Raw genomic sequence first — 72,089 nt, 5'->3', positions numbered from 1 at the left:
CTGAGTCCAGGGAGTTTTGGAAGATTATTACCAATGCATCCACAATCCCTACCGCCACTTCCCTCAAGACCCTTGGATGTAAGCCATCAGGTCCAGGCGATTTATCTGCCTTGAGTCCCATTATTTTACCGAGTACCACTTCCTTAGTGATTTTGATCGTGTTTATCTCCTCCCCCCATATAGCCCCCTGCTTGTCCAGTGTTGGGATATTCTTGGTGTCCTCTACTGTAAAGACTGATACAAAATATTCATTCAGTGTTTTTGCCATCTCCATATTTCCCACCATTAATTTCCCGGTCTCATCCTCTAAGGGACCAACATTTACTTTAGCCACCCTTTTTCTTTTTATATAACTATAAAAACTCTTACTATCTATTTTTATATTTTTTGCTAATTTACTTTCATAATCTATCTTAGTGTTAGGGGGGATTAAATACGTGGGGTTACGGGGATAGGGCTTGGGTGGGATGGTTGTCGGTGTAGGGACCGGGTGCTAGGGTTTGGATGATCAGCCATGATCTCGTTGAATGGCGGAGCAGGCTCGAAGGGCCGAATGGCCTACTCCTGCTCCTATCTTCTATGTTTCTATGTTTCTATCTTCCCTTTCCTAATCAATCTTTTTGTTATTTTTTGCTGTCTTTTAAAGTTTTCCCAATCCTCTATCCTCCCACTAGATTTGGCTACCTTATATGCCCTTGTTTTTAGTCGAATACTATCCTTAATTTCTTTACTTAGCCACGGATGGCTGTCTTTTCTTTTACACCCTTTTCTTCTCAGTGGAATATACTTTTTTTGGAAGTTGTAAAATAACTCCTTAAATGTACACCACTGATCATGTATCGTCTTACCCTTTAATCTATTTTCCCAATCCACTTTGCTCAATTCTGCTCTCATACCTTCATAGTCTCCTTTATTCAAGCTTAGCACGCTTGTTTGAGATACAACCTCCTCACCCTCTAATTGAACATGGAATTCAACCATGTTATGGTCACTCATTCCAAGGGGATTCTTTACTATGTGCCAGAGGACTGGAGAACCGCTAATGTAGTACCATTATTCAAGAAGGGAAGTAGGGAAAAACCGGGGAACTACAGGTCAGTGAGCCTAACATCAGGGGTAGGAAAATTATTGGAAAAAATTCTGAGGGACAAAATTTGTCTCCACTTGGAGAGGCAAGGATTAATCAGGGATAGTCAACATGGCTTTGTCAAGGGAAGATCACATCTGACTAATTTGATTGAATTTTTTGAGGGGGTGACTAGGCGTGTGGATGAGGGTAACTCAGTGGATGTGGTATACATGGATTTCAGTAAGGCCCTCGATAAAGTCCCGCACAGGAGACTGGTCAAGAAGGTAAGAGCCCATGGAATCCAGGGTGCCTTGGCACATTGGATACAAAACTGGCTTAGTGGCAGAAGGCAGAGGGTGATGGTCGAAGGTTGTTTTTGTGACTGGAAGCCTATGGCCAGTGGGGTACCACAGGGATCGGTGCTGGGTCCCTTGCTGTTTGTGGTCTACATTAATGACTTGGATATGAATGTAAAAGGTATGATCAGTAAGTTCGCGGATGATACAAACATTGGTAGGGTGGTAAATAGTGAGGAGGGTAGCCTCAGTCTGCAGGACGATATAGATGGGTTGGTCAGATGGGCGGAACAGTGGCAAATGGAATTTAACCCAGAAAAGTGCGAGGTGATGCACTTTGGGGGGACTAACAAGGCAAAGGAATACACAATGAATGGTAAGACCCTAGGCAAGACGGAGGGTCAGAGGGATCTGGGTGTGCAAGTACACAGATCCCTGAAGGCGGCGGAACAGGTGGATAAGGTGGTAAAAAAGGCATATGGGATACTTGCCTTCATTAGCCGAGGCATTGAATATAAGAGCAAGGAGGTTATGATGGAGCTGTATAAAACACTGGTTAGGCCACAGCTGGAATACTGTGTGCAGTTCTGGTCGCCACACTGCAGGAAGGATGTGATCGCGTTGGAGAGGGTGCAGAGGAGGTTCACCAGGATGTTACCAGGGCTGGAGCGCTTCAGCTATGAAGAGAGACTGGGCAGATTGGGTTTGTTTTCCTTGGAGCAGAGGAGGCTGAGGGGGGACATGATTGAGGTGTACAAAATTATGAGGGGCATAGATAGGATGGATGCTGAGGAGCTTTTTCCCTTAGTAGAGGGGTCAATAACTAGGGGGCATAGATTCAAGGTAAAGGGCGGGAGGTTTAGAGGGGATTTGAGAAAGAACTTTTTCACCCAGAGGGTGGTTGGAGTCTGGAACTCACTGCCTGAAAGGGTTGTGGAGGCAGGAACCCTCACAACATTTAAGAAGCATTTGGATGAGCACTTGAAATGCCATAGCATACAAGGCTACGGACCAAATGCTGGAATATGGGATTAGATTAGACAGGGCTTGATGGCCGGCGTGGACACGGTGGGCCGAAGGGCCTCTATCCGTGCTGTATAACTCTATCTATGACTCCCTCTTATGGCAAGTAAATGCTTCCTTAGGTAAGACCAAAATTGTACACAGTACTCCAGGTGTGGTCTCACCAAGGCCCTATATAATTGAAGTAAGACTTTTTTACTCCTGTACTCAAATCCTCTTGTAATGAAGGCCAGCATACCATTTGCCTTCCTAATGGCTTGCTGCACCTGCACATTCACTTTCAGTGACTCATGTACAAGGACACCCAGGTCCCTTTGAGCATCTGCATTCCTCAATCTTTCACCATTTAGGAAATACTCTTACCTGTTTGTTTTTTTCCACCAAAGTGGATAACTTCACATTTATCCAAATTATATTTCATCTGCCATGTTCTCGCCCACTCACTGAGCCTGTCGAGATCCCCTTGAAGCCTCTTCACATCCTATTCACAACTGACACTGCCACCTAGCTTTGTATCATCAGCAAATTTTGAAATGTTACATTTAGTCCCCTCATCCAAATCATTGATATGGATTGTGACTAGCTGGGGCCCAAGCACCAATCTTTGCGGTAACCCACTAGTCACCGCCTGCCATCCTGAAAAAGACCGGTTTATCCCTACTCTTTGTTTTCTATCTGTTAACCAATTCTCAATCCATGCTAGTATATTACCCCCAATTCCATGTGCCTTAATTTTTGTTCACCAACCTCTTGTGTGGGACTTTATTAAAGGCCTTCTGAAAATCCAAATACACCACATCCACCGGTTCCCCTTTGTCTACTCCACTAGTTACATCCTCGAAGGACTCCAATAAGCTTGTCAAACAGGATTTCCTTTCCATAAATCCATGTTGACTCTGCCCAATCTTACTATTAGTTTCTAAGTGCCCAGTTATTGCATCCTTTATAATAGATTCCAGCATTTTCCCAACTACTGATGTGAAGCTAACAGGTCTGTAGTTCCCCATTTTCTCTCTCGCTCCTTTTTTAAATAGCGGGGTTACATTTGCTATCCTCCAATCTGCAGGAACTGTTCCAGAATCTATAGATGACAACCAATGCATCCACTATCCCAATGGCTACCTCTTTCAAAACCCTAGGATGTAGGTCATCCGGTCCTTGAGATTTATCAACTTTTAGTCCCATTAATTTTGCCAGTACTGTTTTTTTAATAATAATAATTTCTTTAAGTTCCTCATTCTCGCCACACCCTTGGTTTTTTCATATTTCTGGGAGGTTTTTTGTGTCTTCCTCCGTGAAGATAGAAACAAAGTATTTGTTTAATTTCTCTGCCATTTCCTCATTCCCCATTATAAATTCTCCCATCTCTGACTGTAACTGACCTACATTTACCTTCATATTGATACATGTGCCAGTCTTTTCCTTTTCACATACCTATAGAAGCTTTTACAATCTGTTTTTATATTTTTCGCTAGTTTGTCCTCATATTCTATTTTCCCTTTCTTTATCAATTTCTTGGTCCCCCTTTGCTGATTTCTAAAAAGATCCCAATACTCAGGCTGACCGCTTTTTCTGGCAACTTTATAAGCTTCCTCCTTTGACTTAATACTAGCTTTAATTTCTTTTTTTAGCCGTGGTTGGATCACTTTTCCTTTTGGGTTTTCATGCCCTAGAGGAATATATGTTTGTTGCAAATTATGCATTATTTCCTTGAATGTTATGTTAGCCATTGTATGTCCACCTTCATACCTTTTAGTGTAGTCTCCCAATCTACCATGGCCAACTTGTCCCTCATACTCTTGTAGTTTCCTCTGTTTAGATTGAAGACTTTAGTTTCAGATTGGACTACATCACTCTCAAACTTAATGTAAAATTCAATCATATTATGGTCATTTGTCCCTAAAGGCCCCTTTACCACAAGATTATTGATTAGCCCTTTCTCATTACACAGTACCAGATCCAGAATAGCCTGTTCCCTGGTTGGTTCCTCCACATACTGATCCAGGAAACCATCTCGCATGCATTCCAAGAATTCGTCCTCCACACCATTAGTGGTAATTTGATTGGCCCAGTCAATATGTAGATTAAAGTCCCCCATGATTACCGCATTGCCCTTGTTACATGCACTTCTAATTTCTTGATTGATACTGTGCCCTGCTATGCATTTGCTGGTATCTTTGAGGCTAAGGATTTGTACTTCTAGGAGAGTGTGTGTGGTGTGTCACTGGATCTTGGAGTGTTTGATTTGGAGGCATCAGATCTAACTCATACTCTAAGAAAATCTACACCGATGTATAATTCCAATCTTTGCAGTAAGAAAGTGAACAATTACAACCACCAGAACTATCTTGCAGAAAACCTGCAAGATTGAACTGCACTCACCGCCACATCAATAGATACCACATAGATTTTGAAAGGGACCTGGGAACAAGATCTAGACTGCCAGATAGTCTGGTGCATCACTAATCTCCACATATCTGATCGCCATGCCATCTAATGGGAGTGAGCATAAAGCTCCTGACAGGTACATTCAATTCTCTGCAGGAATGCAGAAATCCTATTTTCTGAAACATTTCATCCCTTTAGACTGGTCAGAAACCAAGGCAATAAACAACTTCATCTTGAAAACCATATTGAAAAATTTATAAGAAAAGTGAAACACGCATCACGAATCTGTAAAGTTGATCCGATTTAACAAGCTAAGGTTCATGGGTTTTCTAGAGGGTACAGAAGAGGCAGATACAATTGTTCAGCATCTATGAGTCTCGAAAAGTGCCGCTGGCTTTCAAATTGGATTAAGAGCACCATAGCTTTCTATCCAAGTCTAGACCATTACTGATGTTTCCTGCAATCCCAGGGACTAGTGTTGTGTACAATACATAACCAAAAGGAATAAGAGAGTACGCTTTGAACCCCACAGAATTTGGTATTCTTAGACCATTCTGCCTAAACAAAAAAGCAACAACTTGCCTCCAACCTGCTTGAGGAGAATATTAAATTCAGAGTGATGTTTGCCAAGAAGTAGTGAATTTCTGAAGGTTAAGACACAGATATTTCACAGTGTGCTTTCCCTCATTCTCTTGTTCTAGCTAATTACTTGGCTGCTGAAACTGGAATAGATGCAAATCAACCAACAGAGCAGTGAGTCTTAACGTAACAGATTATGAATTCAGGTCATGCATGTGTGTACGTGTGTGTTTTCTAAGTGGTGAGAATATCAGACAGTACAGTGACAAACACAAGCCGCAGTGAGTGTGTAATTTACACGTAATTCCACTGTTAGTTAAAGTTGAGACTTTGTCATAAAAAGTCTGTGCACACAACGATTAGTCAATGACCTTGGTAAATAAATGCCAGCCGCAGCAAGTAAGACAAGTTGTATCCACCAATCAAATGTACAATTAGATCTCTGTGGAATCAACGTTAAAGCTGTGATTGGCCGCTACCCAGAACGTTGATTTTTTAGAGTTCTAGCTGTGCCCACACGCCTTTGCGTGAAGTCTTTACCCACTGCTGCTTCCACTCTCATTCTAAATTTAAACTCATTCTGAAACACCATTTAATCTGTAGTTAAAAGATTTAGACAATGTTAAAAAATATTATTTTAAAACCATAGTTGATTTTTACTTATGGATTAGCCAACAGTTATGGGATTTAAATGGCAATAATGAGCTTAGTGTTTGAACACACCAATGATTATTTTCACACTCGGCTTCACTTTGTGCCAAAACAATCAATGGCATGTTAAAGGGGCACTGTCTTCATAAAAATCTGCTTGCAAATATAAACCATCTTTCGTTGTGATTTTTGGTTTGGGGAAGGAAAAGACTCCTGAATCATTATCATCATGATAATGATGTGTGCAAGAGACTCAATTCCATATTTCAGTGCGGTTTGTTTTGATTCAAAAAAAGTGAAAAATAAATTAAACTGACCAACTCAACAGAATGTACTATTTAAAAAAAAAAAATTCATTGATGTGATGTCAGAGCAGTAACCTCGTCTCATGATTCAGATGGAAGGTAAAAACTGGTCAAGTGACTCTCTCGCAGCTTATAACATTATCTGAACTTTTGTGGAGACTGTTGTCTTATAATCATGCTCAGATTACTATATATATATAATATATAATTATAAAAAATAAAATATGAGGAACTTGGATAAGATTATAACCTAGAAGAGTAAATCCCAAACAGGTTATGATTGTCATCTGAATTCTGAAGATGTGTTGCAGCTTTAAACACATTCCCAGGCATCAACTATTATGATAAAATAGTACTGGATCTCCCAAGGTATTGTTCATAGAAAATTTGAGACGTCAGGCTCAATTTTGCAGTCCTCATAAAATCTGTACCAAAAGTATCTAGTCTCAATGTAAGAAACACAGACTACTACTCTGCTGGCAATAGGGAAGAGAATAGATAGGAACGTGCAGTTGCTGACAGAGCTCCCTTATTGCCTCCTTGGTGAAGCGCACTTTTATGCACAACTCCTCAGTAAGACCCTCTTATGGCCTGTGCTGCCTATATATTCTATGGAGGGAAATATCTGGCGGGCTACATCCTCCTTAAATGTTGCCTGACTCACTTTTGCTCCATCCTGCTCTCTTTCTCCTCCTTATCCATGATAATGGTATACAAGGGTCTGTCCCTGAGCAGCCCTCTCTGTGGGTAGGAGGTAAGGGGGGGGAGGGGGGGGTGTCAAAAATATGCTAGTGGTCTGACCCAGTGAGAAGTCCAGAAACAGTGAGAAGTAGGTCCAGGTCTGTGTAGGCAGAATGGCAAATAAATCGCTGCAAAAACTATTCCCCAGCTCCAGAAATCACTAGTCAAACTCTCCAGAAATTTTAGGCTCAGAAACTACTCACTTCCACCTGCTTCAATTGATTCTGGCAACTCCTGTGCCTTATGAATCTCAGTCTATTCCTCCAAGTGCTTTGCAAGTGTAAAAGCAGAGAACTCAAAGCTATAGCGCTGCTGGCCTTCATGACTGTAGATTTAAATTAGGGCATTCAGGACTTGGCGGACGGATCGTGGGAAGGAACAAGCGCAAGGAAGCTATTTAATGAAGAAAAATCAGTGGAAACAACTTCTGCCTGATTTTCCTGACACAAAGATTGACAGCTGCGTTTATTTGCAACACAAGTGGGTTGGACCAGGTTTATGATTGGTCCCCTTGGAGGACAAGACACACCCAACAGTTTGTCTGGATTGCACAATTTGATCCTGCCTGCTGTAGACAACCCTGCAATGTGTAATTTGATCCAGACTTGTCAGGCAGCCTACAGAAAGTGGAAATATAGTTAGATTTGTGAAGATCCTCTGTTATCTAGTGTTCTGCAATTGTAATTATATTTGTCCTTCATTGGTAAAGTAAAAGACTTTATTCTCTAATTAGTGGGTTAGTTACTTCTTTGGAGATTTTTTTTTTTCCTTCTGATAAAAATTACTTAATACAGAATGAAGGGACCAAGGTCAAGATTAAAACTTTAAGAAACGCTCATTAAAATAAGAAATGGAAACAAGAAGTACAAATACTCAATGGCCTCCGGATCTCAGGTGGTGCTACTATAGCAGGAAGCTAGTAAGAATTTGCCAATCAATAGACCAATGGGTGTGGGCACGTGGGTGCGTGTGTGTATCCAACCTTCTGACACACCAGTGAGTTCATACTGGGGAGAGGTCGTTCACCTGCTCAGTATGTGAGAAGCAATTCACTAATTCATCGGTTGGAAGAACGTGATCCACGTTTAACAGAGGGGGGAGAACGTGATCCATCTTCCCATCTGGATCACGTTCTCAATCTCATCCTCCCCCCTCCAACCCAGAGATGCCGGGCAACATAGGGTCTGATGAAAGGGTGGAACTGAAAGAAATCAGTATTTGTAGGGAAATGGTGTTAGGAAAATTGATGGGACTGAAGGCCGATAAATCCCCAGGGCCTGATAATCTACATCCCAGGGTACTTAAGGAAGTGGCCCTAGAAATAGTAGATGCATTGCTGGTCATCTTCCAGAACTCGACAGACTCTGGAACGGTACCCATGGATTGGCGGGTAGCTAATGTTACCCCACTATTCAAAAAAGGTGGTAGACAAAAGGCAGGGAATTATAGACCGGTAAGCTTGACATTGGTAGTGGGGAAAATGCTAGAGTCCATTATAAAAGATGTAATAGCAGAGCACTTGGAAAGCAGTGACTGGATCGGACAAAGTCAACATGGATTTACAAAAGGTAAATCATGCTTGACTAATCTACTGGAATTTTTTGAGGATGTAACTGGTAAAATAGATAAGGGAGAACCAGTGGATGTGGTGTATTTGGACTTTCAGAAGGCTTTCGATAAGGTCCCGCATAAGAGATTAGCATGCAAAATTAAGGCACATGGGATTGGGGGCAAGGTATTGACTTGGATAGAGAACTGGTTGGCGGACAGAAAGCAAAGAGTTGGAATAAACGGGTCATTTTCCGAGTGGCAGGCAGTGACTAGTGGGGTACCGCAAGGATCGGTCCTAGGACCCCAGCTGTTCACAATATATATTAATGATCTGGACGAGGGAATTGGATGTAATATCTCCAAATTTGCAGACAACACAAAGCTGGGTGGGAGGGTATGCTGTGAGGAGGATGTCGTGAAACTCCAGCACGATTTGGACAGGTTGGGTGATTGGGCAGAAACATGGCAAATGCACTATAATGTGGATAAATGTGAGGTTATCCACTTTGGTGGCAAAAACAGGAAGGCAGATTATTATTTGAATGGTAATAGATTGGGAGAAGGGGAAGTGCAAAGAGACCTGGGTGTTCTTGTACACCAGTCGCTGAAGGTAAGCATGCAGGTGCAGCAGGCGGTTAAGAAGGCAAATGGTATGTTGGCCTTCGTAGCAAGAGGGTTCGAGTACAAGAACAAGGATGTCTTGCTGCAGTTGTACAGGGCCTTGGTGAGACCACACCTTGAGTATTGTGTGCAGTTTTGGTCGCCTTACCTGAGGAAGGACGTTCTTGCCATGGAAGGAGTGCAGCGAAGATTCACCAGGCTGATACCTGGGATGGCAGGAATGACGTATGAGGAGAGATTGTGTTGATTGGGCTTATACTCACTGGAGTTTAGAAGATTGAGAGGGGATCTCATCGAAACCTATAAAATTCTGTCAGGCCTGGACAGACTAGATGCAGGAAGGATGTTTCTGATGGCCGGGGAGTCCAGAACCAGGGGTCATAGTCTAAGGATAAGGGGTAAGCCATTTAGGACTGAAATGAGGAGGAATTTCTTCACCCAGAGAGTGGTGAACCTGTGGAATTCTCTGCCACAGAGGGCGGTGGAGGCCAGTTCATTAAGTATATTCAAGAAAGAGTTGGATATATTTCTTAAGGCTAAAGGGATCAAGGGATATGGGGAGAAGGCAGGGACCGGGTACTGAATTTGGATGATCAGCCATGATCTCATTGAATGGCGGAGCAGGCTCGAAGGGCCGTATGGCCTACTCCTGCTCCTATCTTCTATGTTTCTATCCCCTCTTATCTCCTCTCCCCCCTCCGAGCTCCTTTCCTCTCCTCTTCCCCCTTCTCTACCCCCCTCCGATTCCCTGATCTTCTCCACAGGGAGGAAAGCATGGTTAAGGCCACAGGCTGCAACCCTGCGGCGAGGGGCATGCGCATTTGGATCCTCCGGTACAGTTCCGGTGAGGGGAATCGGTGTTAGGTCCTGCCCTCATACAGTGTGCATACGCAGAAGACCTTGCAAATAATCACTCCGATGATTGACTTGCCCCGATTACACACTGGAAATATGCAACAAAAAAAACAAGGAAATTCACCCCTGTAGTATTTAAGACAATCAGAAAAGTAATATAAATCTTTCATGCTACATAAACATTAAGTGTAGTATTCTGGGTGTGATATATATTTGTTGCTATGCACATATGTGGCGTGATGCATGACATACACAGGACTTTTAAATACAGATACATTTTATACTCTCTCTCAAGTTCATATCTTCCATTTAATGCTACTTATTCATCACTTCACCATCAACACCTTTGCTGTTCCCCTTTGCGTCACAATAATCAAAAGAAAGGAGTTACAAGATAAGGCCCATAGAGATTTTATTGAAACCTCATCTTCTTTTACTGTTATAAATCACTTTGGGGGAGAAATTGGGTACCTTTGCACCTCCCGTTATCGCCTTTGGGGAGGGGCAATAATGGGGCGCTAACCACTTACCACCCAGGCGCGGCGAGAATATCGCCTTCCACTGAATTCGGCGGGAGGTTTGCGGCAGCGGTATGGCGTTGCGCCCCGATGTCCTTTGCCCGGAGATCGTGACGATTACGTCCGTGAATAATTGAGACACGGACTGCAGGAGTGGAACAAAATAAGTCTTTACTGGTGGAAGTCAATAGTGAAACTAAAAACACAGAGGCTCACTAGCGCCTTTTATACAGGGGTGGTCACTGCCGGTACTGCAGTCTGAGACCAGTTATTCTCTTAAAGGTACATACACAATTCCTCCTCTTTTAGATAAACAGTACATAACATTCATTTAACAACTAAATGATAACTAATTACAATCACAATTACTGTTGCTAGATACATTGGTTAAGTTTAAGCAATTATAAGTTCAGTCTTTGAGGAGGCTTCCTGATTCTGTCTGGATAACGCCTCTTTGGGGTATCAGGTTCTTCTGGCAATGTTGAGTCGGGATCAATGTCGTTGTTTGGTTCATCTGCTTCCAATATTACTGGTTCTGCGGTAGCTGCAATTGGAACGTCGATTTCATTACCAGGTGTATCAGATCGTGGTGTGGAGTTGACGTTTTCCAGTGACTCTAGAATCTGGTCAACATGGCGTCTTACAATGCTCTCCCCAACGTCCACGGTATACATGAGAGGTCCTTGTCGTGTACAAATCGTTCCTGGCTGCCATTTCTCAGTGCGGTAGTCCCGGGCCAAAACTGGTTGACCTATCTTAAAACTCCTGGTCGGCCTTTCATTCATATTCTGAAACTGCCTGTTCTCCACATCTCTTCGGATGTTTGGCTTAACCAAATCCAAGCGGCATCGTAGTCTTCGATTGAAGAACATCATGGCTGGAGTTTGGTTGGTAACCGCATGTGTCGCATTCCGGTAGGCAAACAAGAAGTTGTCCACCTTGTGTTGTAGGGGTATATCTTCATTACACATTGCCTTGATAGCCTTCTTGAATGTTTGGACAAACCTCTCGGCCAATCCATTAGTGGCTGGATGATATGGGGCAGATGTGTAATGCTTAACACCATTGCTCTTTAAGAACCTCCGGAACTCTTCAGACACAAACTGTGGTCCATTGTCAGAGCAAATCTGTTCAGGCAGCCCATTCCTGGCGAATATGGTTCATAAAACTGTGATAGTTTTTTCTGTGGTGGTTGAGGACATTTTTATTACCTCTGGCCACTTTGAATGTGCATCCACCGCAATTAAAAACATCGAGTCCATGAAGGGACCAGCAAAATCAATGTGCACCCTTTGCCATGGAGATGAGGGCCACTCCCATGGATGCAGAGGAGCTTGTGGTGGGGCGTTTTGGACCTTCTGGCATCCTGCACAGCTCTTGGTCATCTCTTCGATTTCTCTATCGATTCCCGGCCACCACACAAACGCTCTGGCTAAGTTCTTCATTTTTACCCCAGCCAGATGACCCCCATGAAGCTCATTGAGCACTCTATCCGTCAACTTAGGTGGAATTACTACTCTGGATCCACACATCAAGGTTCCTCTGCACACTGACAACTGTTCTCTTCTCGGCGAGAATGCTGGCAGCAGTGGTTCGCCATGTGCTGGCCATCCCTTCACCGTTAAATCATAGACCCGTGATAGTGTCGGGTCATTCCGTGTTTCCTTTTCTATGTTTGCATTCGTCACAGGGAGACATTCGACTATGGTCGAGTGGAATAACTCCATTGGATCCACTGCAAGGTCTTCTTCTTCCACCGTCGGCAACGGTAAACGTGACAATCCATCAGCATTTCCATGCTGTTTAGTTCCTTTGTACTCGATGTCATATTGGTGTGCCCCTAGGAAAAGGGACCATCTCTGCAGCCGTTGTGCTGTCATTATCGGTACGCCCTTCTGAGGGTTGAAAATGGAGACAAGAGGTTGATGATCGGTTAGTAGAGTAAATTTTTGACCGTGCAGGTAGTGATTGAACTTCTTCACCCCCCACACTAGGCTGAGGGCCTCTCTGTCAATCTGGGCATAGTTACGCTCGGCAGAAGTTAACGAGCGTGACGCAAAAGCTATCGGCCTCTCTAAACCATCAAGGAATTTACGTGACAGTACCGCCCCAATGCCGTAGGGAGACGCATCACACGCCAGTCTGATCGGCAGTGCTGGGTTGTAGTGAGCCAATACTTCCCTTGAAGTGATTAAGTCCTTACTCTTCTGAAAAGCACGCTTACAATCATCGCTCCATTTCCATGCTACCCCCGTTCGTAGCAGGGCGTTCAGTGGGTGCAGAATTGTCGACAAATTCGGCAAAAACTTATGATAGTAATTCACCAATCCGAGGAATGACCTCAGTTGCGACACATTTTCAGGCGCTGGGGCCTTAACAACCGCTTCAATTTTGTCAGAGGACTTATGTAACCCCTCTTCATCAATCACGTGGCCACAATACGATATCTGTTTCTTAAAAAATTCGCACTTGGGGCGGTTGGCTCGCAGCCCATGTTCCTGTAGTCTAGTGAGCACCTGTTCTAGGTTGTTAAGGTGTTCATTGTCATCTTCACCTGTCACAAGGATGTCGTCCAAGTAACACTGAGTCCCCGGAATCCCTTGCAGTACTTGTTCCATCGCTCTTTGCCATATCACCGGAGCCGATGCTACTCCGAATACCAATCGATGATACTGGTAAAGACCTTTGTGAGTGTTTATCGTGAGATACTTCCTAGAGGACTCTTCAACCTCCATCTGCAAATATGCTTGTGCTAGGTCAATTTTTGTAAAACGCTTATGGTACCGGTCTTGCTTTGAAAAACTTGGGAACTGCATTCTCTTCTATTTTTATCGAGGCGTTTACGCCTTTAAGCGTGCCCAGTTCTTGTTGAAATACCTCTTTGGCGTTAGCTAAGATTGTTGACAATCGTCCAGGAGTGACGTCTTCATCTTTTTTACCGTCCACCGTCATTGCATGAATGGAATGCCAATCTAAGTTTATCTTCCTGATCCATTCCCGTCCCAATAACGGTGGTCCACCATTTGGCAGTATGTAGAGATACAATTTCTGTATTTTCTTGCCGTTGTATTCGACAGGCACCCTTATTTTTCCTCTGGGGTATACTTTTTGCCCCGTATACGTCGTCAAGACGATGGATGTCTCTCTCAAGGGTATGTGTGAAAATAGCCGCTCGTAGTCTCGTCGATTCATGACGGTTAGCACTGATCCTGTATCCAATTCCATTTTAACTTGGGACCCTGCTATCGTGAGGGTGACCCAAATGGTTCGGTGATCCTCTTTTGCGATTACATTGTGAAGTTTGAGACAGCTTAGTCTCCTGTTCCCGGATTCACTATCGCTCATCTGGTCTTCGGAACTACTGTCCGTCATCTTTTGTACTTTCTTGTACGGTTCCTTAGTAGCCTTTTTGTCGTCGCTGGTCTTCTTCCCAGACCTGCAAACTCGTGCAATGTGTCCCATCTTCCCGCATTGCCTGCATATTTTGTCTTTGGACCAGCAGTCCTTCTGGTCATGGTTAGTTCTGCCGCAGCGATAACATTTTGCAAATCCCCGTGTCATTTCGTGGGTGCCGTATTCCTGTGGTTTTTGTTGAATTTCTGCAGCTCCCCTGGCTGCTGCTTCATACGATACTGCCATGCTGAAAGCCTTATCTAGCGTCGGCTCTTTCTCTGCGAGTAACTTCTTCTGTGTTCCTTCACTCAGGAGTCCACAGACAAATTTGTCCCGTAGGGTATCTGCCAGTCCTGCTCCGAACTGGCAGTGCTTTGATAGCTTGCGTAGTTCCGTAAGATACTCAGCATTGCTCTCATCTTTGAGCTGAGTTCTCCTATGGAATTTAAATCTTTCTGCTATCAGCAGGGTTTAGGTGTTCCTGTAGGACAGCAACAATTTCGTTAAAACTCTTCGCCTTCGGTTTGGCTGGAGTAATCAGGTCCCGCAATAGGCCGTACGTTCGAGCGCCCATTAAGTTTAGCAATATCGATGCCTTTTTCTCCTCCGCTATTTCGTTTGCCTCGAAATATACCTCGACTCTTTCCACATACGTGGTCCAGTCCTCTATTGTATTATCAAAAGCAGTGATACAGCCAGTCTTCGGCATCTTGCAAATCTAAAATGGCACCTCCCGCGCTTTGCCTTCTTCCCCGATTTAACAAAATGGCGCCTCCCGCGCTTTGCCTTCTTCCCCGCTGTTGTTAGCGCTGCTTTCCACGGTTTCTTGCGCGTTTAATATTTTTAAAATTATTTTCCCGTCGTGGAGCGGACCCTCTGGGACACTTCCCTCCCTCTTCTTAGGTCCGAACGCTGCCCGGCTTCGAAGCACCGGCCGCGCCCTGTGTGCTCCACCCTCTCTCTCTCTCTTTGCTTCCCGACTTGCTGCCCGGCCCTGTTACAGAGCCACCCGATCGAGCTCTAGCCCGCCGCAGCCCAGGAAGGATCAGTGCACTACCTGCCACCAGCCCGATTAGCTGGGAAACCACAGACTGGGGAACCAAGCCTGGCTCTTGACAGTCTCTCCTGCAAGTTTTCAATCCGACGATTTGGAGGGCGGTTGCCCACGGTCGACGCCTGTTTCTCGAGTTTCTGTGGATTCTATTTTTTTTCTTTCTTCTGGCTTCGACCTTCAAAAACGTCGTCTGAGGTGCTGCCGAGTTGCAAGTAAGTTCGTTTCTTACTCGTCGCCAGTATTACGTCCGTGAATAATTGAGACACGGACTGCAGGAGTGGAACAAAATAAGTCTTTACTGGTGGAAGTCAATAGTGAAACTAAAAACACAGAGGCTCACTAGCGCCTTTTATACAGGGGTGGTCACTGCCGGTACTGCAGTCTGAGACCAGTTATTCTCTTAAAGGTACATACACAACAGTGACGTCATCGCTGTGTGTATCATCCTGGCTGAGCCCCGGACCCGAACTTCAGTTGCGCCCCCTGCAGCATCACCGGACAACAACACCGGCAGCTGAGAGAGCCGTTCATCGGGAGGCCTGGCGCTTCGGGGGTGATACTTAAAGTCGAGGTAGCCAAAGTAGGGGAAAAAAAATCAGATGCTCGTTTTGTTTTTTTCCCCTTCTTTCCCCAGCGCTCGATCAGCCCAGCACTCTGCTGCAGTGCATCGGGCAGATCGGGCCGGATCGCGGCTGCCGTCGGGGACGAGGTAAGTTTTCCCCTTGTAGAGCCTGCAGTGATGGCCCTTGCCTTCCCAGCAGCACTGCACGGCCCATTGTGCAGCACTGCTCACCTACCGCCCCGCCTGCTGCCTGTTGCGCTCCAGGAAAGAAGTGGAGTGCTTGATTTAGCGCTCCACTTCCTTCTTGGGAGCGCAAAACCGAATTTTTTTAAAGTTGAGAAACATTAGTGCCGGGCGCTAATTTTTACAACTTTTAAAAGTTAGCAGCCCAAACAGGGCTATAATGAATTTCTCTCTCCCCGCCCCCCCCCCCATACAAGGGGAGATTTAGTATTCTGTATATAGATCATAATTTTTATATAAATAGTAAACATTAAGAAACGTTCCTCTCTTGAAATTTGTTTATTTTTAGGAACGGCAACCTTTCTAATGACAGTTTAATTTGAAACTTGCTAAGTAATCACAGATTAAATGGTTGGCAGCGTTGGGGATCTGCGGCAATGCAGTTTTGCATTGCCATTTACACAGTTCCTCCGGCTACAACAATCACCGCCCACGTCAATCTTGCTCGTGTAACACTAGCTGGCTGCTCCACGCCCTAACTGAACGCCTGCACTACACACACCGACTGATGCAAGCCAACAGCAACAAGACTTAGGAGACTTAACTGGGACAGCAAAGCACGGAGCGCGTTTAACAGTAAAACGCGCATCATGTACAAAAATGCGAATATGTGCACGGCACATAGGTGCTGCTAAATGTAGAATTACACAGCACTTTCCCCGCCTCCTCCACAACTAGTTACCCTGGATCCGGGCAAGGTTCCAGGGACGCGCGCTCCCTCACGTGTCCGTTCCACGTGCCGGATAGGATTCGGCACAAATAAACACAACGTGACCGCTGCTGCAGGCTGAACAAGGCGGCGCAACAAGAAGCGCCAAGGCACCGCTGGAAACCGCTCGGAGGCAAGAGCATATCGGAGCATGAACTGCGCCTCCTTAACGAAATGCAATGGCGCCAGAGTTTGTGGGGAGCTCGAGTCTGAGGGTTTTTGTAAAGCGTTGTGTCTCCGGGCTGATGCTAAATAAATAGCGAGAGCTTTTAATTTAAAAAAAACCCCTCATTTTCACTGATTTAAGATCTAGGAGCCTTTAGGACAGTTAGAGGTCCGGCACCGGGACCCGCCGACCTCAGTAATCACTACACTTTCTAGCCAGGGAAGTAGAGCTGTACACGTGTGCCTCCAGGCGTGCACACAGTCCGTTTATCGGCAGCCAAACATTGGTTACACGATCTGACGTGATTGTCAACTTTGATCACAATAAAAGTTTTTAAATAACTGGCGATCGAACTGTCCACCTGGGAGTCTTCAAAATTGGTTTTTCACCAATTACACACTGCAACCCAGTGCAAAGCCAAAGTAGTGTGATACCCTTTTGGTATTAGCGAATTATTTCCATTATAATTAGGAAACACTCCAAAGGCGTGAACATAAATTTAATGTCATTGTATAAGTGCTCTTTGGAGGCAAATCAGCATTGTAAAGTTGCAGATGTGGAAATTCTGCAAGAGTTTTGATCTCCCACTTAACTTAGTTGGAAAATCAATGGAACTCTCAGAGAAACAACATCGATTTTCTGCCATTTCATTTCTTCGCAGGTTACATCAGGAGAACCCCCACGGAATTTCAGGGCCAGTAAGAGGAAGTGTTCCAAGGCCCCATGCCACTGATGGGGGTCTTGCATGCAGTGGGTGGCTCATCAGGAAGTCACAGAAACTTTGACCACAATTTTTCTGCCCATTAATGCCAATGCTAAGTCTTTCTGCATGCAAGGGCTTGCACGGTAGCACGGGGCCTCGGAAAGTTGAGCCTTATGTATAGTATGTGTAGCCCCTAATGTCTGTATGTAGCACACGTAGTATTTCCAACACTTCTGTATTCTATACAGCTACTATGTGTAGTTGCCATGTGTTATTACAATATACTCTGCACTTCTCAACACTTGTGTGTCATTGAGGTATTCTATTTGTGGAGTTGCAGTATCCTTATTACTATCTACAGCGTATATAGCTGCAGTGAATGCGTATTATCATTGCACACTATGTGTAGTTTGCAGTGCACTTTTGTTAATGTAACCATCATCTCTAGTCATGCTGCCTGTGGTTTATTGCAGTATATTTTGTTCACAGTGCCCTTGTGTTGTGATACTGTATGTTCAGTTGGCAGATCCCTCACGTTATTACCACGCCTTTTATGTGTAGTTTGTAGCATACAAACCTTTTTTGTTAAAAAGCACTCATCTGTATTATTACCACTAACTATGTGCAGTTTTAGTACCTGTCCGTGAGCTATTATTCTGCACTGTCGCCTTGTAACTATGTCTCCATCACTTCCTGTTCAATACTCCTTTACCTGGTTTCCACCCTGTCCACCGCACTGTACTAATCAAAGTGAGAAACACCACCCTGTGGCCGTGGCGTGCCTCGATTTTAACCTAATCCTCCCGGTGGGATTTGAGTCAGATGTCTGTTTTGCAACCTGTCTGATTTTACACTCCATTCATGTCAATGCAGAGTAATGATGGGTGGGTTGTACAAAAAGTGTCTGACCCAAACCCGCCCCACTCCCACCGGCAATTTAGGTTAAATTGGTGCTAATCTCGCTTCAATGACCACTTCAACATCTCTCCGTCTTTCGGATGAGACATTAAACTGAGGTCCCGTCTGCTCTCTCAGGTGGACGTAAATGATCTTATGGCAAGAGAGTTATCCCTGGTGTCCTGGCCAATATTTATCCCTCAATCGATATAACTAAAACAGATTATCTGGTCATTATCACATTGCTGTTTGTGGGAGCTTGCTGTGCGCAAATTGGCTGCCGTGTTTCCTACATTACAACAGTGACTACACTTCAAAAGTACTTCATTGGCTGCAAAGTGTTTTGGGATGTCCAGTGGTTGTGAAAGGCGCTATATAAATGCAAGTCTTTCTTTTCCTCTCCAGTCCACCTCCATGGTATTCTGTCTCCTGGTTAGAAAACATTACATCTTCTCAAATGGTTTCTCCTCCAATGCCCACATCTTCGGTGCACCCCAGAGCACCATTCCTTGTCCGCTCATTATGTGCTATTCCTTGGCGATAGCAAAAACACCTAGTTCATCTGCCTTTCAGTCTCCTCCAATGCTATTGTATTTTCCAACTGCCTGTTTGATAGTAATGCCTGTTTGAGCTGAAATTTCCTCCAACTTAATATTGCAAAACTGAATCCAATTAGCTCTTGCAGCACCTACATGCTTCTGGCCTAGATTCCATCAACCTCCCTGGTGCCAACTCAGGAAAAATTGATTCAAGTGCATAATTTAGACTGACAGGTGCAGTTCTGAGGGAGTATTGCAATTGCAAAACCTTGCTGTGCACAAATTGCCTGCTACATTTGCATACATAATAATGACTATACTTCAAAAATCATTAATTGGCTGTAAAACACATGTTGAGGAAGTGAAAAGCACTTTACAAATGCAAGTTCTTTCTGGCTCACTGCTCATCATCCCACCCTAACCTTTCCTTTATGCCTCCCTCCCCCCGTTTGGTGGACACCATTGTTGCTTCACCCTGTAAAGTACATCTTTCCATAGATTAGGCTATGGAAATGTAAGTTGTGCAGCATTTCACCTTGCGGTATGATCGTGTACAGTTTGCAGTGCCCCTGTATTATAATTTGTTACCGTGTGCAACATTAATTGAAGCGCCTGTTGGATGTGATGGTGATGTTATCACGTGGGAAACCTGAAAATCCCAAGATGATTTGGACTGGAAGCGGCAGCGGACCGGAGTGCGGAGAACAGCAGCTCCCGAATACCGACCACTGTCACTTAAAACGGCGAGTGTACGCATTTTGTAATTTTTGTTGTCGTCATTTACCGAAGGGCAGAACTGTGCAGCAAAGTAGTGCCATGGTTTAATGGAAACCTGCATGAGTGCTGGACTAACTTTAAACGCTGTTAACAGGGATTTACTTAGTGTCTCTGTGGTTTATAGACGATATAAATATTAAATATATTTTAAAAACGTTTGCCGCTTTCAGGCAAGTGTGAAGTATTGCACTCGGCGATGGTTCGGTGCAATTGCTGAGTTCTCAATGGCGTATCCAATAATGAGCAAGTCAAGAGGACAAAACCAAGGCACGCAGAGGCAAGGTTTTAAGTGTGCAATCTATTTTCCAAACGATGCGAAGTGGGAGCGTTGTTCGGGACTGTGATAGTGTTTGTGTTTAGCTGTGCGTGTCTGTCAATCACGGCGCGTCTGACCCATCCCTGCCCCTCCTGAATTGGGCACATGGAGGATTATTTATAAAGTCAGCCCAGAGAGAAACGGTTCGTGCGTCACTGGTTTGGGGTTTGTGTTTGTAACGGGAAATGCTGCCTGCGGTGTGTGGAATGCGATTATTGCACAACCTACAGTTAATGGGACTTAGCGCCACTGAACCGCTGGCGGGGAAATGCGGCTCGGAGGAGGCAATGCTCAAGCGTCTGATGAAAAAGGCATTAAGCTCGGTCACTGGTTGCACATTGCGGCGAGAGGAGTGGAAGTTAGTGGTTTCATCACGGGAGGAGATTGCAACTCGCAGACCTGACGGGGTTTGAGGCTTAAGCAGTTGTGTGATAAACGAGAAGACCACAGATACTTGTAGGTGCGATTGCTGCAGGTTTATCAGACATACACAACTCGGCAGATTAATTCACAGAAATCCCCCTCTCTCACACACACACACACACACACACACACATTAATTCTGCCGTTTCACAGGAATGTACAATTGCGCCATGTAAACCAGTACTGTAACAGATTGAAGTTGGGAGTCTGCTGCAAATTATTTCAGCGGCTCAGTTTTTTGTGAATTTCTTGGTGTGCTCTGACTAATGTAATTTCACTGCAGTAACTGACACATGAACTTTTGCATGGGAAAGATCCCCGTGGAATAATAGATACGTAATTTTGAGGTTATATATAATTTTTGCGAAGCTGGCGTTTTGAGCTAAAGATTGTCTCCTCTCTGGTTCTCTGTTCAGGGACACTATGATGGGTCTACATTCTGAAGAACGGAAACTGGAAATAGATCTTAAGGGCAAAGCGAACCATGTCCGGAGAAACTTATTCGGCCCCGTTGATCACGAGCAGCTACAGCAAGATTTTCAGCATTTACTCCGGGCAAATATTGAAGCTGCCGGACAAAAATGGAATTATGACTTCGGTAGGGAAATTCCATCGGAAGGGACCCTTGAATGGGAAGAACTGAAATGTCAAGATGTCCCAGCTTTTTACAGGAGCCGTGTTATCAACAGAGCGAAACACTTGTGTGGACTGCAGGAGGCTACAGTGAAGAGTAAATCTGATCATCCAGTGCTTCAGAGCAAGGAAGTAACAGCCCAGGTCACGCCTAAGCCAAAGAGAAGGAGACAGACCTGCATAACAGGTACATGTGGATTTAGTTTTCATTACAAGTTATATTCGCTTTATGCAAATTCACTATATATACTTTTTAAGTTCTAATTTTCATACTTGCATCTACATGCTGCAGTTTGACGATCAGACATTGGTCACTTTTCACATGTATACCGATTGACACCCACCTCTCTCAACTGACTCCGCTGTCTTTGGGCAGTCTGACTGTCTTGGGCAAGACTTAACTTTGTCCAGCTAAACATTGGAACGACCAAAGATCATTTTTGGCCTCCGCCACAAACTCCGTTCCCTCACTACTGACTCCATTCCCCTTTCCTGCCACTGTCTCAGGCTGAACCAGACTGTTTGTAACTGTGGCATGTTGTTTGACCCCAATCTGAGTCTCCAACTGTATTCCCTCTACATCACTAAGATCGCCTACTTTCACCCCCGTAACATCACCTGCATCTGCCCCTACCTAATCCATTGCTGAAATCCTCCTCATGCCTTTGTCACCTAGATTCGATTACTACTATGCTCTCCTTGCAGGCTTCCAATCCCTCACACTGCATAATCTCCAGCTCAGTGAAAACTCTGCAGCTTGCCTGTCACCCCCGTTCTCGCAAACCTACATTGGCTCCTACTTCCCAGTGCCTCAAGATTCAAATTCTTATCCTTGATGTCAAGTCCACCATGGCTTCACTTCTCCCTATCTCTATAACCTCCTGCAACCTACAATCCCCTTTCCTGCCTGAACTCGCCATTCCTCTGACTACAGCCACTTCTGCATACTTCCCGCCCTCTGTCGCATCATTGGCGGCCATGCCTTCAGCCACTTCATGCCTAAAGAAGAAGAGGAGATGCCACTCTCTGGAATTCTTTTCCCAAGTCCCTCTGCCTCTCTTCCTTTAAAACCTCTTAAAACCCATCACTTTGACCAAGCTTTTGGTCACCCCTCTGAATCATTCCTCCTTTGACTTGGAGTCCATTTTCCTCACTCCTCTGTGACGTGCCTTAGGACATTTTTCTACATTAAAGGTGCTATATAAATGTAAGTTGTTATTTTATATATTAGTAATAGATAATTAATTGAGATGTCATTATTGGGATTGATGGTGGATTGTGGATATATATTTTGTCATTCTGTGATCCACTCAAAATTCAGAAAACCTAACTTGGATCATAATCTTCCTGTAACACAGCCTGCCAGTCAAGTAAATTTTAATTTGTAAATATTTTGTTCAGTAGTTAAAAATTATGGGGAGCTATTCCAATAGGTGATTTGGCCTTTGACATGGTTAATGTTTGTATTTTTTTTCCTGTTCAGATCAACAGGAGTGCTAGTTTGTGTGTAGCAGTCCTCCTGCTTGTATTTTTGTTGTCTTATTTTTGCTGTTCTTTTGCTAGGAAAATTTGATCAATTTGTACATAATACGTTTTTGCAAAATTTGATTTACATATTTTCTCATTTGATTATTTCTATGAAAGTCAAATTATGGGGTAGATTTCCTGCATTGCAGACTTTGGGCAGCCAGCCATCAAAGCGTGCCCATCAGCCACCCGATAGTCCTGACGGGAGGCTCGGTCCAATTTGAGGGCCAGGCCTCATTAGCATTCAGCAGGCGGGTTACGAGCAGAGAACGTAAGGCATGGGGCAGCCTACTTACTGCAATATCGGGCAGTCTGGCCAGTCACCAGGCTGAAAAAATATAGATCTCTGGGTGGGCATTCAATCTCAGGAGGCGCATGCTCTGTCCAGCACTGTCCTAAAATAGCAAACGGGGTAATATGTATGTCATATGACCCCAATTTGCATATTAAAAGGGTCCACTGCCTGACTCGGACGCGCATTCCGCCTGTCCACAGTAGGCCTGGGCGGAAGATTGCGATGGCCACAGTGACAACGGGAACTGGGCGGTAGGTATTTCTCCACCATTTTTAGGGCACTACTGCCCCATTTCCTTGGCCAGAAGGCCTCAAAATCTCCCCTAAAAATTAGTCAAATAAGAGCTGTATTTTCAATTTAAAACTTAAATCAATCTTTATTCTCAGTCTTAAATTTGTCTTTGACAAAATTGAAGTAGCAGCCCCAGTTAAAAGGTAGTTTTTAAGTGTAGAGTTTCAAAGCCTTCACCTCTGTCTCAACATTGCAAATGGCGATCTGCTAACTGTTATTCTACCCAGTAGAATCCAGCCAGTGTAAATTCCCTCTAAGCGCTTAAAGCAGTTCCAATCCACCCTTCAAGTATAATGTATCATTTAAAAAAAAATATGTTTGCTCTAGTAGCACCATTTTTTGAAAGAGGAATCCAAATAAAGTAGAAGTGTATAAAAAATATTTCTTGGAAAAATATGAATGAACTTAACAGAAATGTACTGTGGTTTTCATAGCAACTATGTATTACCATAATTCTTTCACTTGTGTGAAAGCTTACAACATGTTATAGGAAGTTTAAAAAAAAAAAATTGGAATTTTGGGCTGGGGATTAAAATGATTTGGAACACGGCACACAGTAATGATACTAAGTGGTGTTTCACAGGTGTATAATAAGCATTATGAATGGCAGTGATAGTTGAATATTTCACATATGTGTGATATTTGTACTTCTGTTGGCGTTAAAACAAATCACTGAGAGCTGAGGTCATCAAATGAATGAAACTTGTTTAAACAAGAGGTTGGCCCACTGGGCCTCTCTTAACCATTTCAAGAACGGACAGACAGTCTGGTTTAAACCAAATCTGGCTGCCTAGTGCCAGGTTCCATTAGTGCCAACATTTTTTTAAACTCTCGAGTACTGGAGTTCATTTTACTATCTCTACAAACAGCTTGTAATTTTCCTCTTTATGATTTTGTAATACAGCAGTTTTTTTAAATATAAAAGTTAAAATAACAAAGTCATTAATCAGCAAAAAATAACATTGGCACAAAAAATACATAAAGGTTTGCCTACATGTGGGGGTACTTAAAGGGTTCAAGAACTAGCTCGGGGCCCAACTGTAGATTTAACGATAGGTATGATAAGAGGAGTTGATGGTATTTTGGTAATAAGTATGTGTCAGGAGAAGCATTTCTCCTCCGTTCCCATCTACTTGATCCAGTGGATAGGAGAATACATATTTTGATTGTAGACACAATCAACAAAGTTCAGAACAGGAAAAGATCATTCAACTCATCAAAGCGTACACCTCTTGTTACGTATTGGGATTGTTTATTTTACCACTTTTCAACAGAAAGGATTTGAGAAAAATCATTACATTTAAATGTTGAGTTTTAACAGCAAAGTGTATTTGCACAAGTTTAAAGAAAAAGGCACAGATACAGAGGGTGGTTCAAATGCTAATTCTTCCAGCACTGCCACCTCTGTGCTTGCTGCTGCTTGAAGTTTGAAAACTTGGAGGCTTTCGTGCCTGGACAGTTGGTAAAGGTTAATTAACTTGGTTTTAATCCACCAGTCAGGGAGCAGATTTTTCTAATCCTCCAGGTCCATAAAATTTTAAGAGTTGAGGCTGAAAGTCGTCATTGTGCACAAAGAAGAAAAAGAAGCGTGGCTCAAGTTAAAGGCGTTTACAGACCATGTATTAGACAGCCTGCCAGAAGCTTTTTTTAATGGTAGATGGATGTTTGACATTCTCAAAACTTCTAATATTTACACCCATTTATGGTCCAGTGTTATGTATTGTGTTTTGCTATACTTGAAAGCATATTTTTTTAACCACTTTACTTGAAAACATAAATTTTATTTAACTGTTAAAGAGCATCTAGAAGTAAAATTGAACTTGGTTCAAAATTACACATGTCATATTAGTGTTTCAAAGATGCTTGATAACCCTAAAAAGGAGTCCCATGAGGTCTGGACTGAGATGGTTATCTGAGGAAAACAAAAGGTGATCATTTGCCATGATCAGGGCCACTGGAAAATTGTAGACGATTGTGGTCACCCCTCTGTGACTCAGCATTTGTTACTGATGCGCTATCGATTCTAATAAAAGGCTGAGTGGAGTTCAGAACAACAGGCTTTTATTAACTACTGAATGCAACTACAAACAGATCCGGACTATGCCTCTAGTGGACGACCGAATGGCAGAGAGCTGCCGTGCAGCCGTCCTTATACCAGGTAGCCAAGGGCGGAGTCAGCTGAGGCATAGTCAGGTATAACAGTGAAACAAGAGTGAACGACAACAACAACAATAGTGAACACAGTGAACGACAGTGGTTTACCACATTCACCCCTCGTTTAAAATTAAGTCCGGCGGGGTGAAGTGTATCAAAAGTTCGAGTAGGTGAGTCTGTCGGGCGGCCTCATTTGCCGTCGAGATCTTCGTGGCGACGGTTGAGATGGTACAGCTTCCAACGACGCGTCTTGAACGGGATCGAGCACCGGCGTATCGTCCCCTTTGGTGTTGGGTGGGCGAGTGGACTCCGGCGGGTCCTGGGGTCGCGGCATGCCGTCTACTGGGGTGGAATGGACAGGGGTGAGAATTGGGTCTACTGAATTTTGGGCCGTGTCGAAGGGGGTCGTGGTGGAGGGCAATGGTGACGGGTCAGTGGACCCCGAGGGTGCCAGATCTCTAATGGAGACTCTATCCTCCCGCCTGTCCGAGTATGCCACGTAGGCGTACTGGGGGTTGGCATGGAGGAGGTGAACCTTCTCTACCAGGGGAGCCGTTTTGTGGGACCTTACATGCTTCCTCAGCAGGACGGGCCCTGGGGACGTCAGCCAGTGTGGTAGTGAGGTACCGGATGTGGACCTCCGGGGAAAAACGAACATTCGCTCGTGGGGGGTGGCGTTGGTGGCAGTACACAGCAGTGACCGGATGGAGTGGAGCGCATCAGGTAGGACATCCTGCCAACGGGAGGTCGGAAGGCCCCTAGATTTTAAGGCTAGGAGGGCCGCCTTCAGACCGTCGCGTTCTCTCTTTCAACCTGTCTGTTCCCCCGGGGGTTGTAGCTGGTGGTCCGGCTTGAGGCAATACCTCTCATGAGCAGGTACTGACGGAGTTCGTCGCTCATGAAGGACGAGCCCCGGTCGCTATGAATATAGCTGGGAAAACCGAACAAAGCAAAGAGGTTGTGCAAGCATTTAATGACCGTAGCGGTGGTCATGTCCGGGCAGGGGATGGCGAAAGGGGAACGGGAGCACTCATCAACTATGTTGAGGAAGTACACATTACAGTCAGAGGAGGGGAGGGGCCCTTTAAAGTCGACACTCAGGCGCTCAAAGGGGCGGGTGGCCTTGATCAGGTTTGCTCTGTCAGGCATACAGAAGCGCGGCTTGCACTCTGCACAGACTGGGCAGCTCCTGGTCATGGTCCTGACCTCCTCGATGGAGTAAGGCAGGTTGCGGGCCTTGATGAAGTGGAAGAACCTGGTGACCCCCGGGTGGCAGAGGTCGTTGTGGAGGCCCCGTAGTCTATCGATCTGCGCGTTGGCGCATGTGTCTCGCGATCGAGCATCTGAGGGTTCGTTGAGTTTCCCGGGCCGGTACAAGATGTTGTAATTGTAGGTGGAAAGTTCAATTCTCCACCTCAAAATCTTGTCATTTTTGATTTTGCCCCTCTGCTTATTATTGAACATGAAAGCGACTGAACGCTGGTCAGTAAGCAGGGTAAATCGTTTTCCAGCCAGGTAGTGCCGCCAGTGGCGCACCGCCTCCACAATGGCCTGGGCCTCCTTTTCCACAGAGGAGTGTCTGAGTTCGGAGCCCTGGAGGGTTCGTGAAAAGAAGGCCACGGGTCTTCCCGCCTGGTTAAGGGTAGCGGCCAGGGCAAAGTCGGATGCATCGCTCTCCACCTGGAAGGGGATGGACTCGTCCACCGAGTGCATGGTGGCCTTGGCAATGTCATCTTTTATACGGTGAAAGGCTGAGCAGGCCTCCGCCGTCAGGGGAAAGGAAGTGGACTTGATAAGTGGACGGGCTTTGTCCGCATAATGAGGGACCCACTGGGCGTAATAGGAAAAGAAGCCCAGGCACCTTTTGAGGGCCTTGAGACAGTGGGGCAGGGGAAGTTCCATCAGGGGGCGCATCCGGTCAGGGTCAGGACCGATGACTCCGTGTTCCACCACGCAGCCAAGGATAGCGAGGCGGGTTGTGCGGAATATGCACTTTTCCTTGTTGTACGTGAGGTTTAGGAGTTGGGCCGTGCGAAGGAACTTATCAAGGTTGGCGTCATGGTCCTGCAGGTCATGGCCACAGATGGTCACGTTGTCCAGGTAGGGAAACGTGGCCTGTAACGCATTCTCGTCGACCATCCGGTCCATCTCCCTCTGGAAGACGGAGACACCGTTGGTGACGCCGAAAGGAACCCTGAGGAAGTGAAAAAGACGGCCGTTTGCCTCGAAAGCTGTGTACTGGCGGTCCTCAGGGCGGATAGGGATTTGGTGGTATGCTGCCTTGAGGTCAATGGTCGAGAAAACGCGATATTGCGCTATCTTATTAACCATGTCGGCTATGCAGGGGAGAGGGTATGCGTCCAACTGGGTGTACTTGTTGATTGTCTGGCTGTAGTCGACGACCAGGCGCTGCTTGTTGCCGGTCTTAACGACTACCACCTGAGCTCGCCAGGGGCTGGTACTACCCTCAATAATCCCCTCCTTCAGGAGCCGCGTCACCTCAGATCTTATAAAGGATCTGTCCCCGGTGCTGTATCGCCTGCTCTTTGTGGCGATAGGCTTGCAGTCGCGGGTGAGGTTAGCGAACGGGGGGGTGATTTTGAGGGTAGAGAGACTACAGGTGGGGCGCGGTGGGCAATTTAAAAACTGCTGGTTGCAGACAGTGAGTGGGGGAAAAGGTCCACCGTATGTCAAGGTGACACTCTTAAAGTGACAATGAAAGTCCAACCCCAGCAGAACGGCAGCGCAGAGATGTGGCAGGACGAAGAGCTTTACATTTTTATAAACGGAGCCCCTCACCGAAAGGGTCACTACGCAGTAGCCGCTGACGTCTGCTGAGTGAGATTTTGAGGCCATGGAGATCCGATGGCGCGCTGGCAGGACCGAGAGGGAATAATGCCGTACCGTATCAGGGTGTATGAAGCTCTCCGTGCTCCCGGAATCAAAAAGGCAAGTTGTGGCGCGGCCATTTACCTGGATGTCCATCGTGGACCTGGCTAGCTGATGGGGTCTGGATTGATCCAGCGTAATGGAGGCCGCTGTAAAACCCCGGTGAGGCGGTGGGTGAGTCGGGGGCCCGTTGGCAAAATGGCGGACAAAATGGCGGCGTCGGAGAAGAAGGACAAAATGGCGGCGCCCATGACGATCCCGATCCCCACGAGGCTGGAGGAAGGCAAGATGGCCGCTCCCACGAATCGCAAGCGGCGCTGCTGAAGGTAGGGGTCTTCTGACTTCTGCAGACGCCAGCGTAGTGTCCCTTCTTACCGCAGACAGCGTTTTTCGCCGGGCAGCACGCCCTGGGGTGTTTGGTTTGGCCACAGAAATAACATTTCTGGCTCGGGCGGGACATCGCTGCAGCAGTTGGGGGCCGGGGCCCGGGGCGGCACCACGTCCCAAGATGGCGGCGGCCGCGACATCCACGAGGCGGCCGCGCGGTCCGGGGAGTAGGCCTCCATGTTCCGATGGGCTACGTCCAACGAAAGGGTGAGTGAAATCGCCGCCTTCAGGTCGAGCTCGCTACTTTCCAGCAGTTGCTGCCGTGTGTGAGTGGACCTGAGGCCCGCAACGAGGGCGTCCCGGATGAGCTCCTCCGTATGTTCCGTGGCTGATACTTGCTTGCATTCGCAGGCTCGGCCGAGTTCCTTCAGCGCCCGTATGTATGCTTCTGTGGGTTCCCCGGGCTGTTGTTTGCGGGACCCCAGGAGATGTCTTGCGTAAACATAGTTGACCGGGCGTGCATATTGTTCCTTTAAAATGTTGATAGCCCCCTGGTAGCTCATAGCGTCCCGGATAAGGGCAAAAGCTCGGTGGTTTACTTTCGAATTCAGCACCCTGAGCTTGTCGGCGTCGGTGGCGACGGTCTCGCCGGATGCAGCCAGAAAAGACTCAAAACAGTTCAACCAGTGCGAGAACTTAGCAGGCGAGTCCGGTTCTTGCGGGTCGAGTTCCAGGCACTTGATCTTAAGTATCTGCAGCATCGTTATTTTTTTTTTTGTCAGTAGTTAATAAAATTGATGTGCTATCGATTCTAATAAAAGGCTGAGTAGAGTTCAGAACAACAGGCTTTTATTAACTACTGAATGCAACTACAAACAGATCAGGACTATGCCTCTAGTGGACGACCGAATGGCAGAGAGCTGCCGTGCAGCCGTCCTTATACCAGGTAGCCAAGGGCGGAGTCAGCTGAGGCATAGTCAGGTATAACAGTGAAACAAGAGTGAACGACAACAACAACAATAGTGAACGACAGTGGTTTACCACAGTTACATTATCTATTCCCATTAATTTTTTTCTCCCTCTCCAATACCCCATAAAGCATCATGGTTAGTTTCTTCGTTCAAGGCACTATAAAAGTTGTTGATGTCGTTAATTGTTGTTTATAATTCCCTCTTTTCTGTCCAATAATGTCCCTTAATCTGAATCTTGGAACACCCTCTACTCACCATTTGATTTCTGTTTGCTACATAACCATTCTTAAAATTGAAGCCAGTCAATATGTATTGGTTTCTATGTAGTGTATGCTCCAGATTTGCATCCATCAGTAACTGGATTGTGGTTTTGAACTCTTAAAAGCTGGAAGCACTTACATAGTCTATGTAGGATGAACTTGAACTAGATACCAAAACTAAAAGTACAGTGTTCTAACTCGCCCAACCTCAGGACAATGCAGTTTTGATCTGTTGTAAATTAAAGTTAATGTTTCAAAGCTGCATTGTTCCATAATACTAAATGTGGTTTATTCAGCACATTCAAATGTATAAAGATTGACGTTGGGATACTCACTACAAGCTCACCAAAGTTGCTTGTAAATGTTAGATCTGCTCTCAATCAAACTGGCATCTACTGAACACATGCAGACAGTTTTAATGTTTAGAAATAATGCAAACTGACTCAAGACAGTTGGCTTAAGTCTCTGGTCAACCAGTTGTCTGCATTCGCAACACTAGTGTACAGGAATATAACAGACCCTGAGTAAGGTGCAGGAATCATTGAAGTTGCTCCAGTGTATGTGACGTGTCATTCAATTGGAAGGATCTTGGATGTGATTTCTCCATCTACAGGTTGAGCCCAAGAAGCTTAAGTATATTCTAAACATACAGATAGATAGGTTCAACCAGCTGATGTATTAAAATTTGGAAAAATTGTACATTCAAATATTTAGTTTTTCCGAACTGTATGTTCTTCTGTTTTTTATAAACTTGTTGCAATTAAAACTTAAATAATTTAAAGAATAATTCTACAACAAGAGGACAAACTGAGGTGTTTCTTACGTTGGCTTCTGTAACAACGGGGATGATTTTGCCAATGGGGGCGCGTTGGTGGCGGGACTCCCACTTGTCGGGTTTTAGTCCCGCCTCCATCAACTTGTGGCCAACCCATGCTATTTTCCCTTGATTGCCCTTGTTAAGCCCACCCAGCGGGCTTAGCAGGCCAATTAAGGGAAAGCCAGTTAAAGGTGCCATCAGCGAGTGACGTTTCATCTGTCAAGAGCTTTTGACAGGTGAAATGTCAGCGTTTGACGGCTCTGTGAAGCTGTCAAACACTGACAATCTGTCATCTAAGTTGAGCCCTTCCACTCGGGCTCAGTTAGAGAGCTCTACTGAGCAGAAAGCAGAAGGCTGCAGCTTTGGACAGTTCAGCAGCCATTCTGCTTCTGTGCCGGTGAGATCAGGGACTCCCGAGACCTGCAGGAAGAAGTAAAGGTAAGTAAAACTTATTAAAACACTTTACATTCACCTCACACACTCACCTCTCCACACTTGCACCAATCACTCATCTGCACACCGGACATCTCGACCCCTCCGACCCCTGCAGACCGACGGCCCACCTCGATGACCCTGGCGTGGTTCAGAGCTGTCGGAAAGCCCACACTTCAGGGCTGAAAATAGGGATTCTCCAAAAAGCTGCCTGTCAACTACCTGTTAATTGGCACTAATCCCCTTCCCGCCTTTGGGGGGGGGGGGCGGCTCCCAACGCGGGTCGGGTACCCGCCTCCTGGGAAGATGGCACGGAGGCGGGTTGGGGGTGGGATGGGTACCCGCCCCCCTCCCAGATTCTTGCCATTTTCCCGGCAGTCTAGCCTCCTTACCCGCCTCCCCAGGGCTGGCAAAATCACCCCCAATATTTTTCTTAACGGGTGCTTAATGTGGATTGTCTGCTGCCTGATTAATCCGATTGTTTTTGATTGAACTAGTATCATACCTGACATAGGCTGATGTCACTTTGAGGCAACATAGAGTATCAGTAAATTTTTGCACTTCTGAACATTATCGCACTGAAGTACTGCCTATAGATCCTAAATAGCTATAGGCTTTGCCTGTCATTTATTGTTAAGTGTAATTCAGATTTACCACCACTAAGAAGGTATAATTTTTCTAAACATTCAGAGCCTTACTGCTAATTAATGAGATTTGACAGTGCTTCTTGTCCCCTCCTCTGTCCAGATCCTGATATGAGAGTTTGCAAGTGAGAATGTATTTCTGCGTGCACTTTTTACCAGTCTGATGGTGTTGAGACTAATTTCAGTATCTACTAGTCATTAATGCCAAGTAGGAACTAGGAAGTGACAGTATACCTTCCATGAGCAGATCTACCAAACTTCAAAATGTTCACACAAATATTAATATCTCTGATGTCCTTCACATCAAAAAAAGTTCTCAATTACTAGGCATTGGTTCTTGGTTCTTTTAAAAATGGCTCAAGGACTCTTCCTATAGTTTTTACCACATAGAGGGAAGTTCTGAGTTATTCTTTGTTTTTAAAGTTGCATTGTTTTTAACCTATTTCTCATCAGTGGATTGGCCAGCATACCCCAATCAGTCCAACTCTGTTCAAAACAGTGTGGAAAAAAATATTCCAAACAGCTTCTGTAGTTAACCAAAAGCAAAATACTGCAGATGCTGAAAATTTGAAATAGAAACTGAACATGCTGGAAACACTCAGCAGGTCCAGCAGCATCTGAAGAAAGAAACAAAGTTAACGTTTCAGGTCGATGACCTTTTGTCAGAACTGGGAAGGTCATCGACCTGAAACATTAATTCTGTTACTCTCTCTACAGATGCTGCTTGACCTGTTGAGTGTTTCCAGCATTTTCAGCTTCTGTAGTTAGTAGCCTGGTGGGCTCTATTGTGTTCCCATGTCACTGTGGGGTTTCTTTTTACACAGCAACTTTCATCTCACCTGTTCTCCTCTGAACACTGAGACAAAATACAGTCAACTCTCCCTGGAAAAGCTGCAAACCCAAGTCCCAATACTCTGTACTGTTGTGCATCAGTACATCAATTTGCTGCACCATGAATGGTCTTAAATAGTGACAGTTTTAAAGTGTTAACTAGAGAGAAGATTTTTTCTGTTAGTGTTATGTAATGAAATCATAAATATATATAAAGAATGTGTATGCAATTTCACTACAAATAGCAAATGAAGGAAATGTTTACTCTTGGTTTGCTTTTTAAACAGTGAAAATAGTTAATATGATCTATCTTTTACAGTAAGGTAATTGCCATGACATCAAAAATGGAGTGAAAGTTCATAGTTTGTCATTAAAAATATGGGCCGAGATTTTTTGCCCATCCTCTACCCATTTTTCAGCATAACTGAGGCAGGAAATAGGTTGGGAGCGCACGTCACAGTTCCTACCCTCCATTTTTGCATCCTGTGTGATTTTGCACCAAAATTGATGTCGGATGGTGAAAGGACCCATGCACTTGCTGGAGTAGGAATTTAAATTAATGCATATTGGCGATGTCACATCATGTGTCACGTCTTCTGTCATTGCGCCTTAATTTACCACTGATGCAGGGGGCTTGTAGAAAATGGGCATTCCCCATTGTTAGGTTGTATCAGTCGAGGTGGAGGTGCCTTCAAGTTGCTACATTACTAATAACAGCTTTATAACTGAACCATTCAACTTTGGTTGCTTTTACTATTTTGAGGCATTTAAGTTGTTACCCGATTTGCATGGCTGCCTGTCCTGCAAATTTGCAGAGACTTACCCATTCCAATCTTGCCATATTGGCATTCCCATTGGAATACTCCTCTGTTGACCATGTTGGAAGATAAGGGGAGCAGTAAAGAGAAAACAAGTAGATACGGCTGCATAGGGAGGTATCTCCACACCAGACCTCTTTTGCAATATAAATGCTATAAGGTAAGAGATTGAAAACTGAGGGCTGGATTTTCTGGGGGCTCAGCGGTCGCAATCGGTGGTGGGTCAGGTGGGAAAGTTTTTTTTTCCCCAGCAGGTTGGGACCCCGCTGTGAACATGCCACCACGCGCCTTTCCCCAATGTCGGGTCTGTCAGTGCTGAGCAGACCCGACATGTAGCGGTGGGGGACCCAATTCAGATAATTAGTGGCTTGTTTAGAGACACTTAAGAATGAATTTCAGCTCACCTTCTGCATTTGACAGCTTGCCCATGGGGTCCACGCTGGTCATGGACCATGTCTGTCAATCTGAGGCGGGAGTTCAGTGGCCATTGAATCAGCTGTTGAGTTGACAGCTTCACATGTACAGTAAAAGCTGCCACCTTACAGAGATATCGTCCCACAGCCACAAACTCTTCCTCACTGCACTTCAACAACAGATTCACCATGCTGCAAGTCTTTAAACAAGTCTCTATCCAGTCTGACCTCATTACCTCTCTTACCATTGACGGATGGCTTCTGTCATCTCTACTTCATCAGCATGGGTGCCCTTTATACTCTCTCACCTTGTTCCTCAGAATCACACCACGATCAGCCCCAACACCAGCAGCACCAGGCACAACAACACCAACCTTCTCAGCAATCACCTGATGCTGCACAGGGCATCAGCACCCGAGCACATTACTGCCCAGGAGGCATGGGATGGCCTCACCATGGCCACATTTACTTCACTTGACGCTGTACACCCTGGCTGCCACATGGTGTGCCAGGTTGGCACCACCCCACAGCAACACCATAAAGCATCCCTACAATGCCCAAGCCATTCCTTTCACACTCATCACCATTGCGGGGGGGGGGGGGGGGGTGGGATCGTTATGTCTTACCATTCACTGCAACTCAATAAGCTATTTATAATCTGTCCAAAAACGTAGAGTGTTGAAAATAAAGGTTTCAATGTTTGACACCACATTAACAGAAACTTTACATGAACATTGCATAAAACACCCAAGTGCCTACCCTTGTGTGTTGTTAGTTGGTATGATTGCACTAGGATGATGGTGAGGTGTGGCTAGTGAGATGGGGAAGTGATAATGTAGATAGAGATGGGAGAAAGTCCAAGGTAAGTTGGTGTGAGTAATGATGTGCAGGAGTAGGGAAGGCAGAGGGATGGGGATGTGATGAGAAACACAGCAGGATGAGGTTGAGTGTGGCTTTGTACTAACATTTCATGATCTACTGAGATCACTGAAACATTTGCAGCACTGCAGCCAGGTCCTCCTGACCACATCCCTGCTTGTGTCCTCCTCTGTAATGTGCAGCCAGGCTGTGTTGATCTCCTGGGGAGGTCTCTTCTGCCCATTGGAAGGGAAGAGAACCTCCCTGCGTGCTGTGACTCCCTCTATACGTATATGGAGGGAGTCATGGGAGAGCCTGGGTGCAGCTGTGCACCTCTGTGCAGCTTGACAGTGTTTGCAGCACCTCAATGATGTAGAACAACTGACAGCAGAACTGTCAAAATAAAGTTGGCCATGGTCCCTTTAAGGAAACGCGTCATCAAATTACGTCACCAGACCTGCTTCCTTTAATTGGCCGGCAAACGCACTGGTTGGGCTTAACAAGCCCAATCTAGGGAAATTCATTTCAGAGGCCGGGATGGAGACAGCAGCGGGGTCGGGACCCACCACCGACATTGCCCGGCACGGACTCGCTGAGGTAAGCAAAATCACGGCCTGAGTGTATAGTTAAAATAACATATCTGTATATAATGTATTAAAAATCTTCCATCTGTGTACACTTTTTCCATTGTTTCATATACATTATTATTTTACCCCTTACATTTTTGTCAGTCATCCTATTTCCGTCACATTTTCTATTGATTTTGCTTACCTCTTAACTCCTGTATTACTTGGTTTCTAAGATAGGTGTCGCTGTTGTCTACTACTTCCCCAGCCTAGATGGCTTTGTGGGCCCAGCTTCATACTTTAGAAGGTAAGTTAAATTAACTTTAAACTTCAATTTTTTTGGCTGCCCCTGCTGAGGCCTCCACTGCCAATGGCCTACACCAGGCCTGCTTCTGCTACTGTTGACCTCTTCCCATCTATTCTCAGCCGGTTCCCTGTCTGCTGCATACTACATTACAGCTTCAGCCACTTTAGTTCTCATCCCCGCTGCTTTTGGGCCTTGGGCCTGGCCATCCGCAATGCTCCTTGCTCCCTTAGAGCTAGGTTCTTGGTTACTTTACTGCCTGCCTCCGTGCCTTTGAGATTTTAGGCCTGGCTGGTTCCCACAACCCCCTGCTTCCCCAAACCCCCTGTAAACCCTGATATTGACTCTCCTCTTTGCCAGTTTCCTGACACAAGCTGGAAACAATTAATTTGCTTTTAAATCACATTTAAAAAAAAAAAAAATAGACTATTTATAGCCCTGTAAGCACTTTTAGGTCCGGCTGCAGGTGGGGAGGAGAGGAAAGTGGTGGGTGAGATGGATGGTAGGAATGAAGAGGAAGGGAGGAATAAATGGGGCAGTGGTGACAAGTAGGGAAGGCAGTGGGAATGACAGGGTGGAGGAAGCAGGAGGGGAAGGGCATACAAGTGAGCAGTTGGTGAGAAGGAGACGGTGTATGGGAAAGGGGAAAGGTGACAGAAAGAAGCTGCAGGGCAAGGGAGTTAGCTCTCCACCCGCTTAATTTGCTTTCCAGAGTCACCCGTGTCCTGAAACTTGTAAACCTTGCCAGATCCCTCCCCATACCTGTCATCTACATTTGGGACTGGAAAGTCACATTGCAGCCAGCCAGCCCAAGGTGTCCTAACCCCAACATTCCACAGTGCTGAAAAATCATAGGAACCCTTCCCCATTGCTACTAAATGGAATGTACCTGGTTCCAAGTTGGTACTTGTTGCTTGCCAACTTGCTATGTACAGGAAACTTTCGATTTACCGGCACCTAAATAACCGGAAATCTCGGTTAACCGGCAAAATCCAGGAGTAGGGTTTACTTAATATTTATTTGCCGCCTTCCATCTGTGCTGTGCAAGGGTGTGGCTGCAGCTGTTGCTAAGCTACAGAGACGCTTGAAACTTGAGGCCATTGTTCTACAGTTGTTGCTAAGCAACAGGGTTTGTTGCTTTATACGGAGCTGTCAGCTCTCCCTATCTTTTACTATAGCGTTCGGTTATGTGGAATTTTTGATGAACTGGCATCACGTCAGTCCCATCCGTGCCGGATGAAAAAAGTTTCCTGTATCTGGGGTTATAAAAAAAAGTTGAGTGAGAATATTGGACATATATGTAAAGAAATATATAATAATAATGAAAGTCACTCATTTTCACACACACATGCAGAGTCACAGAATTCAATTTCAAAAGCATTGGTAACAATTACAGAATACCATGTAATAAAAATCTCTCTCTTGGCCCAAATTTCATGTCCCTGTAACTATAAATCAGAACTCGGGCTAAGAACAAAATCTAGCATTAAAAAAGGAAACTGGGGCAATTTCAAATAATTTATGTATATGGTAAATAAGTGTCCCAGCACAGATCCCTGCGGGACACCATTTCCCACTTTCTGACAATCTGAGAAACTTCCCGTAACTCCTACCTTCTGATTACTGGTTTGTAGCCATCTTTAAATTAATTCTGCTACTTGGCCTCTGACTCCACACACTCTGACCTTTGTCATGAGTCTCTTACGTGGCATCTTATTGAAGGCCTTCTGAAAGTCTGTTTACCACATCCACTACATTGCCCTTGTATACTCTTCTAGTTATTTCTTCAAATAATTCAATAATGTTGGAATAAACATGATTTTTTAGAAATCGTGCTATTATTATATTCTTCGTTTCTAGATGTATTGTACGGACAGGACTGTTATGTAATGGAGAATGTATTATTTTGCTAATGTTGTGCCTCCTTAAGGCCTCCAATCTAATCATTGTTATATGAACACACAGGATCAAAAGCCATTTAGAGCTTAATTATTGTTTGATCAGCAAACTTTGAGATTGAAATGTGCTTGTTGGTTTCAGCTAGGCGCTCAAAGACCTGGGAGAAAAATACAGTTGGTTAGTGCCTCCCGTTAGTGCCTCTGGGGGGGCGCTAATGAGGCACTAGGAACTTGGCGCCCAAGCACGGCGATTTTAGTGTCGCTCACGAAATTGACCAGTCATTTTGCGGCGGCGCTAAACACTACCACCACGATCTCCTGCGCCCGCAGATTGTGACGCCAGTCGAGCGTGTAGCGCCTCAGACCGGATATTGAGTCGCACCTGCCGCTAGGAACAACAGGTAGAGGGGAACGTTTTCAAGTCGAGAAGGGGCTGGGGGAGCGCATTTTAAAGGTGGGCGCTTCCTGCCTTTTCTTGTCGGCAAAATTTTTCGTACACGCAGGTTGAGAGGGAGAGACACGTCTGGAAAGATTTAACACTGCCCTAAGGAGTTTTGCTCCTCAGCAGCACTTTTGAGGTTCCTAAGCGCCGAGCTCTTTCCCTGGACCTATCCATTAGTGCTTCCAACACAATTGCTTTAGAGGTCTCTGCAGGCCGAGATTCAAGGCTGCAATGAGCAGGGAGTGGCTGGCCAGCAAGATGGTCCCTCCCCTTTAAGAACTGGACAGCGCCAGTCTATCTGGCTTCCATGGTAACTGACATCGCCTGAACTTCGATAGCGTTCTGGGGTGGTGCCTCGCTCCCTGACGTTTGCGCCTTGAGAGTTGTGGAGCACTTGATTTTGGCACTCAAATCACCTCCAGGGGCGACGGAGGCAAATTTTGCAGTCGGAGGCGAGAATTAGCACCGGGCACTAAATTTTGCGCTCGGCCGATATTAGCGCCCCAAAATGGGTGATACCCAATTTTTCCCCCTTGGAGTTTTCAGATTGTTTGCTCTTCAGGCTGTCGGTCAGAACCTAGGAAGAAATGTCTGGGTTTCTTTTCCTTTTTAAAGTGTGATTTGAACAGTACAAAGGGATCTGGGGGTCCTGGTGCATGAAACACAAAAGGTTAGTGTGCAGGTGCAGCAGGTGATCAGGAAGGCCAGTGGAATCTTGGCTTTTATTGCGAGGGGGATGGAGTATAAAAACAGGGAAGTCCTGCTGCAGTTATACAGGGTATTGGTGAGGCCACACCTGGAATACTGCGTGCAGTTTTGGTTTCCATATTTAAGAAAAGATATACTTGCTCTCGAGGCGGTTCAGAGAAGGTTCACTCAGTTGATTCCAGAGATGAGGGGGTTGACGTATGAGGAAAGGTTGAGTAGGTTGGGACTCTACTCATTGGAGTTCAGAAGAATGAGAGGCGATCTTATCGAAACATATAAGATTGTGAGGGGGCTTGATCGGGTGGATGCGGTGAGGATGTTTCCACTGATGGGTGAGATTAGAACTAGGGGGCATAATCTTAGAATAAGGGGCTGCCCTTTCAAAACTGAGATGAGGAGAAACTTCTTCACTCAGAGGGTAGTAAATCTATGGAATTTGCTACCCCAGAGAGCCGTGGAAGCTGCAACATTAAATAAATTTAAAATGGAGATAGACATTTTCCTAGCAGATAAGGGAATTAGGGGTTACGGGGAGAGGGCAGGGAAGTGGACGTGAGTCTAGATTCAGATCAGCCATGATCCTATTGAATGGCGGAGCAGGCCCGAGGGGCCGTATGGCCTACTCCTGCTCCTATTTCTTATGTTCTTATGCTAAAATTATCTTTGAAGTTATACAGTACAGACATGGTGATTCACTTTTTTATTGCTTAAATGTTAATCAGCGGCAAGACATTTACTTAGAATAAATTTGCCTATACTTGTATCAGTGGATCTCTGGTGACATTGGTCACAGTGAGTCAGAGTACATGCTTTTTATAACAGTAGGGGTGTTAAGCTGTGTAACACAATACATTATCAGGACTACTGATATACAGTGACTAAAAAAATAAAGTTCTGTTTTTATTACATGGCATTCTGGGATGTTTACTAGCGTTTTGGGAATCAATTTCCACAATTCTGTTCATTTTTCCATGAAAGCTGTAAATCAGTGGGCTTAACCATTCATTAATGTTGCTTTAGTCAGGATTTAATTTTATATCGCCTTTTATAAAGCCCAGGAAAAATGGTAGGTGACACATAGTGGGTTGGAAGTAGATATGTGGGGTTTAGTAGTAGTGGGAGATGGGGTTGTGGACCTTGGCAACAGTTATAGGCATTGCTGGGCTTTGGTTGGATTGGAGCAGTTCTGGGGTCTAGTACTACTGTGGAGGGTTTGGTTTACTGTGTGATTCTGGGGTTTGGCAGATCAGTTGTGGTCGTTCTGGAGTCTGAAAGGACTTGCATAACATAAGAAATAGGAGCAGGAGCAGGCCATTTGGGCCCTCGAGCCTGCTCCTCCATTCATGGCTGATCCGATTTTAGCCTCAACTCCACTTTCCTGCCCGCTCCCCATAACCCTTGACTCCCCTGCTGCTCAAAAATCTGTCTATCTCGGCCTTGAATATATTCAATGACTCAGCTTCCACAGCTCCCTGGGGTAAAGAATTCCAAAGATTCACAACCCTCTGAGAGAAGAAATTCCTCCTCATTTCTGTCGTAAATGGGCGACCCCTTATTCGGAGACTATGCCTGTAATGTATATACTTTTAAGGGGGGAACTATACAGCTCATGTATACTGCAGTACCGGCAGTGACAACACCTGTATATAGTACTGAGTAGTAATCTGTACAGATCAGTTCCAGTGTGAGCCACGTTGAGTAAACACCTGTTGTACCGTTCTCCTGCAGCCTGTGTCTTATTATACACGGACACAACATTGGCGACAAGGCAAGTTCGAACCTACCTGCAACTCTGCATCACCTCCCGGGGATTCGTTCCTGGAGATCAGTGGATTGGAGGTCAAGGCCAGAGACTCGGGCGTCGACCACGGGCAACCGCCCAGTCATCCAGCAGAGACTCGAGAATTGCGGGGGAGGCTGTCGAGAGCCAGGCTTGGCTTTCCAGTCGAGGTGGTCCAGCGAAACGGGCTGGCAACAGGTAGTGCGCAGACCTTTCCCGGACAGCGGCAGGCTAGAGCCCGACCGAGCGGCACAGCAAAGGGCCGAGCAGCGTCGACGGGGGAGAGAGGGAGGGCAGGGCGCAGCCGGTGTTCAGGGGCCAAGCAGCGTCGAAGAGAGGGAGAGAGAGACGCGCAGAAACCCGTGAAGCGCCGCCATTGCCACGAGGACCGCCGAGAGCGGCGTTGGCAGCAACGCAGGAGAAGCGCGCGAAACCTACAGGGCGCCGCCATTGCCACGAGAACCGCCGGGAGCGGCGTTGGCAGCAGCGGGGGAGGAAGGAAAGCACGGGAGACGCCATTTTAAACCACACCCAAAATGCCGAAGAGTGGCAGTATCACCGCATTTGACAATGAAGTCGAAGATTGGACTACATATGTCGAACGAATAGAGGTATACTGCAAGGCAAATGAGGTGTCAGATGACAAGAAAGCGTCGGTATTGTTAAATTTAATGGGTGCAAAGACGTATGGGTTATTACGACATCTAGTAACCCCCAATGAAGCCAATGGAAAAGAGTTTTGAAGACATAGTAACTGTTAGATCCGTGGTTCAGTGGATAAATAATTACACGGATGCTGTACATAAACAAATAACAGGTCTTTACTGGAGGAGGGTAATCTCTAGACTGGGGTACAGAGGCATGCGCACAGCTTATATACTGGTGTGGTCACTGCCGGTACTACAGTATACAGGAGCTGTAAAAAGTAGTTCTGACTTAAAGCACATACACTACAATTCCTCCCTTTTTAGATTAATAATACCCCCCTTAATATTCAAATAACAATTACATTTTTACATGTACATTCAATAACAAAAGTCCATTTATAGATTCAGTCTTTGGGGTGGCTTCCTGACTCTTTCGGGATAGCGCCTTTCCGGAGGTTCTTGTTCTTGGTGCAGAGGCGATTCTGACCCCCTTTCATAGGGTAGTTCATCGGGTTCCACTGCTACTGGGTCTGAAGTAGATGCTACCGGTATGTGGTTCATCCCCAGGTACTCGAGACATGGGGTTGACGCATTCCTGTGATGCTAAGATCTGATTGACGTGGCGTCTCACAATGTTCTCCCCGACATCCACTGTGTACATTAATGGCCCCTGCCTTGTACATATCGTTCCGGGTTGCCACTTCTCTGTTCGATAGTCCCGGGCCAAGACTGGTTGCCCTACATTGAAGCTCCTTGTCAGCTTCTCGTTGATGTGCTGGAATTGTTTGTCCTCAACATTTCTTCGCACATTTGGTCTGAGCAAGTCCAGACGAGCTCTCAACCTTCGGTTAAAGAACATCATGGCCGGGGTCTGGTTGGTAACTGCATGTGTCGCATTTCGGTAGGCTAATAAGAAATTGTCCATCTTATGCTGTAGTGGAATTTCCTCGTGGCACATGGCCTTTATCGCCTTCTTAAAGGTTTGTACGAACCTCTCAGCCAATCCATTGGTGGCTGGATGATACGGGGCGGATGTGTAATGCCTTACCCCATTCCTTTTCATGAATTTTTGGAACTCGTCGGACACAAACTGTGGTCCATTATCAGAGTAGATCTGCTCTGGCAAACCGTTTCTGGCAAATATGGTCCGTAGGACTGCAATTGTTTTCTTTGTAGTGGTTGAAGACATCTTTATCACCTCAGGCCACTTTGAATGACCATCCACTGCTATTAAGAACATTGAGTCCATGAATGGACCAGCGAAATCAATGTGCACCCGTTGCCATGGAGAGGAGGGCCACTCCCATGGGTGTAGAGGGGCATGTGGTGGTGCATTTTGGACCTCCTGGCATCCTAAGCAGCTCTTAGTTAGGTCTTCGATTTGTTGATCGATTCCCGGCCACCACACATAAGCCCTAGCTAGGCTTTTCATTTTCACTCCCCCCAGATGACCTTCATGTAGCTCATTTAGCACTTTCTCCCTTAACTTGGGTGGAATCACCACTGGATCCACACATCACTGTCCCCTGGCATACTGACAGCTGTTCTCTTCTGGATGAGAATGCTGGCAACAGTGAGTCGCCATGTGTTGGCCATCCCCTCACCGTCAAATCATATACCCGTGACAGTGTCGGATCATTGCGGGTCTCCTCTATATCCGCGTTTGTTACTGGCAATCGTTCAATTATCGACGAATAAAATATCTCGATAGGGTCCACTGCTGGTGCTTCCTCCACAGTAGACAGTGGCAGGCGCGATAGCCCATCAGCGTTCCCATGCTGTCTCGTGCCTTTATATTCTATTTCATATTGATTCGCCCCTAGAAACAGGGACCATCTTTGTAACCGCTGTGCAGTCATTACTGGCACGCCCTTCTTAGGATTAAAGATGGAGACAAGTGGTTGGTGGTCAGTCAGCAAGGTGAACTTCTGTCCATGCAGATAGTGGTTGAATTTTTTTACTCCCCATACTAGGCTGAGGGCCTCCCTGTCAATCTGGGCGTAGTTGCGCTCGGCTGAGGTTAGTGACCGAGACGCAAAGGCTACTGGCCTCTCCAACCCGTCTGGGAATTTGTGCGACAGCACCGCTCCAATGCTGTAGGGTGATGCATCACATGCCAAACGAATTGGTAGTGCTGGATTGAAATGGGCCAACACCTCTTTTGATGTGATCAATTCTTTACACTTCTGGAAAGCTCGTCTACGTTCGTCATCCCACTTCCATGGTAACCCTGTTTGCAGTAGGGTGTTCAGCGGGTGTAATACCGTAGACAAATTTGGTAAGAACTTGTGGTAATAGTTTACCAGCCCGAGGAACGACCTCAGTTGTGACACATTTTCCGGTGCTGGAGCCTTGACTACTGCCTCAATCTTGTCAGGGGACTTATGTAACCCCTCTTCATCGATGACGTGGCCGCAATACGAGATCTGTTTCTGGAAAAACTCGCACTTGTGGCGATTAGCTCGTAGCCCATATTCCTTTAATCTGGCGAGCACCTTCTCCAAGTTAGCGAGGTGATCACCGTCATTTTCGCCCGTGACCAAGATGTCGTCCAAATAACACTGGGTCCCTGGAATCCCTTGCAGGACCTGATCCATCGCCCTTTGCCAGATAGCCGGAGCCGAGGCTACTCCAAACACCAGCTGGTTGTATTGATGGAGACCTTTATGGGTGTTGATCGTAAGGTAATGTTTCGAAGCTTCTTCTACCTCCATTTGCAAGTACGCCTGGGCAAGATCAATTTTGGTGAAGCGTTTACCACCAGATAGCGAGGCGAAAATATCCTCAATTCGTGGAAGCGGATATTGCACCGTGTGAAGGACTGGGTTCACTGTCACCTTAAAATCCCCACAGATGCGGACCTTCTTTAGTTCCCCAGGCGTATTACTCAACGACCTCTTCATTACAGGAACGATGGGTGTAGCCCACTCGCTCCAGTCCACTTTGGACAGTACTCTTGAACGTTCCAACCCTTCCAGCTCCGCTTCAACCGCTGGCCTGATCGCATAAGGCACTGGTCTGGCCTTCAGAAACTTTGGGCTTGCATTATCCTCTATCCTCTATTTTAATTGTTGCTGTTCCTCCTTTTAGTGTTCCTAGTCCCTCCTGGAACACTTCTTTTGCATCAGTTAGCATTTTTGACAGTCGTCCAGGTGTGACGTCGTCATCCTTTTTGGCCTCCACCTTCAGTGCCTGTATGGAATGCCAATCTAAATGTATCTTCCGGATCCATTCACGTCCTAGCAGTGGTGGTCCTCCATTTGGCAATACATATATATCCATTTTAGGTATTTCCTGGTCTTTTATATGTCACTTTCACCCTTATTTTTCCTTTGGGGTAGACTTTTTGCCCCGTATACGTCTTCAAGACAATCTCTGTAGCTTTCAAGGGTATGTGTGAAAATAGCCGCTTGTAGTCTCGTTGATTTATGACTGTTAGAGCTGACCCTGTGTCCAATTCCATTTCCACTTGGACTCCATCTATCTTGAGTGTAACCCAGATAGTCTGGTGATCCTCCATTTCGGTTACATTATGTAGTTTCAGACAACCCAGCTCCTTGCTTCCGGAGTCTGTCACTTTTCTGTTCGTCTGAACCACTGTCCATCACCTGGTGTACCTTTTTGTACTTCTCCTGTGGAGATTTCTTACTGTTGGTTTTCTTCCCAGACCTGCAGACTCTTGCTATGTGTCCTGCTTTCCCACACTGTCTGCACATTTGGTCCTTGAACCAACAATCTTTCTGGTCATGTGTTGTTCTGCCGCAGCGCTAGCACTTCCCTGTTCCATAGGTCATTTCGTTGGTGCCATATTCTTGCAGTCTCCGTTGTATCTCTGCAGCGCCCCTTACGGCTGCTTCGTGTGATACTGCCATACTGAAAGCGTTGTCCAGCGTAAGGTCCTTTTCTGATAGAAGCCGTTTCTGGGTTCCTTCACTTTGTAGCCCACACACAAACTTGTCCCTTAACGTGTCTGCTAGTCCCGCTCCAAACTGGCAGTATTTCGACAGCTTGCGCAGTTCCGTTAGGTACTCAGCATTGCTTTCGTCTTTGTGTTGGTTCCTTTTATGGAACTTAAATCATTCTGCTATCAGCAGCGGTGTGGGGTTTGTGGTCCTGTAGGATTTCTACTATGCTTTCAAAATTCTTGTTTACCGGCTTCTCTGGGGTTATTAGATTCCGCAGTAACCCATAAGTTTTTGCACCCATGGAATTTAACAGAACCAGTGCTTTATTAGCATCTGGCACTTCATTCGCCCTGCAGTACACCTCAATACGTTCCACATATGTCGCCCAATCTTCGACTTCATTGTCGAACGTAGAGATACTGCCACTCTTCGGCATCCTTGGTTGTGCGTTAACTATCACCAATGGCGCCTCCCGCGCTTCCCCTTCTTCTCCGCTGGCACAAAATGGCGTCTCCCGCGCTTTCCTTCCTTCCCGCGCTCGCCCGTCTTCTCCGCTGCGGCTTCGCAAAATGGCGTCTCCCGCGCTCTTCTTCGGCTCAATGGCGCCTCCCGCGCTCTCCCTGCTTCTCCGCGGCTCAATGGCTTCTCCCTGCTTCTCAGTGGCGTCTCCCCTTGCTTCGCCCCGCGGACCCTGATCAGCCCGTGATCCCTGGCTGTGCTCTGCGCGTTCTTCTCTTGATATTTGTCGACGCCGCTCAGTCTAGAACCCGGCTGTTTCGTACCCTCTCTCCGGTTTGCAGTATTTTTCCTCGACGCCACTCGGTGATCAACCCCCGGCTGCGCCCTGCTCTCTTCACCCTCTTTCTTACCCCGTCAACGCTGCCCGGCTCTCTCTCTCTCTCTGCCGTCGGTCGGCTCCAGCCACCGCTGCTCGGAAAGGGTCTGCTCTGGACCTGTCGTTGTGGCTGGGGAACCAAGCCCGGCTCTCCACAGCCTCGCCAGCGAAGTTGCATCTCTGCCTGACTGCTGGGCGGTTGCTCGTGGTCGACGCCCGTGTTCCTGGACTCGACTTTTTTTATGTTGCAGGTAGATTTGCATCAACACTCGTCGCCACTGTTAGATCCGTGGTTCAGTGGATAAATAATTACACGGATGCTGTACATAAACAAATAACAGGTCTTTACTGGAGGAGGGTAATCTCTAGACTGGGGTACAGAGGCATGCGCACAGTTTATATACCGGTGTGGTCACTGCCGGTACTACAGTATACAGGAGCTGTAAAAAGTAGTTCTGACTTAAAGCACATACACTACAGTAACGATACTACAGGAACATTTAAACCCCACACCGCTGCTGATAGCAGAAAGATTCAAGTTTCACAAACTGAACCAGCATAAGGATGAAAGCAATGCTGATTATTTAACAGAACTGCGCAAACTATTGAAACACTGCCAGTTTGGAGCGGGACTGGCAGATACCTTAAGGGACAAGTTTGTGTGTGAGCTTCAAAGTGAAGGAACCCAGAAACGGCTTTTATCTGAAAAGGACCTTATGCTGGAAAAGGCTTTCAGCATTGCGGTATCATATGAAGCAGCAGCACGGGGCGCTGCAGAGATACAACAGAGACCGCAAGAATATGGCACAAACGAAATGTCATATGGAACAGAGAAGTGCTATCGCTGCGGCAGAACAACACACGACCAGAATGATTGCTGGTTCAAAGACAAAGTGTGCAGACAGTGTGGAAAAGTAGGACACATAGCACGAGTCTGCAGGTCGGGAAAGAAAACCAGCAATAAGAAACCTACCAAAGAAAAGTACAAGAAGGTACTTAAGATGACGGAGAATAGTTCAGACGAACAAAAGAGTGATAACGACTCCGAAAGCAGGGAACTGAGTTGTCTGAAACTACATAATGTGATCACAATGGAGGATCACCGAACCATTTGGGTCACTCAAGATAGCAGGAGTCCAGGTAAAGATGGAATTGGACACAGGATCAGCCCTAACAGTCATAAACCGACGGGACTATGAGCGGCTATTCTCACACATACCCTTAAGAGACACACATTATTTTGAAGACGTACACGGGACAAAAAGTCTACCCCAAAGGAAAAATAAGGGTGACCGTTATATATAACGGTAAGGAAACACCAAAACTAGACTTGTATGTATTGCAAGATGGAGGACCACCATTACTGGGACGTGAATGGATCCGGAAAATACAACTGGATTGGCATTCCATACAGGCACTGACTGTGGCTGACAAAAAGGATGACGACGTCACACCTGGGCGACTGTCAAAGATCCTAATTGAAGTGAAAGAAGTGTTCCAGCAAGGACTCGGAACACTAAAAGGTATGACAGCGACGATTAAAATTGAAGAAAACGCAAGCCCAAAATTTTTTAAGGCCAGATGCGATCCGCCCAGCCGTCGAAGCAGAGCTGGCAAGTCTGGAACGTTCAGGTGTACTGTCCAAGGTAGAATGGAGCAAGTGGGCTACATCCATCGTCCCTGTGATGAAAAAGTCGTTGAGCAGCACGCCTGGGGAACCGAGGAAGGTTCGCATCTGTGGGGACTTTAAGGTAACAGTGAACCCGGTCCTTCACACCGTACAACATCCACTTCTGCGGATTGAAGATATTTTCGCCTCGCTATCTGGAGGGAAACGCTTCACTAAGATTGATCTGGCCCAGGTGTATCTGCAAATGGAGGTAGAAGAAGCATCAAAAAAATACCTCCCAATCAACACCCATAAAGGTCTCTACCAATACAACCGGCTGGTATTCGGGGTAGCATCAGCTCCTGCTATTTGGCAGAGGGCAATGGAACAAGTCCTGCAAGGGATCCCAGGGACCCAGTGTTATTTGGACGACATCCTGGTCACGGGCGAAAATGACAGTGATCACCTTGCCAATCTGGAGCAGGTGCTCACTAGATTGCAGGAATATGGGCTCCGAGCTAACCGCCCCAAATGCGAGTTTTTTAGAAAACCGATCTCGTATTGTGGCCACGTTATCGATAAAGAGGGGTTACATAAGTCCCCAGAGAAGATTGAGGCAGTAGTCAAGGCTCCAGCACCGGAAAATGTGTCACAACTGAGGTCGTTCCTCGGGCTGGTAAACTACTACCATAAGTTCGTGCCAAATTTGTCTACAATACTACACCCACTCAACACCCTACTGCAAACTGGGGTGCCATGGAAGTGGAGTGACGAATGTAGACGAGCTTTCCAGAAGAGCAAAACACTAATCACATCAAAGGAGGTGTTGGCCCATTACAACCTGGCATTACCAATTCGGTTGGCATGTGATGCGTCACCCTGCGGCATTGGAGCTGTGCTGTCGCACAAATTCTCGGATGGCTCAGAGAGGCCAATAGCCTTTGCGTCACGATCACTAACCTCAGCCGAGCGTAACTATGCCCAGATTGACGGGGAGGCCCTCGGCCTAGTGTGGGGAGTGAAAAAGTTCAATCACTATCTGCACGGGCAGAAATTCACCTTGCTGACTGATCACCAGCCTCTTGTCTCCATTTTTAATCCAAAGAAGGGCGTTCCGGTGATGACTGCGCAACGACTACAAAGATGGTCACTTTTTCTAGGGGCACACCACTGAGATTGAATATAAGGGCACGAAACAGCATGGAAATGCTGATGGGCTATCACGCCTGCCACTGCCTACTGCGGAGGAAGCACCAGCAGTGGATCCTGTCGAAATATTCCATTCGACTATAGTTGAATACCTACCAGTAACTAACGCTTGTATCGAAAAGGAAACCCGAAATGACCCGACACTGTCTCGGGTATATGATTTGACGGTGAAGGGATGGCCAGCACATGGCGACTCACTGTTGCCAGCATTCTCGACAAGAAGAGAACAGCTGTCAGGACCTTGATGTGTGGATCCCGAGTGGTAATTCCACCCAAGTTAAGGGATAGAGTGCTCAATGAGCTTCATGAGGGTCATCTGGGAGGGGTAAAAATGAAAAGCCTAGCCAGGGCTTGTGTGGTGGCCGGGAATCGATAAACAAATCGAGGACCTGACCAAGAGCTGCTCAGGATGCCAGAAAGTCCTAAATGCACCACCACAGGCCCCTCTACACCCATGGGAGTGGCCCTCATCTCCATGGCAACGGGTGCCTATTGATTTTGCTGGTCCATTCATGGACTCAATGTTTTTAATAGCCGTGAATGCGCACTCGAAATGGCCTGAGGTCATCAAAATGTCCTCCGCCACCACGGAGAAAACTATTGCAGTCCTACGGACCATTTTTGCCAGGAATGGCTTGCCAGAACAGATTTGCTCCGACAACGGACCACAGTTTGTGTCCGAAGAGTTCCGGAGGTTCTTGAAAAAGAATGGGGTAAGGCATTACACATCCGCCCCGTATCATCCAGCCACAAATGGATTGGCTGAGAGGTTCGTACAAACCTTTAAGAAGGCAATAAAGGCTATGTACAATGACAACATTCCGCTGCAGCACAAGGTGGACAATTTCCTGTTCGCCTACCGGAATGCGACATATGCAGTCACCAACCAGGCCCCAGCCATGATGTTCTTTAACCGAAGGTTAAGATCTCGCCTGGATTTGCTCAGACCAAACGTACGAAGAGATGTTGAGAGTAAGCAATTCCAGCACATCCATGAGAAGCCAACCAGGAGCTTCAATGTCGGGCAACCAGTCTTGGCCTGCGACTACCGAACAGAAAAATGGCAGCCAGGAACGATATGCACATGGCAGGGCCCAATAATGTACACAGTGGACGTTGGGGAGAGCATCGTGAGACGCCATGCTGACCAGATCCTAGAGTCACAGAAACAAGTCAACCCCATGCCTCGCCCATACGTACCTGGTGAGGAACCCGACGTACAGGTCGCATCTACCCCAGAAACAGTAGCATCGGAAGCTGATGAACCAACCGACGACAGGGGGCCAGAATCGCCTCCGCACCAAGAGCAAGACACTCGGGAAAGGCGCTATCCAGAAAGGATCAGGAAGCCTCCCCAAAGACTGAATATATAAATGGACTATTTTCAGCTAACGTTGCATGTTAAAAGTGTTAATTGTAATTAGTTTGATATTTAATTGTTAAATGAGTGTTATGGTACTGTTAATCTAAAAGGGGAGGAATTGTAATGTATATACCTTTAAGGGGGGAACTATCTTTTACAGCTCATGTATACTGTATACTGCAGTACCGGCAGTGACCACACCTGTATATAGCCCTGAGTAGTAAACTGTACGGATCAGTTGCAGTGTGAGCCACGTTGAGTAAACACCTGTTGTACCGTTCTCCTGCAGTCTGTGTCTTATACACAGACACAACAATGCCCCCTCATTCTATATTCCCCCACAAGGGCAAACATCCTATCAGCATCTACCCAGTCCAACCTCCTCAGAATCTTATATGTTTCAATCTCATTCTTCTAAACTCCAATGAGTATAGGCCCAACCTGCGCAACCTTTCCTCATAAGACAACCCTTCCATCGCAGGAATCAACCTAGTGAACCTTCTCTGAACTGTCTCCAATGAAAGTATATCCCTCCTTATAAGGGGACCAAAACTGTACACAGTTTGGAGCGAATCCCAGGGGTGTGATCATTGGAGGGCTATCGCGGGTGTGGGAGGGTGTCCTGGAGTCTGCATGATTGAGAAGCTGATGGTCCTAAGCATTGAAGGTCATTTGGTCTGGAAATATTAAGGAGCTGGTTTCTGGAAGCATGGAGCATGATTAGGTGTGAGCATTGAGGTGAGAGTGGGGCAATGGGCACAGTATAATGTGGCCTGACCTGCAATGCAGCCTGTTTTTAGGTCCTAATGATCTCCTCCCACTCCCCCTTCCTTAATCGTGTTACATTTGCTACCCCCTTCCCCCGCCCTCCCTCCTGACCAGTCTACTAGCCAGTTTTACCCATCACCAGGTTTCCCATCAATACCATCTTCTCAATTTATTTAAAGCACAAAAAGTTACTGTACAGGGAGTTGTTTGTACAGCTGTAATGAATTTAGGACCCTAATAATATAAACAATCACAGGTGTATGCAATTCATCTCGGTTTGTTTACTCAAAGTTTTCAAAACTCAGTCATTTGTCTTGTTCTTAAAAAAATAAAAAATAAACTTTTGTCTCTGATTTAGACTGTCTCTGAAGTTTAAAAAAGGCATTTGGTACTAGTTTAAATGTGAACGATTACTTGAATTTAGTGTTTAAAAATCCTCCCTGGTGGTTTGTATTATACCTGGCTCCCATTGTGTTTTATAACATCTAAAATTCCTCCCAGCTGAGTCCTTATTGGAAGTTTCTAGAATTTGAACCCATTTCACTATTGTGTGTGTAATGTAATGTAGAGTTTAAAATATATATATATAAAAAATTACACTGATTTCACCCAGGTTCTAACTTGGCTGTTGAAATGTAATTGGAAAAGGTGAACTTAAACAGTTACATTTTATTGTATGAACAACCACCACTTGGTACTAATAAACCGTGATTCTAATTGCTCTTGTACATTGGAAGTAGTTACATAATTGTGCTGATTCCTCTTAGTGCCAAATTGCCTGTTTGTATTGCAAGGCAGATTTGGCAACAGTATGATAATGCAAACGTTTCACATTCAGCATTCATGACTTAACAACAATGTGGTCGAGATCTTGCCCAGTGCTGGGCTGAGGTCCATACAGGCAAAAGATGGCCGAGAGGACTCCCCAGCTCCAGCCAGACCCAAAATGCTGCTCCCAATCCTAAGAGCCATCAGTGGGAACCATTTAGCTTTCCTATATTTCAAGGGCATCTGGTGAAACGGCACTTGTAGAGCTTCAGTGCTCCCAACGGTAAGGAATGCAGTTCAATAACAATGCTGCAAATACAGCCGGCCAGTGCATTGCTAGTGTCAAATACAATGAGTTACTTCAGTTCCAGATTGTTGTCGACAGAGGACTTCTGATGTATATAAATGTAAAATTATTTTTAAATTGATGGTAGTCTGGGCACTTGCAGGGATGGGGAAGAGCAGGATTAGAACAGATCTGGGCAATGCTGCTTGGAGGACTAACACTCAGAGTTGATCACATGATTTACTCAGCCAATCAGGTATGTAATTGGGAGGGCCATGGTTGGGAGTGAATCAGAAGATCTAATCAGCCAATCAGAGCTAAGTAAAGTGAACTTTAATAAATTGAATGAAATCCCATATAAGCAGTACAATAAAATTATACATAAGATTTAAATGAATTCACACAAGTACTGGAGGAACCAGAATTGCAAATCTGTCACTGAAAGGCATTCAGCTTTTTAAACTTTGAGAGGTTTTTTTTTAGCATTTTTAGCTGCACCTGTGCTGGGAGCTTGGGGCATGCTACATGGCATTTTGCAATTGATCCCCCCCTCCTAATTTGAATAGGCTATTTATACAAGAACAGTTTGGCTAGCGAGCTTGGCCTGCAGCCACTTGGATGGGAGCAAGGCAGCAGCTATTAAATGACTACAGCTCACCATTAAAGGAGAAGTTGCAGCTTTGGCAGAAAAATGGACTTCTTGTTCACAATGGCCCAACAGAAACCTGTGGGTAACACTCCTGATGCTGTAAAGGTGGAGATGCATCTCCAGGATGTACACCAAAGGAGAGTGGCCCTGTTCAGGGCTGACAGCCACCATCTGATTAAAAGAACAGGTGGCAGTTGCATGGTCTGATGCTTGCTGCACACAAAGGAGTGCAGACCCACTGGAAGAGGATGATGAAGAGGAAGCAGGTGTCATGGAGGGAGTTGATGTACAGTCATGGAGATTGATGTTGCACTGTTTTAGAATTAATTCCAGTAATGGGCACATCTTGCCACTGACCAACTTTATTTTTGCTATTTTGCATTGATCCCCCCTCCCCCACCAAGAATATGCCACATATTCCCTCTGCTTAAAGTAAACTTCCATATTTCAGCTCCTTTCCTGCACTTCAACCCTTTCCACAGCCCTTGCCAACAAACTCAATCTACACCCAAGGAGAAAAAGGTCAATATTTCCTCCAGGCCTCACAAGGAAAGATTAAGCCTCCCATGGCCCCCCTTCCCGAACTGACTGGGTCCTGAAGATGAAGCACAGGTGTTAAAATTGCCTGAGTCTCATGCTGCCGAGGTCCAGAGGACTTGGCACTCTCCTCTGTCCCTGCCCACCCAATTCCCAACCGGGTTAAAAGTGGACCGAGAAGTCTTTCTATTTTTATACTGTATTCTTTTGTGGTTTTCCCTGCCTGCATCCTATCACTACACAACAGTGTCTTGGAGTTTTAATCCAAACAGAGTTTATTGACCTATACAGCTTTCAAAATATGAACTTTGGTATCTCAAATCTTCTGTAAATTACTAATGCTGAATATTGTAAAGTAAAAAGTACAAAACCATGAAAGATCTCTTAAGTTGTAGTTGTCTTTTCTAGACTACATACGAACATAAGAAGTAGGAGCAGGAGTAGGCCATACGGCCCCTCGGGCCTGCTCCGCCATTCAATAGGATCATGGCTGATCCGAATCTAGACTCACGTCCACTTCCCTGCCCTCTCCCCGTAACCCCTAATTCCCTTATCTGCTAGGAAACTGTCTATCTCCATTTTAAATTTATTTAATGTTGCAGCTTCCACAGCTCTCTAGGTTAGCAAATTCCATAGATCTACCCTCTGAGTGAAGAAGTTTCTCCTCATCTCAGTTTTGAAAGGGCAGCCCCTTATTCTAAGATTATGCCCCCTAGTTCTAGTCTCACCCATCAGTGGAAACATCCTCACCGCATCCACCCGATCAAGCCCCTTCACAATCTTCTATGTTTCGATAAGATCGCCTCTCATTCTTCTGAACTCCAATGAGTAGAGTCCCAACCTACTCAACCTTTCCTCATACGTCAACCCCCTCATCTCCGGAATCAACCGAGTGAACCTTCTCTGAACTGCCTCGAGAGCAAGTATATATTTTCTTAAATATGGAAACCAAAACTGCACGCAGTATTCCAGGTGTGGCCTCACCAATACCCTGTATAACTGCAGCAAGGCTTCCCTGTTTTTATACTCCATCCCCCTTGCAATAAAAGCCAAGATTCCATTGGCCTTCCTGATCACCTGCTGCACCTGCATACTAACTTTTTGTGTTTCATGCACCAGGACCCCCAGATCCCTTTGTACTGTAGCACTTTGCAGTTTCTCTCCATTTAGATAATAACTTGCTTTTTGATTTTTTTCTGCCAAAATGCATAACCTCACACTTTCCAACATTATATTGCATCTGCCAAATCTCTGCCCACTCACTTAGCCTGTCTATGTCCTTTTGCAGGTTTTTTATGTCCTCCTCACTCACTGCTTTCCCTCCCATCTTTGTATCGTCGGCAAACTTGGATATGTTGCACTCGGTCCCTTCCTCCAAATCGTTAATATAGATTGTAAAGAGTTGGGGTCCCAGCACTGACCCCTGCGGAACACCACTGGTTACTGAGTGCCAGCCCGAGAACGAACCATTTATTTGTTTTCTGTTAGATAGCCAATCTTCCACCCATGCCAGTATATTACCCCCAATCCTGTGATTTTTTATCTTGATCAGTAATCTTTTGTGTGGAACCTTGTCAAATGCCTTTTGGAAGTCCAAATACACTACATCCACTGGTTCCCCATTATCCACCCTGTATGTTACGTCCTCAAAGAATTCGAGCAAATTTGTCAAACATGACTTCCCCTTCATAAAACCATGCTGACTCTGTTCTATTAAATTATGTTTATCCAAATGCTCTGTTACTGTTTCCTTAATAATGGACTCCAACATTTTGCCAACCACAGATGTTAGGCTAACTGGTCTATAGTTTCCGGCTTTCTGTCTACTTCCCTTCTTAAATAAGGGTGTTACATTAGCAGTTTTCCAATCTGCTGGGACCTTTCCTGAGTCCAGGGAGTTTTGGAAAATAATCACCAATGCATCCACAATCGCTACCGCCACTTCTCTCAGGACCCTAGGATGTAGGCCATCAGGTCCGGGGGATTTATCCGCCTTAAGTCCCATTATTTTACTGAGTACCATCTCCTTAGTGATTTTAATTGTGTTTAGCTTTCACCCCCCACCCCCCAACCATTGCCCCCTGTTTGTCCAGTGTTGGGATATTTTTAGTGTCCTCTACTGTAAAGACTGATACAAAATATTTGTTCAGCGTCTTTGCCATCTCCATGTTCCCCACCACTAGTTTCCCGGTCCCATCCTCTAAGGGACCAACGTTCACTTTAGCCACCCTTTTTCTTTTTATATAGTGTCCTGTAAAACAATTGATGTTAAACCCAACATCCTTTTCCTAGGCAGTTTCACACTTACATATGCACCCAAAATTACTGATAGGTTCTTGTGGCTGTGGCAAAAATAGCTGCCAAACTTCACACATTACAGGAGAAGGTTTTAAACAAAGACGACTAACTGCAAATACATTTAGAGTGATTACAGAAACGGTATAAAGATGGTGGCAGTGTTCACTATAAAATAGCCTCCTCAAGCAGGTCTTAACTGAATTTGTGAAGAAAATAACCAAAATGATAGAAGTACACGCAGCATTATTCAATGTACAGGTAGCAGTATTTGATGTACAGCACTCATTCCTTCTGACATTTATTTAGATTTAATTTTATGTTAAATAGGATAGAAAAAGAATAAAATTAATAGCTGGGTCCACAGGCACTCAAACCATTAAGGGATCCTATATGGGGAAGTGTTCTATGGGGCAATACCTCCCCCACCCCCATGCTGTGGAGTGCACTTGCATTATCACATACTCCACAATTTTATTTTTAAAGCTGTAATTTAAAAAGCATGTAAAGATTTTTTTGGGGGGGAAACTTAAATACCTGTACTGGATTTAATTGCTTTACCGACTAAATATAAAATCCTCACCAGTTTTAAATACTGCTGCATGTATTACAGTTTATTACGGCAGCACCTTGTTCAGGCATTTTAAATGACGGATTACAGGAAGGAAGCTGCAGTGCTCCATCTATATTACTGTCTCCTGTCGAGTCTCCAGAAGATGTGCCGAGTGGCCCATGGATGATTTTCCCTCTCATCACTGTATCCCTCTCTAGGGAAATTGGCTGGCCTCTGCTGTGCTCAGCACCCACCTGCCCTGAGTAACACAACTGTGATCAGGAGCTCAGCACTTCAGGAAGTGGATCACAATTGTATCCTTTCACTGCGTGCCGCTGTAGCACAGCATGTCGCCAATGGTGAACATAATGTTTTTTATTACCCAACCAATAAACATGACCCGCCTGGGGCTGTTGTACTTATATAGCTGATCAGCTACCTCTAGTGGCAGTGTGCCTATAATTTTAAATGGAAAAGTATTCTTTGAATGCCCAAAACATTTATGTTCCACTGTTGAAGTTGTATGAAGATATTACTTTATAATTGCTTGGTATTTTAAGCAGCACTTATTGGTATTTTAATGAGTGAAGCTGGCTTAAAATAAGATACTGCTTTCTTTGGGGTGGAGCAGTACACATTTGAACCATGGACACGATTTTAACTCCCCCAGTACCCCCCTGGGCCTGACAGCAACCGAGCCGGGTGGGGGGGGTCAGTTAAAATGAGGGCAGTCACTTACGCCTTCTGATCTTGCTGCCTTCCCACCATCTCCCAATGTTAACTTGCTCTTTAGAGCAGGCGAGCGGGATACCCACAGGAAGTCAGTGGGGTCCTGTTTGTTTAAATATACAGATCGGGTCCTGATTGTGTAATCAGAACCCAACTGCAATATTAGTCAGAGGCCTAAGTGGGGGAGCAGTGACAGCTTCCCCGTTAGGCCAGACCTGTCAGGAAGAGGGATTGTGGGCCAGAAGAGGCTCAGGCAGGTAATTACATTTCATTTTAGGTTTCCTGTGGGCCAGGAGCAGCAGCTCTTCCGGGCCTCACAAGAAAGGCTTGGGCTTCTCTCGCCCTAGACTCCCGCTACCCCCGATCGCATCCAGAGCCCCCCCTCACCACTTACCTGGGACCCCGGCTGCGGCCTCTTGCCACCAAATTCCCACTCCCACCAGCCGGCCAGGTAGTGGATTTGACCAGGTTTGGGCGGATCAGCAAAACAATTCATGGCAATGAGACCAGGCTGTCAAGATCGGCGGGGCCACCAAATCCCCGGATTCACCGCCTGCTTCGGGAGTTATGCACACTGTACCCGCCCCCCCCTTTAAAATCTGAGCCCATGTGTCTTTTTGAATAGGAGGTCCAAAGTGGGCAAAATTATTTCATACACCATAGTAAATGCCATTTTGTACAGTTACTGTGTGTTGTGTTTGATGGCTGCACTGGTTTTGTGTGCTCACTCTGTCTCTGTTTCTCTCACAGATTACTATTCTGCGAAGAAGCAATGCACGCATCCAATCCACCACAGCAGAAAAAAGTAGCATTCCAGGCTAGAAAACCTAGAGATGGTCTGAAAGGGACTGAGCATCATTTGAAATAAAACTGCCGTGGGTTCCTGAAGAAAATATAGCATGAAGATCTTTTATACTCAAACTTTATAGAATTCTTGTTAAACTACAGATTATCTACAAATTGGGTTTAAAAAAAATGAAATACAAATATTTGGACAGTTGATTTTGGATTTCTTTCTCCGGATGTCTTTTGGATGCTAAAAATAAAGGCTAAAATTTGCAGGACAAAAACAATTAACTGTGTTCTTGGAGAAAGTCAAACCCAGACTTCTTGTTGCTCTTTTTGTTAAAGAAATGACTCCCATCTCTTCTACAGCATAAAGACTTTGTGTGCAAAATGAATTTCAGTAGCAGTTTCCTCATAGCGAACATCAGCATATAATCTGATTTTTTTTTTTTGTTCTTATTTTGAAGCAGTCTTCTTTTGCAGTTCGTAGATTTAGTCTCTACCTTCACGTAAAGAAAATACCGTGTACTGCACGGCAGCGATGTATTAAGGAGTTGTGATGTTGAGGTTGTCAACAGTGTGGTCAAATTACAGGCTCCATAACATTGGCCAAAGATCAGTAATCTCCAATACTGTTGCTTTGAACTGAAAATGAAACAAGCTAGGCTACCCCAGATAATCTTGAAGCCTGTTTGATTCAGCAATGCAAGGGTGCAGACTGTCTACAAGATTGAACAGAGCAGGAACCCAAGAAAGAAATTGGGAAAAGTATGCACCCCTCACTGGAGCATGGAAGGTAGTCAGGCAGGCAATCCCCCCACACCCTCCCCACACTAGTTGCGTCCAATCCTTTTTCAGAGACTTTTCTTCAAGCCCTTTTGTCTTTTGTATACCTAGCTTGTTTAAATTTTGGTTGAACATTACTGATTTTCCCATATTTAGGTTTCTCCTAGTGTGCTCACCCTTGCAAGAAGAGTTTAACTGTCCAGAGTGGGATATTTTTGGAGAAGGAAAAGATGCCATGAACATTCTGGTGTGTTAATTCTTAACTAGACAAATGGCACAAAAGGCAAGCTACAGATACAGAAATGAGACCTCATTTATCCCATTGTTACCTGTCAGTAGGGGCTCTACCAATTTCTTATTTACAGAACTGTTCTCATCTTGCTCAGCTGACAAGAACATGAGAATCCTTCAGCTTCCATGGAAAACTAGGGTTTGGCCATATTTAAGCTGACCAATTTGGAAAAAAAAGTGACGTCTCAATGGAAGGAAATACTGTCAATTTGTAACTACCAAAACAACTTTCTTATTTCAGATTAACCTTCATCCTTACCCGTGAAATCCCAGCTCCCATTTTGTGTCATGAGTGGAGACTAATTTGTTAGAAAAGGTGTGCAGCTTGTGAATGGTTTATGTCATTCTGGTTGGACTGATACTGTATAATAGACATCTACAAACACAGTGAGAGAAAACAAATCGGTCATCTTTCTGTCTTCCTCTGCTGTTTTGTTCTTGTTCTCTTCCCCAGTTATCAACAACAATACCAGCTAACCTTACCTGGAATGTTCATTTTGTCATGATTTTATTTCCTACCCTAACTTCTTCCATCCTGAATAGCTTCCTTTTCTTTCCCTGTAACCTCAAACAGCTTCCCACTCATCATCCTGTAGACAAGAGATTGATGACGTGATTTCTTAAACACCTCTTCATTGTGCTTTTCGTTTTAGCCAATGAATGTAGAGTTCATTTTGTGCTCATCTGATTGTATTGAAATGCAAAAGACCAGGCTCTCCTCACACATTTTCCCAGGCTGTAATGTTAATGAATGAATCCCTTATTCTGCCATCAGTCCAGGTAGCAGTGTGAGGGTTAATATTACCATATAGTTGTTTTCCCCTCTCTAAGTGAGATCTAAGTTGTTGCATTATAGTTAAATCAACTTTCAGTTATCAGATCAGAGCTGTGTAAAATAAATCAAGTAACATAGCATGACAATGGAGAGAGATATTTTGATACCTGTAATAACTGCTGTCAGCAGAAGACAGAGGCGGAGGCTCTTCTTTATAATGGGTTTGTCAGTGTCACTGGAGTTAGTGAATAAGTTACCGAGATTTAGAAAAAGCAGAATGCCTTCAATGGTTGAATTGGTAAATGCACTGTTTAGTGTGGAACATAGCCATAGAACCAAGGAAAACCTCAAATTTGATCCATGGCCTGTGCTGCTGGCACTCACTGTTCAAGTGTAAGGTAATCCATACATTTTAAAAATAGTTTCCCTTCCCAAATTCTCCCCACCCACCTGAAAGCACCTACTTATGCTGGATATTGTTCCATGGAGGCAAGTAGCCCTTTGATACCTCACTCAAATGGCCATTCTGCATGTAGGAGCCTAACAATGAGTGTCAGCAGGCCATTCAAGAATTTATGGATATTAAGTGAGCCCAATCCTACTCTCACCTAATGTCCATGCATGCACATTCCAGCAGTGATCGGGAACAAGAACCTTCACTGGTTTTATCTCCAGTTGTAATTAACTGGCTTATCATCACTGGGGATGAGGGATCAATTCTGGAACTATTGTGACATATGGCTCAGTACAGTATGGCTGTATATCTACCCAGTAAACCATCATGAGATTTTTAAATTATATAGAAGAATCTCTGATAGGTGTTATATCTCATGGCATCTTTATGAATAAAAGACACTTACATGTTTTCTTGTAGATTGTTACTGTTACGAGGTAATTCATTATTTCACTACTGAGGAGTGAGGGTATGTGGAGACTGAAACAAATACAGCCCTTTGGTGGTGTTGCACAGCAATTATACTTGGAAATTCTTGGTCTCTGTGTCAGTAATGAATAAACGCAGTGCAGCAATGTCACAGGAATATACCGAATTTGTCTTAATAGCTGAACTGTGCAACTGTTTTTTCAATGCTTTTATGTTGATAATTTGTGCAACAATAGTGGCCTTGCAGAGTAAAGCTCAATTATCCTGCACTTCCCCAAAAATGTCGAATAGTAGAAAACAGTAAATTTACATTGGTACAGTGTGAAACAGTAGTGCTCACTGGTAACAGTTGAAGTAAGTGAAACGTGTCAGTTACTGTTTGACAGACAAACAGAAATTCAAAAGATTGTCAGAGTAAGCTTGGAAACAGCATACTGTATGTCTCACAGCAAACCATAAATCAAACACTGGTCTTAAAACTTCACCCCAAGGTCTGAATCGCAACTGTGGGTCGACCTGCTTCAGAAAATAGAGCTGATTTCATTTAAATAATTGGATGATCAGTGAACAACACTCTTCAGTTATGTAAATTCAAAAACCAGAACTATTTCCATCTCGACTGTTAATCCAACTGTAAGTTCCTTTATGAGGAGTACTGGCACCTCTTGCTCTGTTTATAGCCTACAGTGCACATAATTCAATTCTGAATCATGAATTATACCCCATTTGCTTTACAGAGTAAATAGAAACCACTTTTATGATTGTAGAGTTTAAAGCTGCTTTTATATTGATCTGATACTGCCTGCTCCTGGTGTGTGGGTCTTGTGCAGCCGGTAGCAACCTCATCATAAATCTAATTTTCTACAGCCAAGACTACCCAATATAGAGTCTTCCAGAGTGCCATCATTCTTTGAGAGTGCACTAATAGAGGTGCTGATGCAGATTCAGCAGGCGTTGTGACACTATGAAGTGTCAACACATAACTGCATGTGGTCAGCTCAGTTCCCACTCGGACATCTTCATGTGCTGTTTTTTGGCCGTTTATGCCACTTCTCCAGGGTTTCCACCAATCTTCCACAGAAGTTACAGTGGGTGATCGGCAGAACCCCAAGGAAAACTCTACCTCCTTGTCACCAGAAAGAAGCCTAAGTGCATCAGTGTCCCATATTTGCATCCATGCAGTGCACCTAGTCCCGGTGTAGAATGGCTGCTACTTAATCCCAGTATTTGTGCATGGGTGATTGGCTGGGACTGTGGCTGGTGGTTATGCCCGAAGTACTAGCACAATGATATCAGTACCTTATGTATGCACATAGACCAGTCACAGTTGGTTACACATATGCACAATTAGAAACAAAATAGGCCGTGAAGCCAGATACCCAGCTCCCACCCCCCAAGTCTTGATAAGGAGGTGCCAACCATGTTATCAGCTCTCCTATCCCAGCTGTTGTCATGGTTTCCCAGGTTTTGGTAATTCTAGATTGTATTTTAGGATGGTCTAATTTCCAGGGGAGCAGTTCTGAGTTGCATGGGAACACTTCACAGAGCAGCCTGGCACAACTGATGGTCTCTGTTCAGTTAATAGTTAAAACATTTTTAAAGCACAAAATCAGATTTGTGTAGCTATGGCCTTCAAATTAAACTACGCGAATATTATTGTGCAAACATTTAACAAGCTCCTATGAAATTCCTTTGCTATTTGAACAAAGGAGTTAACCCATTTATGTTATAAAGAATTTCATGGGAACTTGTTAAGCGTTTGTATGCTAATATTCGCAGTGCAATTTGCAAACCAAAGGGGGTAATTTTAACCTAACGTGCTTGGTAGGAATCTGGCAGGATGGGATCGGCCGCCCATTTTACACCCAGCCCGATTTTACTGTCCATTAAAATCGGGTGGGGTTTAAGACGGGCAGCTGATCCCATCCTGTCAGTTTCCCAGCGGATCAGTTAGATTAAAATTACCCCCCGCCCCCATATCTTTTGTCTCTATAAAATGGAGGAATACTTGAACAAAAATGGTAGTACCCAAGTCAAAAGATTTATTGGACTGGTGAACACTCTTGGACCTTACTGACAGCAGGGGTAAGAGAAGGAGCTTTGTGCTCTGCTGGAGACCTGATGCCTTCATCATCATCATATGATGCCGAACCTCGATCCCCCAGCCACCCTGCATGTTCTTCCTCCTCTTCTAAATAAGCAAGATTACATTTGATCAAAAAGGAACGCCGACTGGGGTCAGCAGAGACCACTGGAACTTTTCCAAGATTTTTTAAATTTAAAGCTGCTCCCTCTGACTGTAACAATAATTTCTTACCAGCAGTGAGTAGAATGTAGAATTACAGAAAAGGGCCCTTGACCGTATCCGTCCCATTTCCTGCATTTCTGCTCTCACCCCTTTCCCACCCTCCCAGAACCACGATAGGATTCCCCTTGTTCTCACCCTCCACCCTACCAGCCTCCACATTCAACGGATTATCTTTCACTATTTCTGCCACCTCCAGTGCGATGCCACCACCAAACACATCTTCCCCTCCCCTCCCCTTTCAGCATTCTGAAGGGACTGTTCCCTCCGTGACACCCTGGTCCACTCTTGAATCACCACCAACACCCCCTCCGCTTCCCAAGGCACCTTCCCGTGGAAGCGCAGGAGATGCACCACCTGCCCTTTTACCTCCTACCTTCCCACTGTCCAGGGCCCCAAACACTCCTGCCAGGTGAAACAATGATTTACTTGTACTTCTTTCAATTTAGTATACTGTATTCGCTGCTCATGTAGCGGTCTCCTCTACACTGGGGAGACCAAACGCAGATTGGGTGATCGCTTTGCGGAACACCTCCATTCAGTCCACAAGCGTGACCCTGAGTTTCCGGTCGCTTGTCATTTTAATTCTCTGCCCCACTCCCACTCTGACCTCTCTGTCCTCGGCCTTCTACACTGTTCTAATGAAGCTCAATGGAAGCTTGAGGAACAGCACCTCATCTTTCTATTAGACACTTTACAGCCTTCTGGACTCAACATCGAGTTCAACAATTTCAGACCATAACCTCCGCCCCCATTTTTTAGGACAGCAGCTGTTGCTGATGATTCTGCTGTTGCCATTTACAGCTCCTCTCGATCCATCTTTTGTTTCTTTACTTGTTCCATTACCATCTCCTTTTGCCTTGCACCATCATCCCTTTTGTCATTTAATCTCTGCTGCCTTCCACCCTATCACAGATGTTCCCTTTTGTTCTTTCCTCCCCTCCCCCCTTTCCCTGCCTCTGTACTTGCTTAAAACTTGTTACATCTCTAACTTTTTCCAGCTCTGATGAAAGATCATCAACCTGAAACGTTAACTTTGTTTCTCTCACCACAGATGCTGGCTGACCTGCTGATTATGAACAGCATTTTCTGTTTTTATTCAGGTTTCTGATGTTCATTTTACAGGTTAACTCCAATCCTGTCCCAGTGTCCCAACTTCACAGTAGTACAGGTACTTCCAAATGTTAAAGTCCCACTCCAATTCTTCAAACTGTTTGATTTGATCCTGAAGGACTTCTTTTCAGAGTTATGGGAGCTGGAAGATAAAGTTTACTCAACCACTACTGGCTGCAGTTCCTGGAGTCCTTATATTTGCCTCATTTATACACCTCCTAGAGGAAAATGCTTTCTACTGATATCCCAATATTTGTACAGAATGTTGCAAGTGCACAATTCAGCCAGCTTTCATACTTGCATGCTTATAAATAAAAACAAATATAAAGGAGGGAGATTTGGTTAAGTTAATGGCCCAGAAATTCGGGTCTCCACGGGTGAGTACGCACGGGGTACTCATCCGTAGGCCCAATGGAAGTGGCGGTTTCGTGCATGCACTGCGCATGCGCGGGAAACTGGAACTTCCATTCCCTTAAAGGAAAGGGTTCAGAGGTCGAACGCGTAAGCCGGAGAGGCAGCGCGTGCGCATGGAACTTACGTTTTTTTTGCAGGTTTCTCCAGGAGTTACCCATGTAAAAGCAGGCGCAAAGCCTGCTTTTAACAAGGTAAGTGGTGCATTAATTAAAATTAAAACATTTTTTCCACAGGTTTATTATTTTTAAATACTTTAAAGAAACGTAAGTTTATTTTTAGCCCCGTTAGAAAATGTAATTAATTTTTTCAAAAATTTAAATTATTGTTTAAAATAGTTATTTTATGTAATTTATAGTTATTTTTAAAATGTGATTAAAAAAAAATTTGTTTGAAGTTTTAGTGATGTTTTGGGGCTTATAGTGTTTATAGTTTTGACAGCTCTTCCTGTCAATTTTATCTATGGGCATTTCCCTGCTACCATTGGCTCTCCATGGCCCACGTGATCCCAAGGGACGCATCGAACTAACAAGCACTGCGCGCCGGCAGTTGGAGGAGGCCCAGGATCGGAATCCCACGCGGGCCCACAGCTCAACAGCCGGCGCGCTAGGCAAGTGCAGGTCGGAGGTGTTGTGTCTGTACCTTTCTACCTAGACACAATTAGTGCTCAGAACCCAGAGATTCAAACATGAGGTTTCTTTATTCAAAAGGAAGGTTCTGGAGAGTACAGAACAAAGAGAACAAAAACCCAACCAAGAGAACAAACCCAACCATTTATCTGCTGTGACAGCGCCACCGCAGGTGGGAGAAGAACACATAATACATAACAGGAGGCTTGCACCCGCGGGAAGCCTCCGACCCGAATTTCTGGGCCAATAATGCTGGAGAAGCTTATAAGCCCTTGTTAAGTATTTTGTTTGATAACGCTACTGTGAAGCACCTTGGGGCATTTTACTATGTTAAAGACGCTATATAAATGCAAGTTGTTGTTGTACACCATACATGAAGTTACTTTTTTTGCGAGAGTGGCACAGAAGGAAATGAGTACAGCACAGATGATAAATCTCCACAATAGACTGGAAATGATGAACTTCAGCTCTCTCTTTAAAAATTGGAAGGCAACAGTTCCATTTTCCTAAGCCATTCTGATATTAGAGCGGTCACTTTTTTGCTGATCTGACTGCTAATGGTTTGGCATCCAAGACTATTGGATTACTTGCAAGAAAAACAGACAATGGGAGGACATGAAATTCCTATTTCAAGGTCCTAATCAAAAAGAAACCCAGGAGGCTATTGTGCAATCTGTCAATCTGGACAAGATACTGGCTGCATGAGGTTATGATGCTGCTGTGCTATTGTTGTAGAATTCCACAAAAGGTTTTGTCACAATTTTTAGGAATGAACCCCTGTAACAGTTTAACCAAAATGCTGCAGGAACACTTCACCCTGAAATCTGGCACCCTGTTTTATGGGTGGGCCTTGCTCCTGACCCGTGAGCAATGCAAAGGCAGGAAAGCTGGTTGCAGGCAGCGGTGATGTCACATTACCTTTATTTACATTTCATTTACACAACTACAATCGTTTCAGGCAAAAATGATCACAGAGAAGGTGGGTGCTATTCGGCCATTCCAAGCCTGCAACTTCTTGCAATGTGTGCTACTAAAATAGTCACTCTTCAAGAAAAATTATCCCTTGGATGACAAAATATGTTCTATCCTTCTGAATCCATCACCTTGATCAGCACAAAACTTTACCAAAAAATAAATATGGAGCTGGCAGCATATCTGGTCAACGCATTGTACTGTAGCGGGTAGAATGGGCGGTTATTGCACATTGTAAGGTTCGCAAAATTACACAGATTTGCCCAAAGTGAGAAAGAAGACTGTTTGAATTAATATTGGGCCAAAGGGGCTTAAAATCAAAACTCCAGGAAGATTTGGCTAGTTTTAAAAGGCATGTTCAGGCCTGCAAAAACTGTGACAAAGGGGAGGTGGGATGGGCCCCCGAAACAAAGACAGTTTGAGTATTGGGCCATCTGGGAATGTTTTGGGCCACCCCAACCTTTACATAAAGACAATAAAACCTATTCCCGCCGAAACTCACAGAGCCACCAAGAACATGAATAAAACAATACATGCCAACAGTCAACAAAAGAAAGAACATGGCCCCAGCAGGAATAGACAATCAAACAGCAGTTTAAAACCAATCAGAGAGATTTCCAAAACGTTTTACACATTTTAAACTGGTTTCAAGGCAATCCCGAAACCAGTTAAAGGCCAATTAAAGTTAGGTGGACCATCCCCGAAGCTCGTTAAAGTTAGATGGACCATCCCCGAAGCTCATTAAAGATTTAAAACATATTAAAAATAACGAGCCCGCCAAAATTAACAAAGGAACCAGAGATTTGGCGGTCAGATAAGCCAGGCCTCAAACCAGTATAATTGAGGCCTGCTTGTTGAGTGAAACAGTACAGGCAGCACGTTCACGCTCAGTGAGATCAGAGCACACAGTCAGCACATCAAGTTCAGTACAGGAGAGACCAACATCACCGTTGCGACAGCACGGGAGAACCGGAGACTTGAAGAAAGAAGAAGAAACAGAAGAAAAGGAAAGTTGCGGCAACCAAAGGCTTCAAGAAACCAACAACTACCAATATTACCACCAACCAGGTAATATTGGGCCACCGCGACCAACAAGAAACCAACCACCGAAAATTCGAAAATCAAAAACTTGTTTCCACTCTACAGGCTAGTCTGACTTACCACGGGTAAGATTTGACACAAAAGACCCTAAAAACTTCACCTAACCAAAGAAAATTGGGTGCTTACCCAATACATCCAACTATGCAGCTAACCGCATCAGCGGACAAACCCAAACTGAAGACCCAACGCAGGTGCAGTCTTCTACCACGTCCGGGGTACGGCAAGCCCCAACCGCCACAACTAAGGAGAACCCCGAAATCGCGAACCTCTACAATCTGTCAAGAAAGTCGTTTGGTGAGCATTTCCTGGTCCTCTGGATTTCAACCTAGTTAGGATAGTGGGGTTGGGAGGGTAAGGGATTTTGTCTATTGTAATTCTCCCTCGTATATTCTGAATGTTCCCCACCCTTTGAGAGTATAAGTTTTATTGTATTGTATATTTTCCTGTCTCAAAATAAAGATCTCAATTCTTTTGACCAACTCAGGTGTCTGTTGCAATTTCATTACAACCCCCAAATAAGTCCAAAGTCTAGAACCAAAGGAGTGGGAGAGATTCGAACTGCTCAGGGAGTCAGAGGTAAAGCTGACTACACACACCACCCCTTACAACATACAGCTAATGCTTGAGTTGGTATGCCATCAAGGGAAAGTATTAAAGCCCCGGGAAGCAGTTGGATGCCTTCTTGGTTGACAAATGGTTCATGGGGAATACTGAAAAGGAGAAAAATCACTTCAAAATGTTTTTTTAAGAAAATTAAAAAACAGGGGGTTGCATCTTTTTTGAGAGCTTTTTCCAAGAATAGAATAAATACTATTGAAACAATTCTGGAATGTAAACTCTCTCCCACCCCACCCCCCAAAAAAATGATAACAGAACTTTTCTTTCTGAAAATTGATTCTTTATTCAGATTCATAGTGGGAACTAAAAAAGGGGTGCATCTTGCATGATTAATAGAAGTTGGAATTGTTGAGTATACTTGGTTGTTTGGATTCCTGACAAACAGTAATTTACTTGCATTAATCCTCCCTTCTCTTGTTCTTCCTCTTCTGGTTTATCTGCTGCATCACATAGCAAGGCACAAATAAAGCCAATTTCTTCTGTATCTTAACAACTAAAAATATTACAAATTCTTATTGAACCTATCATTCACTCCCTCCACCACCAGCGCACTGTGGCTGCAGTGTATACCATCTACAAGATGCACTGCAGCAACTCGCCAAGGCTTCTTCGGCAGCACCTCCCAAACCCGCGACCTCTACCACCTAGAAGGACAAGGGCCTCAGGCGCATGGGAACACCACCACCTCCAAGATCCCCTCCAAGTCACACTCCATCCTGACTTGGAAATTTATCGCCGTTCGTTCATCGTCGCTGGGTCAAAATCCTAGAACTCCTTCACTAACAGCACTATGGGAGTACCTTCAGCACACGGGCTACAATGGTTCAAGAAGGCATTTCACCACCACCTTCTCAAAGGCAATTAGGGATGGGCAATAAATGTTGACTTTGTCAGCGACGTCCACATCCCATGAACGAATAAAAAATACTCTAATTGGCAGGATGTGACTAGTGGCGTCCCACAGGGATCTGTGTTGAGTCCTTAACTATTCACAGTATTTATTAACGACTTAGATGATGGGATAGAAAGCCACATATCCAAGTTTGTCGATGACACAAAGATAGGTGCCATTGTAAGCAGTGTAGATGGATGCATAAAATTACAAAGAGATATTAATAGATAAATTGAATAGGCAAAACTGTGGCAAATGGATTTCAATATAGGTAAGTGTGAGGTCATTCACTTTGGACCTAAAAATGATAGATCAGAGTACTTTCTAATGGTGAAAAGCTAGAAGCATTGGAGGTCCAAAGAGAATTAGGGGTCCAGGTACATAGATCATTAAAATGTCATGGAGGTACAAAAACTAATCAAAAAGGCTAATGGAATGCTGGCCATTATATCTAGAGAACTAGAATACATGGGGTTAGAAGTCATGCCACAGCTATACAAAGCCCCGGTTAGACCACAGCTGGAGAACTGTGTTCAGTTCTAGACACCACAGCCTAGGAAGAATATGGAGGGAGTGCAGCGTAGATTTACTAGACTGATATCTGGACTCCAAGGGTTAAATTACTAGGAGAGATTACACAAACTAGGGTTGTATTCCCTATAATTTAGACAATTAAAGGGTGATGTGATCGAAGTTTTCAAAATATTAAGGGGAACTGATAAGGTAGATAAAGAGAAACTATTTCCAATGGTCGGAGATTCTAGGACTAGGGGACATAGCCTACAAATTAGAGCCAAATATTTCAGGAGTGAAGTTAGGAAACACTTCTACACGCAAAGGATGGTAGAAGTTTGGAACTCTCTTCTGCAAACAGCAATTGATGCTGGGTCAATTGTTAATTTTAAATCTGAGATTGATAGATTTTTGTTAACCAAAGGCATTAAGGAATATGGAGCAAAGGCGGGTATATGGAGTTGGGTCACAGATCAGCCATGATCTTATTGAATGGCGGAACAGGCTTGAGGGGCTAAACGGCCTCCTCCTGTTCCTATGTTCCTATAATAGCCATTCAGTGTGATGCTATTGTTTCAACGATGACCTAGGGACAGATAACGCACAATGCAAATTTGCAGCTCACGGAAACACTACCGTTTTATTAATAGCGCAGTATGTCCACAAGTTGTTGTTCTGTATAGTTGAAAGCGACCCATCTAACTCGTTAGATCCTCTGTATATAATTATTTCATCATACCGCACATCAGTTTCAGTGCTGAATTAATATAGTTTCATACATCACAACATTGGGATTAATAAATGTCAGTTATCTAAATTATTCACTTCTTTGGAAAGATATATTTTACAAACTAATTGAACCTCATACATATTTTCTGACCAACTGTATATCAGCCAAGGGCTTCAGCATTTGGTAGAAGTATATTGTGCCATCTGGTGGTAACAATAGACAGCAGCATGGTCCTTAGAACCAACTGCATAATGTCACCATTGTTTTTGTGGAAAGACTTCTTGGAACAGCCCATTTAATTGTGCACTAGTTACAATTCAGTCTGGCTTAAAGCGCCCTGCAGGGAGAGTGAGACCCGCAGCAAGCACATATCTTTGCCAAAACCCACCAGATGAGGACCTGTAGGTGACAATTAAAACTGACATTGGACTTGGATGTCTTGAACGTCAGAAGGCAAATTCCTATCATATAGCTGATAATGAATCTCCGAGGCTTGGAATCACAGCTGCTGGAAGGTGTTACTTGGAGACCACTTATGGGAGCACCTGATTATTCTTCAACTATCATGATTGCTTGCAGAGGCAGGCAGCTGCAGCTGAAGCTCGGTATCTACAGCGGATCCATCCAGCATTCAATGGAGTATGGTGTGTGTTAGGAGGATTGTACATTTACAGAAGGATGGGCCTAGTTGGAGAAGCAGCACAAAGCTTACCAGTACTCTGTGCTCCATGCTGCACTGTTCTCACCACTCTTATACAGGGTTTCCTTGGTTCCTAACTTCCATGTCTCGATTCTTTTGTAACCAATGGCTAGATGAAGCTAAAACTACCAAATGTTTGTTGGACCAGTGGCCAGGTTTTCTCTAGGTCTTAGCATCCAGCACTGGTCTAATTATTTAGGGGCCTCTTGATGAGATCTGACGTAGTGCTGTGGCAGAGCCACTGAGGGACTCTGAACAACTGTACATAATTCCCTTTAACGATGTATAAGCTACAGACTAAATCTGTACCATTGTATATACAGTTTGCATGTACAGTGCGCGGTCCCTTTAAGAGCGCGGGCAAATGCGATGACGTCATGCCGCTAATCACGTGATCACTCAAACGCAGGAAAAACGTGATGACGTCATGACGCCATCCATGGAACCGCCCTGGCAGTCCTCGTGGAGCCTCCGACCTGTTAAGACCTGTATTCATAGTTCTCTTGCATCAATCTGTTTAAACTCGTTAGTTTGACATTAAAAACCTTTTTGATTGATTGCCTGTGTCGAACTCAATCTCTAGATAGGAATTTGACCATTCCTACATTGGTGACCCCGACTTTTGTGAACGGATTTCGCAAAAGGAACAGAGCATGGAGGCAAACGCCGTTTCGTTGAAGTTGCCGCAGTTCTGGGAGCAACAAGCGACCTCGTGGTTCATCCAAGTTGAAGCCCAGTTCGCCCTGAGAGGCATCATTGAGGATCAGACCCGATACTTATACGTGGTCTCCGCACTCGACGGCTCTATCGCCTCGCGGATCGTCAGTCTTCTCGGGAACCCCCCAGCGGACCGCAAGTATGAGACCCTCAAAGCGCGGTTGCTACAGGTTTTCGAGCTCATGAAATCAGAGCGCGCCAGTCGGCTGCTCGCTATGCCCGGGATCAGGGACTCCAAACCTTCCGAGATGATGAGCCAAATGCTCACACTCCTCAGCTCCGAACCGGAATACTTTCTCTTCAGAGAGTTATTCCTCAGCCAATTACTGGAGCAAGTGCAAGCGGCCTTGGCGAGATCCGAGGTCGAAGACTGCGCAGCGCTCGCTGCCGAGGCAGACAAAATATTTGTTGTTACGCAACAGTACTGCGCTGCCACGAGGCGCCCATCCCCCACAGACGCCGCCCCAGCTCCTCAGCCTGCGGGGCTGTGCTTCTACCACACGCGGTTTGGCGTGAAGGCAAGATGTTGCCGCCCTCCCTGCAGCTTCTCTCAAAAAAACAAAAAAACAACAACTTCGTCCAATGAAGAACGGGTCTAATGGGTGCCCCGCGGCCGCGATGGCAATCGGCAATGCAGGCAAGCTGCTCTTCACCACAGATACCCTCTCCGGTCGTCGGTTCCTGTGCGACACCGGAGCACAGTGCAGCATTCTACCCGCGTCAGCTCTTGATGTACAGGCTGGGAGGCACAGCCTCCCCCTCGAAGTGGCGAATGGTGGAGCTATTCAGACCTTCGGCAGACGGCGGGTCCATGTGTACTTCGGCGGCCAGCGGTTTTTCTGGGAATTCATTACGGCCAAGGTTTCGCAAGCCATTCTCGGTGCAGATTGCCTGTGCGCCAACGGCCTCCTGGTCGATGTAAGGAACCGACGACTGATCAACGTGGCCACGTTTCACTCTACCCCTTGCCACTGTAGTAACACCATGTCGCGCCCCGTCTCCTGCGCTTTCCCGACTCCGAATGAGTTCGCTCGCCTGCTAGGTGACTTTCCAGACCTGACCAGGCCCACGTTCTCCTCCACGGCCAGGAAACATGGTGTGGAACACCACATCACCACCACCGGCCCCCCAGTCCACGCGCGGGCCCGGCGCCTCGAACCTGGTAAGCTAGCGGTCGCGAAGGCGGTGTTCGCAACAATGGAACGCTTAGGGATTATTCGCAGGTCGAATAGTCCCTGGTCTTCGCCTCTTCACATCGTACCGAAACCTGGCGGCGGATGGCGGCCCTGCGGCGACTATCGGTGCCTAAACGACGCCACCACTCCTGATTGATACCCGATCCCCCACATTCAGGATTTCTCTGCCCATTTGGCAGGAAACACCGTTTTTTCCAAGGTTGACCTTGTCCGAGGCTACCACCAGGTCCCGGTGCACCCGCAAGATGTCCAGAAGACCGCAGTCATCACCCCTTTCGGTC

The 72,089-nt window shown here is 45.3% G+C and overlaps 1 protein-coding gene across 8 annotated transcripts; it reads left to right on the top strand.

Annotated features, from left to right (window-relative positions):
* Positions 1 to 19,119: 19,119 nt before the first annotated feature.
* On the top strand, positions 19,120 to 60,115 carry LOC147106197 (cyclin-dependent kinase inhibitor 1-like). Of its 8 annotated transcripts, none has more exons than XM_086009079.1 (4): positions 19,120 to 19,612; positions 20,796 to 21,199; positions 35,346 to 35,412; positions 57,141 to 60,115. In XM_086009079.1, exons 1-4 carry the CDS (start codon positions 19,488 to 19,490, stop codon positions 57,256 to 57,258), a joined length of 714 nt encoding a protein of 237 aa, XP_085865205.1. In that variant the 5' UTR covers positions 19,120 to 19,487; the 3' UTR covers positions 57,259 to 60,115. The 8 variants fall into 8 exon arrangements, with proteins under 8 accessions (XP_085865205.1, XP_085865208.1, XP_085865206.1 ...); XM_086009082.1 differs by having other exon boundaries at positions 35,342 to 35,412; positions 57,141 to 57,227; XM_086009080.1 differs by having other exon boundaries at positions 19,148 to 19,606.
* The last annotated feature ends 11,974 nt before the right edge of the window (positions 60,116 to 72,089 follow it).

The sequence above is a fragment of the Somniosus microcephalus genome, chromosome 16 (genome assembly GCF_052327205.1).
Source record: "Somniosus microcephalus isolate GS21.2 chromosome 16, FLI_Smic_1.0, whole genome shotgun sequence".
NCBI classification, from domain to species: Eukaryota; Metazoa; Chordata; class Chondrichthyes; order Squaliformes; family Somniosidae; genus Somniosus; species Somniosus microcephalus.
The sequence above is the reverse complement of the archived record's forward strand: the minus strand, read 5'-3'. Positions and strand labels throughout refer to the sequence as shown.

What these genes read in the sequence shown, in the direction of transcription:
- LOC147106197 (XM_086009079.1), top strand. Translation starts at nt 19,488, where the DNA reads ATGGTGATGTTATCACGTGGGAAACCTGAAAATCCCAAGATGATTTGG. An exon ending in TGTCACTTAAAACGGCGAGT is followed by an intron (nt 19,613 to 20,795) that starts GTACGCATTTTG and finishes TTCTCTGTTCAG; the next exon opens with GGACACTATGATGGGTCTAC. An exon ending in CCAGCTTCATACTTTAGAAG is followed by an intron (nt 35,413 to 57,140) that starts GTAAGTTAAATT and finishes TTTCTCTCACAG; the next exon opens with ATTACTATTCTGCGAAGAAG.